Source organism: Aquila chrysaetos, chromosome 10 (assembly GCF_900496995.4).
Source record: "Aquila chrysaetos chrysaetos chromosome 10, bAquChr1.4, whole genome shotgun sequence".
In the NCBI taxonomy this organism is placed as follows: domain Eukaryota; kingdom Metazoa; phylum Chordata; class Aves; order Accipitriformes; family Accipitridae; genus Aquila; species Aquila chrysaetos.
In genome coordinates, this window is record NC_044013.1 from 13,990,473 (window position 1) to 14,060,907 (window position 70,435).

The 70,435-nt window shown below is 46.7% G+C and overlaps 1 protein-coding gene across 3 annotated transcripts; it reads left to right on the forward strand.

Moving 5' to 3' along the window:
- Positions 1–273: 273 nt before the first annotated feature.
- CCDC50 (coiled-coil domain containing 50) lies at positions 274–45,565 on the forward strand. Of its 3 annotated transcripts, XM_041126728.1 has the most exons (12): positions 274–483; positions 17,942–18,004; positions 19,346–19,475; positions 24,330–24,420; positions 27,470–27,587; positions 31,296–32,000; positions 34,753–34,859; positions 35,463–35,507; positions 36,054–36,158; positions 37,113–37,192; positions 38,219–38,316; positions 39,367–45,565. In XM_041126728.1, exons 1-12 carry the CDS (start codon positions 435–437, stop codon positions 39,384–39,386), a joined length of 1,611 nt encoding a protein of 536 aa, XP_040982662.1. In that variant the 5' UTR covers positions 274–434; the 3' UTR covers positions 39,387–45,565. The 3 variants fall into 3 exon arrangements, with proteins under 3 accessions (XP_040982662.1, XP_029883906.1, XP_040982663.1); XM_030028046.2 differs by lacking the exon at positions 31,296–32,000 and having other exon boundaries at positions 284–483; XM_041126729.1 differs by lacking the exons at positions 274–483; positions 31,296–32,000 and adding an exon at positions 3,728–3,848.
- Positions 45,566–70,435: the final 24,870 nt, after the last annotated feature.

Here is a 70,435-nt window from a genome sequence, read left to right on the forward strand (position 1 = left end):
CCCGGGCTGTCCGAGCGGTTTGAAAAGCCGCTCCGGCGGCAGTTGGGGGTCTCCAGCCCCGCCCCCCCCCCCGAAAATAAAGCCCACAAAAAAGAAGGGAAAAAAAGTAAAATTAACTATAAATAAACGCGCTCGGAGGCTGCCCGCCCCGCTCAGCTCCTGCCCGAGCGCCGCTGGAGGAGGGGAGGGGGGAAAAAAACCCCGGCCCCCCCCGCCCACCTCCCCGGGGGAGGGGGGGAGAGGGGCGGCGAGCGGCAGCCCCGCCCCGCCCCGGCGCTTTCTGTCCCCTCTCCCGCGCCGTACGGCCGGGCGCACCGTCTCCATCCGCTGGCAACTTTGTAGCGCGGGGCGCGGGCGGCGCCGCCGCGGCTGTGCCCTCACCCGGGGGGCGAGGGCCGAACCCTCCCGGCCCCGGCCGCCCAGTCCACCCCGCCATGGCCGGGATCGGCATCGACCACTCCAAGCTGCCCGGAGTCAAAGAAGGTAGGGGTCACCCTTGGGGGGGGGGGGGGGGGCTGGACGGGACGGTGCGGTTTGGGGGGAATTGGGGGAAGAAAGGAGAGAAGCTTTTTTTTTTTTTTTTTTTCCGAAAAAAAAAATTATTGTTTTAAATTTTCCGGCCGCGGGGGCGGTTCGCGGCGCTCGCCGTGCAGCCGGGTCAGCGTGGAGGGGGGCTCCGTGCTCCGGCCGCGACAGGGACGCGCGGGGCCCGTCGGGGTTGGCGGGAGCCGTCCCGCTTCCCCCGGCGTTGCCTTCAGCCGTCGTGCGGGTGGGAGGGAGGGAGGGAAGGGAAGGCGGAGGGCCGGCGGGGCCGGCCGGCGAGAAGCGGCGTTAGCTTGAGGGAGAGCCGCGGCCGCCCTCCCAGCCCGGCTCTCGGCTCCCCTCCGCGGGGCGGGGACGCGCCGCTTCTCCCCGGGAGAAGGCGAGGAGCGGCGCTGGGGGAGGGGGCCAGCCCTTTGTCTGCGCCGGGGCCGGGGCCGAGGCCGCCGGCGGCGCTTCTGCTCCGCTCCGCGCCCCCCCCCCCCCCCGCCGCGCCCGGCCGGCCGGCGGGGCGGGGGTCGGCGGGGCAGGACTGCGAGCCCGGCCGGGGTCCGCTCCCGCGGGAGATCAGCCTTTTGCTGTGGAATAGCGGGGAGACCCTGCGGGGGGTATTGACATGCAAATGCGTTCCTCGCAGTTAACGGCTCGGCTGGGCTTGGCGGCTCCGCTCGGGGCATTTTAAAAATGGGAGCAGAACTGTGACTATCCACAAATGCGGTGATTTGAGGGGGACTGGCGACGTTGAGGTCCCGGTTAAAAATATTGGAGCCTACGGGGTTTTTGTGAGGACTTTGGCTCTGGAGCACCAAGCGTTCTCCTCCGCCCTGCAAAACCCCGGTGCCCCCCGGAGTGCAGGGGAAGGGTGGGCTGTAAGCGGCCCCGCTGGCTTTCTGGGGGCCTGGCTGCCGCGGCGGCGTGTGGCTGCCGGTTTAGCCTGTGCTCGGTACACGGACTTGGCCTCAGCTTCCCTGTTAGCAGAGTATCTGCTTCGCATGTGTGCCTTTAAGGTTAATTAAAGGTGCTGCGGAGCTGCTTTGGGTTTAAAAAGCTTTGTGCGAGGTAGAGTCTGTGCTTTCTGACAGTGATATAAATCTGCATAAGCTCTGTCAAAATCCAGTTATTTGAGGTTTATACTGTAGCAATGGAGAGCACGGTGTGCCTGTCTAAATACAACAAAAATTCCTTAAACTTGTTTTCCTTGCCACCGGCCATTTCTTTTTCTTTTTTTTAAATTTCAATTTTTACAAAATAGCAAGTGTGAATTTGATGGTTCAGCTAGTCAAGAGTAGAAGGTGTATGTCTGTGCAGGGAGCTGGAGGTCCCTTTTGACCTCTTGTCATCTTCTAATGCTTCACTTCTTATTGCTACTGGAAGAAAAGTAATATCCATGTGCTGAAGTTTTAGGGGTTAATGTTGGTCCTACTAAGTCATTAGCAAAATTGTTATTGGTCATTTTAGTGTGGCCAAGATCTCATCCTTAGAGCCTGTCCGTACAGGGTTACTCAAGAAAATTAATCCAATTAACCTTTCCAGTGGATTGTTTAAAGTGAATTAAATCCCTGTATAGATGTTCCTATTCAGAATTGAAGTAGCCTTGATTTGATTTAGCTTGATTCATCTTTGAAGTGAACTAACTGGACTGAGTTAAAGTCGCTTATGTGCTGAATGAAAGTATGTTTACAGGGTTGCAACGTAGCTCAACCAGCCCTTGGTAAATTTACACCTATGGTTAGTGTGGATTAGGTTTCAAGAGTGTCCTGATACAACGATCTGTTGTTACCTGATAGCAATTGGATTAAAGCAGTGTCGCAGAGCAGCTCCAGCGTGCAAAGTAGATGAGGCCTGAGCCATGTTCTGCAAAGCCTCAGGCATGTTTCACGCTTTTAGTTCAGTAGCATCATTTGTTTTTATTGTGGAAAGTGTTGAAACTGAGCTATGCTTTGGATTAGATCTTTTCATGCTTGGTGTTAATGCCAGCCAAGGAAAAAAATGCATTGCCTTCCATACCTAGGGAAATATTTGTTGTTTCCTGATAGAGAAATCACTGTTGATCCTTCTGGAAAAACATTCCCTTTCTTCATTTCGGGTAAAGGTCAGCTTAGTCGTTCATTAACAATGAAGAACATTGTTTTGGTTTGAGTAGTTTGTTCTTCACCAGACCTACTTTGGGAGGGGAGGTGGTGTGTCCAGGTTCTCCCTGGCTGCAGGTAGTTGGTTGGGACTGCTGTGAGACAGCATCACCCTCCTCTTCTGGTGTGGTCTCAAAATAATGAGGTCGTTTCTGTGCAGTGATGGCAGTGAAAAACTGATAACTGTAGCTACGTGCCGCAGGAAGCCTTGCTTCTTGTGTTTGCTTTCTTTTTTATCTTTAAAAGTATTTATATTAGCTGAAGGTCTGATATAGATGGCATTTTGCCAGTGGCAACTGCTTCAGCCGGTCCAGGTTATTTTGTGGGCAGGGGTTTACTGGTGTAAAATACACCCTCAAAACACTCTTTTTCTAGTATAAACTAGACCTTGGTGCTGCAGCCTGGTGTTACAGGGCCATTTTTCCATGGGCAGTAAAGTGGATGTTCTGACCATTGTGGTCAGTAAAGCTCTTGTAAGTTATTTGCTGAAGGTTTTGGTGTTAGTTGCAATCTGTGGGCTGAGTTTCTCTGCCTGTATTTCTATTCGCCTCTCAAGTGTCTGTGACATTTTCTCTTTTCACAAAGCAGCTTTTGCTGTGTGCTCTTTTGACCCACCCCAGGGGATTGCTCAGCTCTGTGTGTGTAGATCTTTTTTACTAGAGGTCTCGTTTGTGAGCCTTTTGGGGACAAAAGCATCCTGGAAATATTATTTTAATTAGTTACTTCTAAAGCAGATAAAAGAAACTGGCTTGGGCTGTGCTTGGTCTGTATTTGTCTCATCTCCCGTGATCTGATGCATTACTAGCAGCTAAAATGGGGAAGGGCTACACCCCGTCCTTGGCTGCCTGTTTTAAATGAGCTCTTCGGTGCAGCTCCCCATGCCATCTCAACGCACTGCGTGTTGCCTCTTGGACCTGGGAGGCATCCCAGCCTGTACGCGGGCGGGCAGGGCTGCACGGGAGCTGTTCTGGGGAGGTACTTTGGAGCTGTGCAGACCTTGCCTCTCTCTGGAGGATGTACCTGTGGTCCCATCCGCTGTTGCTGCCTTTGCCAAAGAGCTGAGGTCTAGGGCAATGGCTTTGCGAAGGGGATGCCTGTCTGCTAAGACTGAGGCTCAGTCCCTCGTCCAGTGCAGTCTTGAAGAGCCATCAGTTGTTAGTGGTGGCAGGCAAAACCCAGGTATGGTCTTCCTCGCCAGGAGCTCCTGATTTTCCTGCCAGTTTGAATCCTCTGTGCGGAGAGAAAAGGCGGGGGGGGGGGGGGAGAGGGACCCTGAACTCTGCCCCAGCAGTGTACAGCTCTTTGGAACTGTGGAAAATTGCAGTGGCTTAAGTGTTTTTAATTTTATTTTTAGTAATACTATAAAGAAGCATAAGGGCAGTATGTCTGTGCCAGTCATTAGAACTAACCCTGCCACACTGCTGTCTCTGGAGCTCCAGCCTTGACAAAGGCTGATTGTGCCACTCGTGCTTGGAGAGACATGGCAACAATGCTCGCACTGTGGTTTCTACTCTTCATTAAGCATCTGATTTGACTTTCTGAAACTCCTGAGCTGTACATTCAAATGCTGCTAGTTGTAGTCTGCTGCCAGAGAGGCCAGTTTCCCAAACATGGTAGTAAAAGGTACACCTCTGACTGCAGCCTCGGGGAAACAGGAAGGGCTCGAACCTTTATTTTCCGTCTTGGCAAGGCATTCTCAAGGGCAGGCAGCCTGGCTGGCTCTCTTTTGCCTTAACATAGATTGAATAAAAGTTTGCTGTAAGCATCAGTCTTCCTCCCAACCACAGCACCTTCCCTCCGATCTCTGCAGCTTAATGTGGCCTTCGCTGAGACTCCTGCAATAAAAACCTCCTGGCTGCTGACTTTCTCAGTGATCGGGGAAGGGAGTCAGCTCTGAGGTGTGGTGTCTCGGGCTCCTATGGAACAGACTGATGTTATTGGCTTGTATCAGGGCTTTTGGTGCCTGTGTGAGCTAAGCAACATGACAGTGGACAAGAGAAACTTGATATCTGTCAAAGGTGGAAGTGGGTTCAGAAAGTGTTGATGGCTGGCCCGGTGTCTGGTGAGGAGGTATTCTCCTTCAGGATTTTTCAGGAGGCTGGTGTTGAGAGATGAGGTATCAGCTGTAGTCATGTGAAGGAAGGGTTGGCCTTTAACTGGATTAGTTTAATCAGAGCAACAATTTAGAGAGCAGCTGAGGGTCAGCCAGGTCACTGTGAAGCCACCTGTCCCATGCCCTTTGGCTCCAGCTGAGATTTTTCCTTGCAGCATGATGTGCAGTCTCATGGTTTTCTGCTTTGTGACTTCCTTGGAGAAGGGCTCTGAAAAATTCCGACAAGCTGGATGGCTCGAAGGCGATGAGGAGGTGGAGAGTGATGGGACATAGACACAGGCTTTTTTTTCTAGGTCACTGGTTCATGTCCAGCTCTTCTGAGTAATAGGAGGTCTCTTTTTCCAGCATGCATGAATTCAGTAGCTAAGGCTGTGGTACTCATTTCACTTCTGGTTAAAGCTGGGTGAAAGTTTTATTATGCATTCAGTTGTTCTGGGTCTGCAGCGCTTGGCAGAAGAGATGGGCAGGATTAGCATATTTCATGCTCTTGGCTCCAAAACACAACTGAGCAGGCAGGTCTGCCTCCTCCCATCCCTTAAATCCTTAGCACTTGTCCTCTGCGAGCTGCCGTGGAGGTTGTACCGAGGCAAAAAGATTGCTCAAAAAGCAGACTTTGGCAGAGAGGAGCTTACAGACTCACGTTGATGCCTTCTGCAGAGATGTTTCCTTAGTTACTGACAAGTTTTTGGACTGGGATAAGAGGGGGCACAGTCTGTTTTGCCCTGGTTCCTGGGGATTCAGGGAGGTGTGTGGGGGGTGGCTTCCCCCATTTGTGATACTAGGACATTGGCCATCACCCATTGCTGCTGTCTGAGTAATGATCCCAGCTGAGCGGTGTGTTGCAGACAGCATTGTGTTTGCTGTGACCACAGGCCTCTGTTTAATCTTTAATTTCCTGTGGCCATGAGCAACGTCAGAGGGTGTGCGCCTGCCAGGCGGGAGTTGGAGATGGCTGCTGCAAGGAGCAGGAGAGGCCAGTCCTGCTCTCTCTGGGCACAGGGAAAACCCTGCTTAGAGAAGCAATGGGATGTGCCTTGGGGCTGTGTGAAACTTCCGTGTTTTGCTGGAATAAGCTTTCTTTTCCTTGCTCAGAGACACCCAGTTCACATGAATGTGGTGATTTATAGGACGAAGTGACATGTTCCCTCCCTGCTTCCTCGTCCCCTTCCCAGAGTGTTCCCAGCTGGCTGGCTTCCCACTCGCTCACTGCCGCTCCACTGCCTAGTGCTGGTTTGGAGGCTGAAGGACTGAGGAAGGAGGTTCGTCTGCTGCTAAAACTGCCTTAAAACTCGAGAAACTTAGGTCCGGTTTCTGGTGTGGTACTTGCTGCTGGCTTGTCCTTTTGTCTTCAAAAAGGTGATAAAGGTATTTGCTGTTCTGCTGCTGGTGGCTTGCACTGCAGGAACAAAAGGGCATTTGCTGGGCATTTCCACTGGGACAGCAGGGCTGCCGTCTCCACGAAGGCTGCTGTGTGTCAAGGAGGCTCTGTGTTTGCCTTATGGTGCTGGCTTTTCCACAGGACACATGATGGGACCTTGTGGAAGTCCCTTGACACTTCATTTATACTTCCTTTTTAAAAATAGAAATTGGAGCCTTCCCACTGTTTTCTTTCTCAGTACGTGAAAAGATACCCCACGGCTCGTTGAGTGAGTGCTATATGGCCTTGGCACTGTACGGCAGCTGGGAGAGACTTTAGCAGGGCTGGAAAGAGAGCAGGAGGCTGCAGCATCACACTGTATGTGTAAGAGATGCAAGGCAGGGCTGTTGTGAACATTGCATTGAGCAAAGGAGACCAGGTAGGCCTGGGTGCTCATAAAATCTACCCTGTAACCCCAGGCACCTTGTATATTAACCTTGCCAGAAGTGTTACTTTCCCTGGGGAGAAAGGTGTGGATGAAAGCCTGCTCAGAAGCCCGGCGCAGCCCTTCTGCCCCTGCCCAAGGATTTTGTGTCAGGCTCCAGAAGCTCAACTGATGATTATTTTAATTGCACACCAACCCACGGTGCCACCGCCACGATGCTCCGTCAGCCAAATAAAAATAGTGAGATCTTTCTGACTCAGGCCTGAGTTGGTAGCAGTTTGGTCTGTGCACTCTTGACAACCCTGCCTGCGGCGAGTGCTGTTCAGGACAGAAAGTTGAAGTGAGTTTGCAACTGAGTCACTCCACTTCTCTTTTCAAAGGAGGTGTAAAAAGCTCTGTGCAGTAAAACTTTTGAGTTCCTGAGTGCATACGGGTATGGTTTGTTCTCTTCCCAGCCCTTCTGCCGAACCAGGACTTGGTGGTTGGAGGAATCGGCTTAAGAGGAAATATTGTGTGGGCTCAGCATCTGGTGTTCAGTAAGTGATGACAAAGGGGAAGAGGACATAAATGAACAAATATTTGAAGGCGCTGAGAGACAGGCATACCTTAAGGACACTGATGGGGCTGACCTGAGAAGTAAAGGGACAAAAGGGAGGAAGGAAGTTTATGCAAACAGGAATATTTCCTGCCAGCGAGAGGTGGGTTTTTGTTTGTGGGTTGTTTTTTTCTTTCTGCAGAAACCTCTCCAAAAGACACGGTGCGTATAGCTTTGGCCCTTTGCAGCCAGACAGGACAGGAGGCTGGAGCGTGCCCCGGCAGGGAATGTTCCTCCCAGAGGGACTGTCACCACTGACCTGGCACACGGGCTGGGGAAGTGCTGGCCTGGCTCCGGGCAGCCTTCCCCAGCGTGGGTGGAAAGCTTCTCCCCCTCTGCATGGCAGAACGGCTTTGCACTGCAAGAGCACCTGAGCTTATCGTATATGTCTGTTACGGATATGGCAAACATTACTTGTGGGATCCTGGTAGGAAGAAGTTTTTTCTCACTCTGTTCTGAAGTTAGTTTTATTATTGGGGTGCTGGCTGGTGGGATGGGGAGGATTTATGTCCTAAATTAACCAGTGCCTCCTGGAGCCTTTGGCAGTGCTGCTGGGGGCTGGGGTGAAGCAGTGGAGGACAGCAGGGAAAGACCTGGGAATTTTCCAAGCCGCCAGGGTGTTGGCTGTTTTTGTGGCGTGCAGAGAGCACTGCTGTTCACAGGGCTGCACTCTACTGCAGGCGATTCGGTCGGCGCCAGGTTTCCGAAGGAAGTTGGTGTGGGGAAGAGGCTGGGCTCTCCTGACCTTATTTGCAGTGCTGGAGGGACTGGGTCCTTGGCTAGGGCTGCATAGCCCTGCCTGCATTCCTCACATCCCTGATGCAAGGTGGAAAAGGCAGGTTTGCTTCCAGCTCTGATTACTGTGCTCAGTTACGTGGTACTCCAGGTGGCTGGCATTGCCCAGAGCATCATCTCTGGCCACGTAACAGGTGAACTTGTTAGGTCCTGATTTTAATTGTCCTTTCTTTTTTTTTTTTTTTTTTCAGAAGCTGCGAGTATACAGTATCACCTAAAGGTGATTTAGCTCCCAAAACAAAAATTGTACATCTGTGTTGGAGCTCATTCTGTGCTCTCAGAGAGGAGGCATTTAAAAGGCTGCCAGCCTGCTTCTTCCTCATGCTCTGCTGTGCATGTGAGCTGTGGGCACAGATGCCACAAAGTGATTTGCTCCAGGTTGATGCTGGGAGCTCTGCCTCCCTGCCTGTCTGGCCCCAGAGGCCAGGGACTTATTCTTACCCTCTTATGCCACTGTTTTAAATCTGTAGTTGCTCTAAGAGCAGCATGCCAACACAAGGCTGTGACAGGAAGGGGGATGTGTATTGTTAGTGCTGCAGCTTTACTGATTTGTGACTCTTGTACATGGATGTGAAGGTTTGACTTATCTGGGGCCAGCTTTGGTACTTGTATTCTCCAGAGCTGACTAATAAACCTGGAGAATTTAAATGCAGGAAGCGAGGGGGGAGAGAGTACCCATGAGGAGCTGGTGGAGCAAAGGAAAGAGGTTATGAAACTAAGCAGAGCATCCTCGGTTGGTTAGGTAGAGGAAGGTTGTTCTCGTGGAGCAGATTTGCAGTGCTGGCAGCAGCTGAACGGGTGGCAGACAGGAGTCCTCGCAGCCTAGCAGCCGCCTTTCTAGGAAAAAGGAAGCTGATAGGATTCTGTGTAAGAATCAGAGTGGATTGCAGGATCAGTTGACAACTACAGCTTTGAATGCAGCAGCTGGTCAGGTTTCCAGCAAGCCTGGGAGGCTGCCCTGAGGCCCATCCTGCTGGAGTTTCTCTAGGTATCTGATCGGGATGAGTAAAACCTGGCTTGTTTGCATGTGCACTGATGCTGTGGTCCATCCTTCCAGCTGCAGCTCTTGTTTAGCTACAAGCCTCGGAGCAGTCTCAGGCTTGGCTCTAGTCACCTGAAGGCTGAAAAGTGGCATCTCTGAGGGAGTCTTTCTTCTGCTTGTTCTCTGCAGAGATGCTCGTTCCTCTGAACGACTGCAGGTCCCTGTGGTGTAAAACCACACCGTGGGGTTTTGAGAGGAACTGGAACCTTTTTTTGGCACTTGGCACCTTCTGCGTGGATGTCAGGCCTTCAGAAGTCAGCCTTGCGTAAACAGTCACCAAACTGAGTCAGTGCATGAACTTGGACCAGAGGGGCATTGGGAGCTCCCATTCTGAATCCTGTGTCCCTTGTATTTTGCTACATTATCTTTTAGGATTAAGCTGGAGGAGAAGCCTGGGAGAGCTGGCACTTTGAATTATCTCTGCTCCCAGCTGCCTGCCTGCCTCTCTGGAGCTGCTGTGTGAGCTTATTCACCACAGCCTGAAACTGAGGGCTTAGAAATGCTAGTGAAGCACCCAGGGTGCCATGGTTCCTGAAGGGCACCCTGAACCACAAGGCGAACCTGCCAGCTCTCTGCAGAGAAACTACTGAACTGAGCAAGGGATTTAGGCTTGCATTTAGCAGACAACAGAAGTTTTGCCTATCTAGGAAATTCAGCGTGTCCCTCCAAGAGTTGTGTGTGGTATAAAATTGCCTAAAATGCTGAAATAAACAGATCAAAGCAAAATACGGTGATCACTGCTGAGATGGGTTTGGGGGAAGGGAGCTTCTATAGTGCAAATCTCTTGAGATGCAAGCTCCATGCCTGAGCAGTTTTCTGAGTGGGTGGCTGTTTTGAGTTGTGCGTGAGAGGAGACTGTTTTTCTTTTCCCCCTCCCTTACACAAGTTTAAATGAGTGGTGTTGGGCTTGAAACCAAAACTGCTGTGACATCCTGTCTGCAAAAGAAACAAAAAAAGACTCCAGAAAAGGACAGTGTCATATGATCCATGGGACACTGCTGAAGGCATGTTTTACAGGTACAGTAGTGCTCATGGGGATGGCTGTGTAAGCCAGGGATTTTGACCTCTCCTGGTGAAGGTAACTCCTGCCCTGCTCTCCACTGATGTGTGTGGTGGTTTGCCCTTGGGCAAGGTGAGGGTAGAACACAGCTGTTGGAGGCAATGTTGTTTTGCTGTGATCCATGGTTGGGAGGCAGTGGTGAAAGTTGACTGCTAGGAAAACTTCTCCCTGTCTTTATTGTTGATTGTTCATTTTGCACATGTGGTGTTAGCTGAGTCAACTGAAGCTGTGTCAGATGCTGGAAAGGATGACTACAGAAGCAACTTTTGTTCTCATTGATAATTAAGATTAACTTCTTCCATACACAGACCCAGTTATGCCTCAGATATATTGTCAGTGAAGTGTGTGTTTGGCTGCCTGGGCTCTACTGCTTGGCTGTGGTGTCAAACTAGCCAAGCCATCCCTGACCAATAAAAACCTTGAGGTTTTTATACCTGTCCACCTGGATGTTACTACTGGGTCCACAGTGTGATGGCTGAGCTCACTGGTGACCTTTTGGGTCTAGGCAGTCCTGTACAGGCCAATGGACACTGGGGCATTCAAGAAAGAGCTACAGAGATAATAGAGTCCTGAGCCTGGCAGGTAATGGATTGCAGACATTAACATATTGTGGCTTATATATCTGCTCTCTGCTTTGAAGTGGCAAAATACTGTATGTATTCAGCCCCTCAATGCACAGACACTTCTGGAATAGGAGGCAGCAACTGTAGCGGCATTGTTGGCTACAGGACTGAGGGTTTTAGAAAGTGCTTGTGACTCAGGGTACTTCATATCTGGGGACCCAGCTGGACCTGGCTGAACAGGCTGAATTTTCAAAGCATGGGTGCCAGTACTCCTTAAGGTTCAATGCCATTTTCAAGTACATCTGTCTGTCCGAGCTTGAAGTGCTTCAACTCAACATTTTCTTCTGGAAGTCAAAGACGTGGTCTTTAACATTCTTCACCTATGGGTTGTGTTTTAAGCTCGGGAGATAAGAGTAGTTGCTCTTACTTAGAAAGATTGCAGATGAAGTGATGTAGAGTGCAATTATCCAATGATGAAAAAGATGGCAGCCTTCTGTAATGAAGGCAGAATGATAAATTTCATCAAATTTTGTGACTGGGGCATGCTCTAGAATGACCTTTTGAGCTCCCTTGTAGTGCTGTTTTTTTGTGATCTTGGGTATGTCCAGCTTTCTGTTTATACTGTGCAAGCACATCACCTTCTGCTTTGGGGTGTTCAGCAGATGCTCTCTCAGCTTGAGGACTCCTCTACAGTACAGTTTGCAGGCAGGTCCACATAAGTAAGAATGCCAAATTAGTAGCCTCAGAGAAGGCATTTTGCGAATGCTGCTGATTTCTATTTCAAGGCAGTTTAAAAAACAGACTCACATTCTGAGGATTTGGCTCAAAAATATATATATAGTCTTCCTTTTCAAAGCATTGTTGGGCAGGTGAGAGTTTATTGTTGGAGAGCAGTGCAGACAGAGCAAACCTCTCATGGCCTTGACCTCAAGGCGTTAGCTTAGAGCAGAGAGGATAACCTCTTTCCCAAATCCCAAGCTGTTTTTAGCTTCCAGGCCAAGGCTGCCAAAGATCCCCACCATGGTTCTGTGGCAATTCTTTTTTTTTCACTTTGCACATTTACGCTTTTAAGGATTAGGCTAAGACCCCTCAGTTTGGTTCCCCATGGGGCCGCCCGGTCTCCTTGTGCTGCCTCGTAGCTCCTGGCTACATGAGATGCTCTGGTGCTGTGGCTGCGGAGCAGAAATGGTTCTCTTCCCCGGGCTGCCCAGCCCTGCCCTCTAGCCTGGGAGCCACCACCTCCCTGCGCGAGTTTTTGGATGTTCTTGGCACTGGCAGTGCCTGGTGAACAAGGTCTTAGGAATGCCGTCTGTGTAACTGCAGCTGCAGCAGCCAAGACGTGTCCCAGCCAGCCTCCGTCGGCACCCACGTGTGGTAGCAGGAGCTCAGGAATCTCCTGGTGCGATGGGAGACGCAGGACGGAAATGAGAAACGGTGAGGTCAGGCTGTATCTCACAGAGCAGCTTTGCTGGGGGTGAGAAGGAAAGGTCCCAGTTGCATGTTTCCTCTGGAAACTGCCTTCTGGGTAGCCTCTCACTTCCAGTTGGGTGGCTGCTTGGTCATGCTGGCTTTGTTTCAAGGAAATGATCTGCGGATTTCGGAGGGCTTACCTACCTTGGAGTGGCCTGGCCAGTCCCTGCTGGTAAGAGTCTGTGAGGTCCCAGCTTGCTTTCCAGTCTGCAGGGATCTTCATAACTCAGCACGTTCCTCAGACTGCTGGCTTGTAATAGGCTGCACTTGCTGCTTGGCACTTAACTTGCCAGCTCTGTAGGCCCTGAAAAGTGATTTTTAGCTGATGAAACTTTTTTCCCGTGTCACTTTTGTCTTTCCCCTCCCTCCTGTCCTCCAGTTCAGGATTCAAAAACTGCAGATGCTCTAAACTAAGCATGACTCACACCTTCTAGTTTATTTTGTGAATTATCCAGCACATGATGCTGATGAGAAAATGTTGGGAGTGGAGGGGGTGGGGAGCAAAAGATGATTTTTAAGGCCCAAAAGGAAATGCTTGGAGCGTGCTTGTGTGGTCCGTGGGTCATTGAACTGGCTAGTATCCCAGGGCATGTCATATGGGCCACGTGAACCAAAGGGGCCCTTGGGCTCTTCAGTGATGTCAAAACACGGTCTAAGACTTCAGGCAGAAGTGTGTGGGGTTTTTTGCTCTGAGCCATGCTTGAGAAGCCTGTCGGGTTTGACGTCTTGTAGAGACAGTGCACACTCACACTGCCTATTCCTGGACATTACCTATCTCTTTGTCGCACACCTAAATATCGCTAGCAACATCTAAGGCTGCCTTTGCTCCTCTGTTGTGGTTACCCCGCTCTCTTTGAAGCAGTTTGGTGTTAGAAGTGCTGAGCTACGGAGCTGAGGTAATGCTGGAGAAAGCTAGTGAGGCAAAAAGAAGAGGTTATTTCATGAAAATTTGCCAAGTCGTTGTACGGCTTGCCGTTGGCTTATGGCCATAAAGGCAAGGCTTGCAGTCGTGCCTCAGATGCACTGCTTCAGTGATGCTTAGAAAGGCGTATTTTCGGGGTGAACTCATACCAGTGGAGAAGACCTGTGCTTGGAGCTTGCAGAGAGGCTCTTCAGGTTCCGTCAAGCAAGTGAGCTCCCTCTTTCATGCCGCTGCATGGATTTTGGAGCCCGCCACTGCTGCAGAGGATGAGGCTTCCAGCCATGCTTCTGCCCTTGTCCCCCCGTGTTGGCACCTCTGTTGGCTGTGACAGTGGCTGGGATTCCTGGGCTGGCATTTCTTTTATTGACAGCTGTGCCAGAAGCACATATCTCAGACCTGCTCCCTGCTGTGCCAAGGCAGATTGACTTAATCAGACTATGGTAAACCTGGTGTTAATGTTTCGCGCTTCACTGGACTTGCCAATTGTAGCTGCTCTGATTGCACCCCTGCTGCTTGTTTGACTGTCTGATGGCCCTCAGCCAGGGCATGGGGATGGGAAGTCAAGTTCATTGGCAGCAGTAAATGTAACGTTAATCTTACCTTTCATTTTTGAGGCATACAGTTAGGGAATAAGGAAATAGATTTCTTTCCCCTTAAATACGAAGCCTCTTGGAGAGGAGGAATTGTGAGTCTCTGCATTGTCATTGGGGCCATCCTATTTCTCAGCACAAGCCCAGTGCACATAATACTTAGTAATGAGCATGCTGGGGCCATGCTGAGACTGAGCACGGGATGAGGACTAGCTCTGATGAAGCTTTATTTCAGACCATGCCTGGCTGGTCCACATCTCCAGTTATTTTGTAGTTGCCTCGTTGTTGGATGCCTGTCTTTGAGAACCAAGGGTTGGTTTCCTTGGTGTCACTTGTAGCTGCGGTCATGCTTGACTCAGTGCCGTGGGTGCTGGGTCTAGTCTTGAGGGAGTGCTCTGCACTTGCTATTGCCCCCAGACTTGCTAGGGAGTTGCAGGTGTCCCCGTCTCTTGCCACCTGGCTGGCTGACAGTGCTTCGTTGTTTTCGTAATGGGATGTTCTCATCTTCCTTTGCATGTTATTCTCAGGCTGATGGGACTTGGGAATAATGTGGTCAGATGAGTTGGAGGCGGCCAGCCCAGCCAAGTTTCTGACAGTGACGAAAGGTGTTGTGCCGCCTGCCCTGCCAGCAGCTTCAGCAGCACAAAGCAAGGGCTGTGTGCTCGAGCCGTCCATTCGTGGGTTTGTAAGAGCAGCTTAACGGGTTTGTATATGCGGCCAAGTGGCTTCTTCAGCAGTGCATGAATGAATCCCAACGTGTGAGCAACCCCAAGGCTTGCTGCTGCCCCACCAGCCTGCTCCTTGCTGTGTCCGCTGTGAGGTGGGGGCACCGTGGAGCCCAGACACTTGGGAGCTTCCAGCATGCTTATCATTATCCCATCAAGATCGAGTACAGAGAGAGGGAAGCTGGATGGTTATTAATCATCACCATTTTAAGAGCCAGCCCCTGTATTCATGTCTAGGCCACCTGCAACTTGGTGGCTCGTCTCAGGGCATTGTCCCCACTTGCTGTCCCTGTGCACAGAGACAGGGCAGGCGGTGGCTGGGCACAGCCTCAGGTCTGGGTGCTGCGTGGCCTTGTTAGTGGTGGCACTGGATCTGAGCTAGGCTGCTTCAGGTCATGAGCTGGGAAGCGCGTGTGGTGGTACGCTGGGCTGTGGGTGCTTCCTGGCCCCGGCACTGAGCTCCAAGTGGCACAGACCCGTCCTGAAGAGCCAAAACAACCCAGACGGGAGCCTTGGTCCCTGCTTTATGTCTCTGGCATCCAGCAGCTTTCAGCTGTGGCCCGTTGGAAGTGAGGACCTGAGGAGTTTGTTTTCTTTATTTTTTCTTGTTTGTTTAGCTTTGGAGACCCATGGACTACTTCCACCAGATCTCTGGAGGAGCAGCTAGAAGCAGCAGGCCCACGTACACAACACAACAGTATATGCACTTGGCCTTTTTATTTTGAGTCCATAGTTTCTTTAGAAAGTTTTTATTGGCCCATCAATCCAAAAGGGTTAAACAATATTGCTATATTGTAGGAATGAAGCTCACTGGAGGAAATTAGACTTTTTTGGGGTTGGTGCAAGACTTGTCAAGAGAAGAGCAGCAGTGTTCTACCACGGCCCTCCCACTTCATTGCCTGTACGCTGAGCATGTTTCTGTCAACACGTTTTTTTTCTGAGAGAAGTGTGTCTGGGTGTGGGTAGAATGGAGTAAAAAATTCCTAAAGTCCTCTTCTGCTCGTGTGCCTCTCTGGGGAGGATGGAGCAAAGGTCTGCCAACACCATGAGCACTGTGACCAACAAGGCAGAGCTAGAAGACCACAGCAATCAGAGCAGTGTATGAGTCTGTGCAGAAAGGAGTTGGGAAGGTTGGGATGCAGTTTCATAAGCATTTCTTACAGCAGCAATCTTTATGCAAAAAATAAGCAGCTCTGAAATGTTCATCCTTGCTCCTGTGCTGTGCCCGCCTTGTCTTCCTAGTACAGCTGTTCAGGCAGCTGTGCAGTGGACTTGCTCAGAGACCTATTGCAGTTAAAAATAACACTTCCCTCCCCCATTTTTTTTTCTTTTTTAAACTGTCAGGAGCAAGTGCTGCTTCTTGAATGCGTGGTGGTAAAGGCACAGCCCTAGATTTGGGCAGACTGTTTGTGGTTCTGTATTGAGGTGTCTTTGCTTAGCTCTGAACTGATAGTAGGGCTCAAACCTCCGAGCTAGACCACAGTCCGTAGTCCATAGTTAGGGACCACAGAAATAAAGGCTCTATAGGCAATATCCCCTTGCCCGATCCCATAAAAAAAATGTGTTCATGACCACCAAGCACCCTGGGTATGTCACCTGTGAATAGCACTGCTGCCTGCAACTCAGCTGTGGCTTTTCCAGATCTGTGGCTGAAGGCAGTGTTTCTTTATTTATACACAAATGCCCACTGGAAGTGTTTCAGTGCTATTTAGTGTTTTCTATCCTCTTTCCTTTTTTAAAAGAGGTTGCAATAAAAAAAAGCAACAACAAAACCTTAATTGCACCATCCAGAATTGTACATGCTTAAAGTAAGTCACTATGGGATCATAGAACCATAATCTTTGTCCTCATCTCCACCCTGGTGCTTGTCACTCTCCTTCCCTGAAGTGCTGGTCTAGCTGTTAGGAGCTTTTGTCATCTGTAAAATACTGTCCAATGCAGAAAGGCTCAACCAAAAATTCTGTTGAATATGATAAAGGATAAAGCATTTATCTGACCTCTTAGTACACACAACTAGAAACTCTTCTAGATATTTTGTGAAGATACCTGGGTGCAGACGAACATCTGAATGCTTCTCTAGCAGAGCATGTGAGTCAATGCAAGAAGAGGGAAGGCTTGTGAGACTGTGGCTCAGGAAGATGCGGCTGCCTGCTTGTTTCCTTGTATTTTCCACCCTTTGCGGTGATGGAAATGTTTTATCTTATCTGACTCTGAACCCTTTCGTAAACAGGTTCCTCATAAATTCCCCTTGTAGTTTTGGTGTGTTCTGGGGGTTTGGGGGTTACTTTCACTTTCTCTTCTAGGCTGTCGCTGTGCTCTGCTAAAGAGAAACCTTGGTCTTTTCCAGAGGTTTCGCCTGTGGAGCACAGCGGCAGCGGTTCGTACCTCCTTCTGCAGCTTCGGAAGCACTTTGTAGTTCTCTGCTTTGTGCCGTATGTTTCAAAGGGGAGATATCCCCCTTTCAGGTCCTGTTAATTGCTTAGCTTGTCACATTGAGGGGGAAAAACAAGCGACAGACCTCTCCAGTGTAAATTTTTCAGTGCCCCTGCCTTAAACTCCCCTTGAAGCAGACAGGAACCCAACTTTATGGCAGATGTGCAGAGTAGGACCCCATCCTGCAGTTTGGGGGCACAGGTCACAGTTTGTCCTTGGTTCACCAAGAAGCTGATGCGTACCTACCACCAAAAGGCTGAAGCAGATGCTGTGTGTATGTCTCTGTCCCAATATGTATGTGACTTGTGTTTTGCTGCGCCGCTGCCTATCATAGCAAGTTAAAAATAAACACTGGTGTTTTTCTACAGTGTGGGTAGAGCATTCCTTTGAAAGTTCAAGTGTGAAAGTGATAGGCATTGGCAAAAATGCTGCTTTCAGACTGGTGCCAAAGGGAGCTTGTGCCCTTCCCATTTAGCTTGTCTCTGGGTCATTTTAAGCCTCTTCTTAAGAGGCTGTGCTTATCGCTGCCAGTAACGCTGTGGTTGATCCCATATCTGGGTTCTAGGTGCAAATCCAGCATCTGCACTTGAAAAAGTCAATGAAGCTTACAAGATACAATTGTAAAATGATGCCTGAGCTGGTAGAAATGCCTTGCAGTGACAGCCATGGAGCTCAGTCTGCTGAGCTCCGCAGAGGTGACAGCATGCATGTGTGCCTTTGTGTGGAGAAAATACTATTCTCAGACCCTTTAACCTGGCAAAGAAAGTCATAGTAAGCACAAACACTTGCCCTTGGTTTTAGCTGAACACAGTCAGCGTGGGCATTGGTATAAATGTGAGTAGAATACAGGGTTTTGTACACAAGGTCTGATCCAGTGGTGGCGTGGGCAATTCTGGTTGTAAACTAAAGAAGCGGAAGGGAGAGTGGAGAAGGCTTTTTATGCAAACAGGGACAAAGAAGCAAGCATGTGCAAAAATAGCCACAAGTGTAGGAGGGGGAAAAAAAACACAAGTCCAGACCTTGGCTGGTAGAAAGTGTGTCAGAAGTCTGTGTGTATGCTCCCCTGACCCCCCATAGCTCTTTTGATGCTTTTTTTGTTTTTGGTTTTTGGGGTTTTTTTTGCTCCTGATGCTGATTCTCTTGGCTTTGTTTCCCTGTCCAGTGTGTCGAGACTTTGCTGTTCTGGAAGATCATACCTTGGCCCATAACTTGCAGGAGCAAGAGAGTAAGTAGCAATGATCTTTGGAACAAACTGAAGCAAATTTGTCCCAACAGATATCTGGCTTTGGTTTTGCTAAGAAAAATCCTCCCTGCTTTTATTTCATTTTTATTCTTTTTAATGGAATACAGATTATTATTACTGTCTTCACTGTCCTGTAACACTACTCTGCATTCTGCCCCAGCTCACATTGTACCCTAAAGATAGTTGCATTTCGTGTTTCAATTTTGTGCTCTCCTTTAGAGTTGAGTTTATGCCTTTTATGATAAAATTGCATGTAGGAGCGCATTTGAGGTTTTGTTGCTGTGCAAGTTTTTTAGAAATGACTAGCAATTTTCGAAGCTTCAAGTTTTATAGGCTGACCTGAGGTGCAACCAGAAGAGGTCTATCTGTTTACTTATTTCAGAATCGCTAGTGCCTGCCTTTTGAAAGGAGGCTTCATTTTAAGACATTTTGAGGGAGGGCAGCTGTACACCACAAGGGTTTAAAAAAGAGGAAAAAAAAAAAGTACAGCCAGAAACTTCAAAGTGACTGGTGATTTTTTTTTTTTTCCTTTTAATTTTTTTTTTAACATGTTTGTCGCTTACTTTGGGTATTTTTGCATTGCAGTTTCAGGTGTGTTGGCCTCTCTAATCTGCTTTGCTGGGTGCCAAGACCATTGGTATCTACCAGTACTAGGTGCTAATACCATTCCAGCTACTCTGCCAAGCATGCAACTTGTGCTGAAGTTGTGCCCTCGCAGCTGGAACCTGAGACCACTGAATTAAAGATGGCTCTCAGCTGCAGCTCATGTAGCCATCTTTTCTTGCAGGCAGTATCCATGTATGGTAACGGACTCACTGTAGTACGCAGTTGCTCTGTTGCTAAATATAAAGGTAGTGAGATTCTGGAACTGATTATGTTGAGAGTGAGATGAGTTTCCTTCTCTAGAGGTTCTTGAGAACAAATTAGGGAAGCATCCATCAAAGTGGCTTAGGTTCAGCTCACCCTCACTGGCCTCTGGTGGTCCCTTCCAGACCCACTTTATTCATCTAGGGTAATTTCCCATGGCCAGAAAATGAAATTAAAAGCTTGAAAAGCATTCCCCATAAACCTGGATGTGATCAAGATATGCAGATCTTGTTTTGGTAACAGACAAACATATACAGTCCTCTTCAGTGCTGAAACGAGACAATCTCAAGCTGCTAGCGTAATTTTAGTTCAGGACTTCCCCACCTTTAGAGATGTTTCCCTACCAAGAACTGTCTTCATTTCTGGCCTGGAATCTCCCTCCCACTTGTTTTATCTTGTTCACACCCTGAAGTTCTGCAGGCTGATTTGGGGGTTCTTGTCTGTGTTTATTTCCAGTTGAGCATCACTTGGCAACAAATGTTCAGCGTAATCGTCTGGTGCAACATGATTTGCAGGTGGCCAAGCAACTGCAAGAAGAGGAGGATCTGAAAGCACGTGCTCAAATCCAGAAACACCGAAAAGACTTGTGAGTTTGGGATGGAGCTCTTGAAATACTAGTCCCATTTGGGTCAGAGCACTGAAATCAGCTGCTTTGATTTGAGTTGATTGACAGTACATGGGATTCAGGTTGATAAGCCTTTTGCTTTTGTTTCCCTTTTCCTTTGGCTATCCATTGCAGTAAAAGTATTGATACTAGGCTCTGACGCAGAGTAATGAGGACAGGGTTGGAGTAGGTGGTCCTGGGGCCCATCCTGGCTTGGATTCTGTTGCCTGACCATGGGAAGGAGCCTTCCTGTTCTGCTGCCTGTTGACAAAGTGGGTAACTTGGCCACTTGCATTGACCTTGTCCCTGGCTAAAGCCTGAGAAAGAAGAAACCACACCACGGAAATACACAGTGTTACAGTGAATTCTCTCTCCTGTGGAAATTGCAGATATTCATGTGTTTGTATTGTGCCGGAGGAGTGCTTTTGAGGAGCTGGGCACAATGCTTTTTGGTGTACTGTTGCACTGAACAGCTCAAAGCCCCTGCTTGCGCTTGCAGGTACTCCAGTGTGAAGCAACCTGGGAAGAGGAGCTGCTGCCCCAGGGTCAATTGGTGGAGATGGGTGTTGGGGGACAGGCCTTTTCTTGCAGTCACTGACTTCTGCAGCAGCTGTGGGAGGCTATTTGAGTGATACACTCCAGATCTAACGCTGTGGCCTATGATTTGGCTTTCTGTGTGCCACAGCTCTTAGGCTGTGGAGCTGGTGTAGAAATATAACATGGCAGTGCTGGGCCATGTTATATTTCAAAAACATATATATAAAACAAAATGTACTTTCCAATGCAGAGTTGACACTGATGCTTTCATTTTTTGGTGGTGTGTTGTTTTTTGTTTGTTTGTTTTTGTTTCCCCCCCCACTTAGTCTCTTGCAATGTGTGAGATGTAACAAATGGGTCGTGTGACTGGGCTCGCTCCGATCCCGATGGTGAGAGGCAGCAGGACGGGGCTCCCTGCAAATGCAGGGTCTGCAAGGCAGGATGCATCTTGGCGGCTGTGCTGCCTCCCGGCCCGTGTCGTGCTCTGTGATGCCACCCCCCAGGTACAGTTGGTGGTGGATCACAGACCCTGGGTGGCTCATCTGGCAGAGACAGCCATGGAGTAGGAGAGCTCTGTATTGCAGATGTGTGAGATACAGGACTGGCTTCAAAGGAGCTGCTCGTAAAAGATTTGAAGCTGGGGCGTGACAAATCAGCCACTGTTTTCAATGTTCCCAGCGTACTCAGGCAGCACTGGGTGGATACATGTGTTATCACTCAAGTCTGTGCTTTCTTTCAATAGTTTTGTCTTCATTACCAATTAGAGATGTGAGCATGTAAATGACAACATAAAAATTAATTTTGTATGGCAGAGAGGATTCCTTTTTGTTACTTGCTGGGAACTGCAAACAATTTTCTTGTTGTAGGACTCTGTAAAATGGGATTTACGAAGTTTGTGAGCCAAGTTACAGGGAGAACTGATGCAAAGTGTTGTGTCAGCAGCAGTTCTGCTCCTGAGAGCATGAGCTCTTCTGCAAGAATGGTAAAAAAAGTTGGAGGCATCCTTTTGTAATTGGATCTTTTCCTTCCTTAATTCTTTGTACGTTCCCACTGTCTCCTTGTGCAAGATCAGCGTGTTCTGGCAACAAAATGATCCTCGCTGCCATTGCATTCTGTATCATCTAGGACAGTTTGACACTGCAGGGTTATGGGAGGAGTAAAGGGGCAGAACTGAGTGGTCTTTAGAAACAGGGAACATAAAAAAGCTCTTCACATTTATGGGCTTTCTTCTGTCTTTCAAATCCTAGATTCTCTCAGACAGACTTTGTGAAGATAAATGGGAGAATAGAAATAACTTTTCTTCTCTTTTTAAGAATTCGGGGGAGCATCAAACCTTATTTTCATGCTTCTTTAAAAGCATCTCTCACATCTAGCTGAGCAGCCTGCACACTGCCAAGCATAGTAGCAAGGTTGCTAAAGTAACTGTTGGAAATACCGTGAAAATACGCTCTTTCCTCGTTTTGCTCCCAGTGCTGTGATGGTTCTGTTACGCTAATGTGAACAGTTCCTTTGAATGGTTCCCTTAAACTTTTTTTTTTTTCCCCTCCTCCTCATCTGGCAACAATTAGTTGCTACAGCCAACATGAATGGGAGCTTTCAGATCACACTAACTTTTCTTTTTTTCCCCCCTCTTTTTGCTAAACTGATGTAGAGATTCCCTGACTCTCTTAACACTCCTGTCTGCCCAGGAATGGAGGACTCATAGGTGTGATGTTCAGGGATGGTGATGTTTATGTTGCTCTGGCTGATTTCTGGGGACTGATGGGCACTTGAACTCACGCTAATGAAACTGAAGGACCAAAAGAGCTGTCAAAGTTCTTCAACCTATTTTCTTATGCTCAGTCAAGTTGAAACACTACCTTATGTTGATTAACTAATCAAGTCTCAGTATTTAATTACCACTGAGCAATAAAACCCTGAATCTAATCCTCTGTTGCTGTTCAGTGCTTCTTAGAGATTGATACGGTGTATTCCAAGATGCGTGTCATCAGGAACAAGAAAATGCTTCTGGTTTTGCATTCTTTCTAGTGTTCTTTGCTGCAAATGGAGAGGCAATGACCTTGTTGCCTTGACTTTGAAAGACGATTAGCTGTTTCTCTCTTGTTTGTCTGCATTAAGATGTATTTTAAGCATTTAGCAAGTCAGTTGGTGCTGATGAACTTGGCGCCTTAGCTCTGTTCACAGGTGCCAGGGGAACTGGAGACGTGCAATGCCTTGATATGTCTGACCTTTCTAACTTGCTTTCTACCTGGATTCATGTCCTCTGAGTCTGGGGTCATAAGGGATCCACTATCTTAGGCCCACTGACAGCCTGCTCCCCAGGATTTGCGTATTCAGCTATTGTTTTGCTGGGGACTGTGGTTCCCTGCTGGTGCCAGGTTTGCCAAGGTCCCTTTTTACATGGCAGGTTCAAGAACTAGATTTGCTGCTGTGTGAGCTTGCGTGCCTTTGAACAGGTCTCTCCCTGGAGTCAAGTGAAACGCACACAGGCACACACACAGAATGCCAGGTTTTATTACCTGGATGAAAGAAACTGATGTCTGAAGATGTTTGACCTATTGATAACTCCAGCCCTGCAAACACTGAAATTCGTGAGTGCCTTCCAGGGTGTCTTTAGATGTGGGTCAGTTTATGGATATGCACAAGTGTTTGTGAGTGTGGTGGTCTGGGAAAGGGAAAGAAACGTCATGTTGTGACATTGACTTGGGGTTCATATGTGCCTGGGGAAGGGGATATAAATAACATGCAGTACTCAATTGCAGGTCTGCTTCCAAGGAGCAGTTGCCAGAAATAAAGAAGCTTCTTTTCCCTCTTGCTGCATGTTCCTTTTCCTTCCCTATGACAGATTAGTTGTTTCTGGTGGCGTTTGTCCTCTAAACCCTCTTCTTGTCGCAGTGTCCTTCCTCCCACCCTAAGCCACATATCCACTCTTTCTGCTTCTCTCATTCTTCACTTTCTATAAAAGCAGGCTCTGTGGTATCACTGACTGCTCCAGCCATGCCACTTCTGTCTGCTACTGAAAGTCTACACTTACTATTTTAATTTCTTCTGCTCACATCCTAGACTTCCTTCCTGTCCCTTGCCTCCAAGTTTGCTAGGTCGCTTGTGCCCTGATCATTGCTCAAGTCTAAAGCTAGTTGTTGCAGCCCACACGGCCCAATGTTGACATAGCTGAACCTGCTTCTCTTGAAATACTTGCTTGACTTCCATAATGCATTCTTGGTAGTCCTCCCATCACCCATCTGATCGTTGCCAGCGTATTCTTCAAAAGATTGTTTTCTAATAAAGCAAGATCTGCCTGTTGCTGTTCCCATTCTTATCTCCTTCTATGCCTTGCCTTTCAGTAGTCTCAGTTGCAGAGATAGCTTAGATTGATTTTTCTGACCTCTTTAGACCTAGTCTTTGGCTCAATTTCAACAGTGCTGAAAGAGAGAGCTCTTAATCTTTCTTCTCAAATCCCCCAGCCCTTTTCTGGGTTGCCCTAAGATACCCCTGGCCATCATTCCAGCCTGTTTGCTGGGCGTCAGAGCCTGGGGCTGAGTATGGCACAATTCTTGCAGATGCTTTCTGTATGACATCCCTGCAATATGGCCTTCCCTGTCTATCTGCACAGATGAAACTCTCATTCCATGTCTGAATTACTCTGGTATCTCTTTTTCTGTCCCCAGTTACTGCAATATTGTGTTGCTCCTGCATCCGCAATGGACGATTGTTTTGACGCACATCGCTCTCTTGCCTCTTGGCACCGGTTCTGCTTTTGTGTCTCGTCCCACCTCAGTGGCATTTCTCATTCATTACTGAACTGCCACCTCCAGCCTCTGCTTGGCCTACGTACTGCATTTTGCTATCAGCTTTTCTGCACTTTCTCCTTCTTGGCTTTCAGGTGAAAACCACTTTCCAGAAACGTCTGCATTAACCTGACCCCTAAACCCCTCCTTTGGCACCACGTGTACAAAAACTCCTCAGCAGGATTAGAGTGTTTGCAGAGACTCTTATGTGCTGCCTTGGCCTGCCCTATCCTATGGTACCTACCTCCTTTCTTAGCAGACTGCCTATAAATCTGTTTTCTCTTGCTTTATGCTCTGATTGTGAATGTTTTGGGACCTATTTTCTAAATTTGGCCAGCAGTAAGTACAGGGAGTCCTGGTCCCTGGTGAGATTTCATAGGCTCTGCACTAATACTGAGTAATAGTTGTTCTGTGTAAATCAGATGGTTCTTTAGCTCTTTTATCCCTTTCTCCAGGCTGATTGATGCCTGTGACTTTAGCTGCCTATAATCCTTGTCTCCTTGCCTTCTAGAGAACGACAGGACTGTGAAATCGCTCAGGAAATCCAAGTGAAGCTGGTATTTGAAGCGGAGCAGCGCCGCAGGCAAGAGGAAAAAGACGAGGTAACCTTTAAAGCTACAGGCACGGCAGGGCTATTTGTAGCAGCCCTTTCTGTGCAGGAATTTCTCTGTCATTAGCCGCAGGAGTTGGCTTGCATGGTGTCAGTCCTGGTGCTCGCAGATCTCGATATGCAGAGAGATTTCAGGGAGTCCTGTTACAGGAATAAGATACAGTCATAGTCCTCATGCTCAAGGGTCACAAGGGTTGTTGATGCCAGTGGCTTTGCTAACGAAGAGGGCAAGTAATAGATGGGTCTTGTTGAGGTGTTCATTGTCCTGGTGTAGGAAAGTTTAACTGCTTACGCAGTTTGAGATCTGCTTTCTTTCTCAAATGCAAGAAGACAGGTACAACTTTCGGGAGAGTCCTGGCTCATGATTTCTTGGCCTTAGGTGCAAAGACTTCAGCAGGACCCTCAGCCCAGCCATCCATGTCTGGCTTCTCCATTACCTTCCTTCATTTTCAATTTAGTCTTTCACAGCCTGAACACTCTGTTCTTGCTAGCAGATTCCTTCTGCGATTTCAGAATATTGCTCTGCTGCTGTTGCTTGAGAGTGGGCAGTGTGGTTTGCCCATGGTATTCAAAGGGTTTGACTTGTTGATCACTTTATTGTGTCAGCCTGTGAGACTGGATATTCAAGAAAGCCACAGAGTGGAGGAACACCTGTGAGAGCCTGGAGCGTGGCCCCATTTTTTGATTACAGATAGTTTCCTGAGAAGTCTGAGTAAGGTTAAGATGCTCAAGATGCACCTGGTGGCATTTTCTCTGTAGGAAGAGCTTGAACACAAGGCTGTGTTTCCTGGAACAGACTGAAATAAGAATTTGTCCCTACCTGAAGATGCATCAGTTTGCTTGTGCAAGACCTCATTTCCTTCTTACACCATTAAGTCCGAGCAAGTACTGAAAGGCTGCCCAGGCAGGCGTGGAAGGGCTTCCAAGAGGAGCTTGTGGCAACGAGGTGGGAGGGTAGGAGGAACACTCTGGCTAAAGGATTTGTGCTATAAATGTGACCATCTGTCTCATTTTTATTGGGAAGGTGAAGGGGATGCAGTACTGCTCATGTTGGCTGTGGGAATTGCACCTTTCCTTCCTGTTCTACGGAGAGAGTTGCTGGGATGTCAGCAGTCTGACAGCAGGTCCCTGCAATCTGTCAAACCAGCGTGCTGACCATCTTGTGCTGTTGGGAGCAATCTTCAAATGAATGTGACTCAAAGCCATGAGGAGAATGTCATAAACATTCTTTCTCTTCCTGCTGGTACATGGGAAGTTTCCAAGGGTGGCTGAATAGCTGGAGTTAGGCTGCAGCTGGGTACCAGGGTGTGGCACTACTGCCCATCCTTGCAACAGGACTTCTGGAGAGCTTGAATTGATCCTGCTTCCCTTCCAGGGTGCCTCCCGGCATTATTTCTTTTGGGTGGGCTCCTGTGCTGAGGCAGAGCCTGAGCAATGTGAGTGAGGCTGCGCAGTGCCCCAGAGGGTTGTCAGCTGGCGGAGGGACAAACATCAGAGCCCCTGCTGTAGCCCTCGGCACAGCATCTATGCACATACCCTGCAGGATATGCTGTATTACACCGGTACTGGCCACATGCCGAGCTAGTCTTGTATTTGTCACGCATGAGGGTGTGGTAGCTGCCCAGCGTATGTGATAGTTCTCTGGTATCAGCAGTGGCTAGCTGTTTTATGCCAGTGCTCTGCGTGAGGCAGATCCAGTCTGGTGTGCAGGGTTTTTAAATGAAGCGCTAAGCCTACCTGCTTACAAGTCCAGTTTGTAAGAAATGGTTTGTGTGGATTTGCAAGTCCTGAGCTGTCTCAGTCCTGGAGATAATGTGCTTAAGCCCATATATTTATAGACTTACTGTGCTTGCTAGAAGAGGTTAACCTTGTCAGGGGAAGGAATTAATTTTTTTTTTTTTTTTTTTGGTGAAGAGCCTGTGGCATCCCTAGGTCCTCCACAGAGCTGGTTACTGAGCAGATCCGATCTGAATCCTGAAATAATAGTTTGTACTTGAACACCTATCCAAGGTCCTCCAGTGCTGGCTTTGCTCTGGAGGGTGTTGGCTCTTAGTTTGCATTTCAGTGGTGCCTTTCCTGCCTGCAACATACACTTTACACGCGCGGCTCTGTAAAGGTCCTGAGGATTAGGGAGGCTTAAATGGTTAGCATCCAAAGGGCTAGCATGCCCTGCTGGTATCTTCCAGCTTCTCTTCCTAGCTTCAGACTAGCTCCTCTGACTCGCAAGCTTCTGGGCCCCAAATGAGCAAGCCCCAGGGAGCTGTTTGCTGTTGCTAGGCCTTGTTGATCCATTAGTCATCTCGAAGGAAAACCAATTAGGAAAATGGAGTGCTATTCTCTTTGATGGCATATCTACCAAAACCGCGACAGAAGATAAACAGCTGCAGTCCTCGCAGCGCTCCTGCCTTGTGCCTAGTACTCTTTTCCTAATATCCCTTTCGATTTTCTTTTCCTTCAGCCTCTGTCTGTCAAATTGATGCATTTCCCTGCCTGGCATCCTACAGTCCCTGTAAATTACAGCTAGTTTGAAGTGAGTTCATGAGTTGCTCTGGGAACTCCTTCCAGTCAGAAGTGCCTTCAGCTGGAGACAAGTCTTTTTGCCTGTTTTTCTTTCCCTGGTGGAGTCCAGGGTGGAGGTCCAGCCTACTCGTGTGAGCGAGTGTGCGCTTGTGTGACTTCCAAATCCTTGCTGGAAGCCTGAGGTTGCACGCGCAGTCCCTTCTGCCATGCTTTGGCCGTAAGGGCTTTGCAGGCTTGTGTGCAGGTGGAACAGGAACCTGCGAGTCTGCTATGGGGCTGGAAGCTTAGCTGTGGGCCTGGGTGAGGTTGGATATGGGTTGCTGAGGTGGTGCCTTCTATCAACCACTAGTTTGGAAGCCCTGTCCAGCCCAGGGGTTGAATTTGAGAGTAACCCTGTTGTTGCCATGTCTGAAAAATTAAACTATCATATTTTTATAATCGAATAAAGAATTTAAATAAAAGAATCTGGAGATATTTTTTTAAGGGGGAGAGGTAATGTCTGTTTTCTTCCATCTCTTCAGGACATTGCCCGTCTCCTACAACAGAAAGAACTGCAGGAAGAAAAAAAGCGCAAGAAGCACTACCCAGAATCCCAGGGACACACAGTCTATGAAGATAGCTATTATGCAGAAAATGGAGGTATGTTTCTGCCAGATAAAGGATCAAGATCATGGCAGTATAAGTGAACCAGGTGATCTGGCAACTCCATTTAGGAGATTTCCCTTATCCTACATTCCTGCATTTGGCACTGTAGCATTGCATCAGTTTCCAGGGTCAGGATCAGACTTCATTTTAGAATCAGGAAATATTTAAAAAAAAAAAAAAAAAAGGTGGAGAAGACAATTTTGTAACTTTTCACATCTTAGAATATGGCCTAAAGGACAGGAATAGGGTGTGTGGTGTGTGTATGTGCAAGCACACCCATCCATGCATGTTTTAAAAGGGCTTGTGGAAAAAGACAGTAGCTGATGGTACTGATAAGACAGTTACTTCTGCGTAACACCGCAAGTGTGCGGGGGAGAAATGCAAATGCAGTTCCACACTTGCATTTGAAGAGAAACAGTTCTTGTGTGTTCATCTGCAATGCTCGTACGGCTACGTGCATAAAGGAATAAATGCTGCGTGGAACAGCCTTTCAAAAATAACTCCTTGCAGGTATGTATCTAAGCATTAAAATTAGCACAACCGCTTTGAATGACTTACTGAATAACAAGGTCATCTCCGCTGAATGTCTCTGCTGTGATTATCATCTGGGACTGTATGTTGTGGAAAAGATACGACCCACAGCGCTGTATTGCTTTTGCTTGGTTGGCTTTTATGATTGAATACAGACTTTCTTTAAATTGGGAGGAGAGAATCAGGGTGTGTTTAATTATGGAGCAATATGGGGATGGCTTTGCTGTGCACTGGTGGTGGTTCTTGTGTTCGTTCTTCCAAAAAAAAATGTGGTGGGGAAGACACAGGCTCCTTTTGTTTAACAGATTGTGAAGATGAAAATCAAACCTCTTATTTCTCATTTTAACATCAATGACATTGGTGATCTTAAATGTCTTTTATTTGAACTTATACAAAGTATTTTAGTTTCAATTGGGAAGGAAGTTCAAGAATGGCCAAGAAAACACAAAGCACAAAGTACAAAACAGTAACCAAGTGGAAACTTCATGACCACAAGTCTTGCTATGCGTACAGAGCTGGGAATGACTTTGATCTTGGACTGTTACGGCCAACCCACACTTCAGTTTTTCAGAATTAAATGGGACAAGTCCCTGAAAAAATACAAAATAGGTAATAGTGTTGCCATGCAGAGATTGTACGACAGGATGGATTTTTATGACAGAAATCAGCTGACAAAAGCCTGTGACTCTCTGAACCGAGACTGTGGTGTGGATTTGGAGAGCAGGATATCTTGTGGGTCTAATTTTTCTTCCTGCAATTATGTGTAGTCTCGGAGGTAAGGTAGAAGGTGTTTTGCCTGACTGTTCATAGTAGTGCTGCTCTTGATTCACACTCCTTAAAAACTAGAGAGGACTGGAGCAGATTTTGATGCCTGGATCATGTAGTCCGTTGATCTGGAAGCTCTTAAATACCTGGGCACCATTTTAGGAGGCTTCAGCATCCTCGCTTTGTTTTCTCCTCATTACTTGTGAACTTCAACAGCAACAACAAAAAAAAGCGCCCTTGTTTGGGTTTTAGTTTGTCTTGAGACTGAATAAAAATTTATACACATCCAGGAGGAATGTGGATTAGGGCTATTGCTCCAAAGCAATCTGAGCTCTTAAAAAGTGGAAAAATAAACATGAAAAAAAGGCAGAGTTTCTCCCAGAAGTGTCTGTGCCATGAAAAACATTTCTGTATTCGCTCAGTCACTCGCTGCTTGAGCGAGTATCACCAGGACCTAAAGAGTGTTTATACGGCCCCTGCAGAAGGTGCTGCAGGAACCAGCGCCTGCTGAGGAGTTAATCGCCCTGAGATACCCCAAAAGCAAATCTCCTTGGGCTGTCTGGCATGGTTGCGTTACCTGCAGCAGTCCTTTCCCAGTGCGGCCACGCTTTGCTCTTTCATGATCTCCTGCTCTCTGCTGCTGTATTTATTGAGCTTTCCTTAATGACAAAATTGAATTAATTCTTAGACCCTTGTTAGTATTGTTCAAAAACTGATTCTTGCTTTCAGGCTCTGGTCTGCATTGTTCAGTAAGTCACTTAGATTGTTTTATTGGATATTTGTTTTCTGTAAATCATGTGAATGATCTAAAACTAAGCAGAAAAACCAACCAGTTAACAGGAACTGCTGTGGTTACTCTTTGAGTTCTTGGATTTTTAAAAATATACCTCTTCTGGATAAAAGTCACACAGATTTGTTTTCAAGGTGAATTTTCTGTAGGCTGTATTTTTGCTGGCTCTGAAAAAGTTTTTTCTGAATAGAATGACTTGAAGGGAACATTCAGTTTTGGTGTGTGGTTTGCTGGTTTTTTATTTTTCTCCCTGAAATCTAGGTGATTGTAAGGAAGGCAGAACTATTTATTAAAACCGAATGCAGTTCATGTGCAGTGAAATCTATTTTAAATATTTTTGGATACTATAAAAAAACCCTCTCAGCAGTGGAGAAGGAAAGTCTTACTCTGCTGGTTTTTGGGTTGTTTTTGGGAGGGGCGTGTGGTGTGTAGTTCTCTTTCAAATCAACCTCTGCTTCAAGGCAATCTTTTTTTCTTCAGAAATACACCTTCATTCTGAAAAAGCTGCTGTAGAGAGATAATAGTTCACTCAGGGCAATGATTTTTCTTAGCAAATAGGTTGATTGGAAAATAAATTGATCAGCAGATTGTATACAGGCGGACTGTTGCAGCCTCATAGCTGTGTCAGGTTTATTAATGAAACTAAAAGCAAAGAAAATTTCCACCTGCTTTCTGGAAATCACGGAGGAAACAACCCTGCCAAGCTGCCGAGTAAGCGGCTTTTCCAGCTACATTGCTGAGGTCAGGAGCCTGGGTTTTGTGAAGTTTTATCCTGCCCTTAAATTTCCGTAGCCCTCTCTGCAGTCAGAACCTAAACTTTTATTTAGGCAATAAATAAGTGTGGGCCCTGAAGCTTCTGGGTCTGCAAGAGGTATGTGATAGTCTGTGGTGGAAGATATTTGGATGCTGCAGCTATCAATCATCTTGTTCTTGCTTTAAAAAAAAAAAAATAAAAAAAAAAATATGCCATCCCACTTGTCTCTTTCTCTTCTGCTTTATGTGGGTTTTCCCCCTGTTAGGTGAGGCTGTTTTTTCTGATGAAAAACTTTGTGCCTGAAGCCAGGGCAAGGCACTGGTGCTCCTAAACCAGGATCCAGCCTGACCCTCTGCTTGGCCCCTCCTGGCTTTACGCTCCCCCTGGCCCCACGTTGCCTCCCAGCCTCACCTGTACCTTGTGCTTTCCATTGCAAGCCTCTCTCTGGTGGTTTCAGTATCCTGCTGCAGTGACGTGTCACCAGGAGATGAGCTGCTCTGCTGGCTGTTTTTTCAGCCGCAATGGCATCATTAAAAGTCCTTCATCTCCATAGTGGCTCGTCCTTGTCTTAGGAGGTGCTTGGATGCGCTTTTGGGCTGGACCCGTGCTTTTCGCTCCAACCCCGTTGCCTCCCGTGGTGCCCTGCTGCTAGCCAGGCTGCCCTTTCACTCTGTCCCTCCATTATATCCTGCAAGCATTATATCCCTCTTATTCTTCTTTCTGACCCTGTTGTGCTTTGCCGGCATTTCCAGCTTCTCCTTGCATCAAGCTCCCTCACCTGCGTGCTGCGAGTCTGGCCTTGCTGAACCACCGTTACCCCCCCCCCACTAACCTGCTCGTTGTTTGTCCCCCCGTTGCTCAGAGCACCCCTGGGGTGACCCCCGAGAGCAGGGTTCTGAGCCTCGCAGGGCACGCGGTGGTGACAGGCACGCGCGCCAGCGGAGGGAGCACCGAGAAGCGCCCTTGCCTTTGTCCCGCGGTGCCTCCGAACACGGGCATTCCGCCTCGGAGGATCGTCGGAGCTCTCCTCAGCCGAGTGAGGCTGGCAACGGCCATCGGCAGGAGTGGAAATCAGCCAGCCAGGGAAGGTCCAGGAGACATCCCAGCCTAGACCTGGAAAGAACGGCTGAGCGCAGTGCCTGTGACTACAGCAATAGCTGGGAGCTGCGGGAGAGGAGAGCAGCTGGCAGGGAGAAGGCTTGGAGACCTCTCAGTCTTGACCTGGAGTCAGAGCATGGACTCGCAGACGAGGCATGGCACAGCAGAAAGCCAACGAGGCAAGACCGAGAAAAGCACCTTCCTCTTCTTCAGATGGAACTGGAGGCTGAGCAGGAGACCTGGCGTCAGGGTGGCAGCCAGCTGGTGCGCCCTCAAAAACACAAATCTCGTCATCAGGGCCACTCGTCGCACAGGATGGTGCACGACGAGCAGCTCCGTGATGCTGAATCTAGAGATGATCATAGGAGGGGTGAGGAGAGAGACTGCAAAAGGGCAGGACACAGGAGACATTCCCCCTCTCCCCACACTGTGACCCAGGGGAAGGTTGGAGACTGCCGGCGAGACTCAGGTAACCAAGTGATGGGGAACGTGTACATACGTGTGGGGATGGACCTTTGCACACCCCATCCTGATGTCTAAAATACATGTTGTTTCCTTTGAAGATGGTTATCTCCAATATCTACCTGCAGTGTGTACACAGTGAATCCTGCCCAGGTTTCTCCCTTATTTAGTGAGATTCTTCTTATCCATTGATGTTCTTGCTCTGTTTATTTCCTGACATGTTCCGTGGCATCAGAGAGGATGAGTAAGAAGGTATTGTTGGAAATGGTGCCATTGGTATCCTGTGTTTGAGGAAAAAAAAAAAAAAAAAACCAACCCCAAAACAACCAGCCAACAACCAGCTTTTGTTTTTGTGATATATTTTGTGCTGTGATCTCCTTGCACAGGAGAAAAAAAACCAAAAAAACCCCAAAAACCCAAAACCAAATGTTACAATTACACTCTTATTCTGTTGATTTGGGATGCAGGGCTGTAAGTGAGGACAGTTTGCTTAAGTACTAACAAGCCAGCAATTTCACTCACTTCTTATTGAAAACCCTCCTGGCAACATAATCAATTCACTTTGGGCAAAGTTCAGTAGTGGCACTATGTGTCCGACTGGGCCGTATTTGTAAGATGGGGTTCTTGTCAAATTGTGTACAAGTGGATTTTTCTGGGAAATGCGTATCTGTGTAGTTTTTGTTGTTCAGTAATACTTGGGAACCAGTGGGCTTTAAAGATCCAGATCCATCTTTCTGCTTTTAAAACCACACTGGGGGTGGGGGTGACCTGTCTCTTAGTGAAAGCAGGAGTTTAGAGACTTGGATCTGTGTCTGTCACAGCGTAGGAAACTTGTGCTTTAAGCCATCTAACTGGTCTTCACATGGATAAGGTGGGGATGATAATGTGTGTCTGACTCTGGAGATGCTGAGAGAATTATTCTTTGTCTTCATCATGCAAACATTTTCTTTGGGGAAGTGGAAGGTGTTAATCAGGTCTTTATATATAATTAGTAGGTCGTGATTTGGCCTGATACAATGTGGATCCGAGTGACTCAGTATCCCATCATCTTGAGTCAAAATAGCCAGAAGCTCACATCCTTTTCCTGTGGGCCATGGTCATGGTGGGCTTTGTGCTCCCCTGAGTGTGGGCAGAAGTGATGTGGAAGTAGTGTTTATTCTTGTCTTCTGAGCAAGTGAAGCCTGGCACCGATCAGTGTGTGAAGAAAGCTCAGTCTTGGGCTGGCCAGCAAACAATTCCTGGAAACTTACTTTTATTCTTTGTAGAGGTAATGCTGTACAGGACCCTGTCAGGCATGCCGTTGTTCATTCCAGCATGGTAAAACTGTGTTTACCTTGACCTTGGAAGCATTCTGAATAATTTAACTCTGACCAAGCTGGTGCTTTTTGCCGGAGTTTCGGTGGTGGCCAGAGATTGCAGCTCTTCACAGCTTGGATTGATCAAAGTGTGCTGGGAAAGGCCAGGTCATATGCTTAACCATAACCTGCCAGAGCTGAAGTTTTCTTCTTATGCTAAGATGGCTTTTAAGAGGGGTGTTAATTGCTTAAGATCATTGATCAGTTGATTCAAACAAAACAAATAGCAGAAAACCCTCCATGGCTCTTTTAATACCTGTAGAAGAGGTGGTTTCCTATTCCATGGTTTTATTCTGGGTTGATGCATGAGGTGTCTGGCCCTCTGCAGTTTGAAGTCTTCAGGATGCTTGGTGGAGTATGATGGTAGTTTGTTGGTAGATGCACAGAAAGTTTTTCAAGGTCAGTTGCTTACTTCATGTTTTTCCCTTGGTCTTATGAGATGGGAAGGAAACTGGTAGGTGGCCCAGTAAGATGTAACAGGTATTTATAATAAATGTGTAAATGGTGTAGCTGGAGGCATGAAAGTTTTGAGTGAAACTTTCTGGGTTTGAGGTGGAAGAGAGACATCTGGAGTGTTTGTATACTTTGGACATAAAGCAGAAGGCGCATTTACATGTCTGAGATGTCTGAACAATACAATTCAGACTGCAGATGGAAGGAGAAGGCATTTGTTGTGTGTGAGTGAAGTCATGCATTTTGTAATAGGGATACAATGAGACTCCTTTGATGGCCTGGTGCAGATAGTCTGGAGAGACTCTCAAAATGCAGCATTTTAAATCACTTGGAGATGGTTTAACTTTAAAATAAACAAACAAATAAAACTCTGTAGTCAAAGCAAGAGCTGAACCTTGTATGAACTTCGAAAATGTTTACTTGGCTGTTTTCTCACTGTGAATTGTAAAATTCTTGGGTCAGCCCAAGGAAGAAATTGTCTGAAACCTCATGTGAGCCTGTCCCAGGCAACTTTTGCAGCCCGTGCTGCTCCAGCGGTGTGTTCGCAGACTCTGCTGTGCTCATAACAGATGTTGGGCTGCTCTCTGCTGCCCAGTTTTGCCAGTGTATCTGTGTCAATGCAGAGTGTGGAAAAATAACGATTCCTTTGCTAGCATCGCTGTGTCAGCAAAGACGGCTTCAAGGGACATGGTCTATTCTGCCATGTGGTTGCATTTGTCATATAAGTCGTGGTGTATCAGATATTTCTGTATGCATAGAGAAACCTTCCTAAGGTGTGTGCTGTGCCTCAGCTAAAGATACTCTCAAACCAGCTGTCCGGCAGGCATGCTGTTATGGTCTCTGGTTCCCTTGAGTGGGGCTTTTGCAGGTGGGTGAGGAGATGGTGGGGATTTCCTTACCAAAGCATTTGGAAAATGGTTGAGTTGATTGTTTTCTCTTACAATTCTGTAGGCACTAAGTTGAGGGGGGCACAGCAAGCCATGTATGATACACCCCAAAGGGAACAGGAGTTGTCTGATGCAGAGATTGCTCGGAAGCTGCAGGAGGAAGAGCTCCTGGTAAGTAGAGAGAATGCATTAGTCAACTCAAAGGAACTAAGGGAGCCAGTGATAACAACTTGAATTTGTAAACATTTTATATATGATAGTGACTTTAAGACCTAAGATCTCGCTACTGCGTATTCTGGTAATTACCTTTGTCTCCCATACACACACATATGGAGTGACAGCTGGTATCCAGCCAGTAGAGCCCTATTTTCTGAAGTAAACACCTAAAAATTAAATGACTGTGTGATATTAAATGAACATTTCCAGACAGGTAAAGATGGCCTGTAGTCAGTGTGGTCAGCCCAGAAGTGAGAGAGGCCAGTGCCCATCTTTGAGAGAGAGGACAGCAGGGTGGACCATGTGTTGTGGTGTGGCCTGGCAGATAGATGAGGACAAAACTCATCTGAAAAGCTGAAATGACAGTTTGGTGTTGGGTTGTGAGGCAAGTATTGAGGTAGCTAAGTATATTTGGAGAGGGTGGTAGTGTATTTGTATGGGCACCTACTTGCCCTGCCCAGTAGGTTAATGGGTATGAATAATTTGAATAATTCAGAGGTGTTACTCTTTTGTCTCTGCTTTTTCCTACCGTTTCTTTTTTTTTTTTCCCCCCCCCAGGCTAACGAGGCAGATCAGAAGGCAGCTCAAGTAGCCCAAGATGAAGTGAGCAAGAAGTCAAATGTTTGCGGCATTCCTTTACTCGTGGAAACTGCTAAACCCCGCTTGTCCCCTCTGACCCTCTAGTTTGTTTCCCTCCTTGGAGGGGAAGCTCAGGGCTCCAGTGACATTTGCTCCTAGCTGGTTTTCATGTGCATGCTCACGCTGGCCAAGCAGGGCGTTGCGCTGCCTGTTGCGACCATGGCAGAGGAAGGAAGTTCGTGGCTGTGCAAAAGCATCTCTTGTAACTGAGCCCCAAGGGAGAGAATACCAGAGATGCTGTGAGATGACACCACACCCTCCCCCCCCCCACCCCAAAGGAAAAGGAATAAAGGGCAGAAAGGCTCTGCAAACACAGTTCTGGCAAATCAGGGATCCACTGGGCATGCTGCATGTAGTCAGTCTTAATTCTCCATCACTTGATTTCTGATCACAGATGGGTGAAATCCTGGCTTTGCACCCTTCCCATTCAGCAGCTCTTGATAGGAAAGACACTCAAACCCACAAGAGCAGTAAAACCATCTGATGTACTCTCGGTATTTTCCCTTCTAGGAAATTGCTCGACTCTTGATGGCTGAGGAGAAAAAGGCTTTCAAGAAAGAGAAGGAGAGAGAAAAGTCTTCCTTTGAAAAGAGGAGGCATGATCAAGACTGGAGGGTATGTCAAGCTTCGGGAGGTGCCACAAATGAAGTGCTTTAATGTTATTCCCATTTACAGAGGGTGGTGATGGTGTGTGGTGGGAGCAAAAGGAATGAAGCGGACTTTTGCATCCAAAGGGTCTTGCTGCCTGTTATTTAGCTGCTTCCCAAGCCTTTTGGAGCCACCTCCTTAGTTAGATGCTCTTTGGCTTCAGCCTCAGGCAAAGTAAGCCTTGGGCTGTGCCCTTGGAGGTTGGCGCTGGATGTCACAGTACCTTGTGGCCTCCCTCAAGCACTGTCAGTCCTCCTGGTGCAGGACCTTGCCTCTGCTGAAATCCTGACTGTAGCAATAAAAGCAGTAGTTGGTTCTGTTTGTGCACCGCAGGTACAAGGACAAGGCAGCTGCTCCAGTTGTCACTCTACTTCATAATAAAATTGGCTCTATAATGAAAGTATTAAGTGTCTCAAGCCTAGGTTTTTTGTACGAGTAATACTACAGAGGTTTGGCTAGCTGATGTGGAAGGTGATAGGAAACAGATTTCATGGTCTGCACTGGTAAGGTGCTAAAGGGGGTGTTGTGTTAATCTTGGGGCCAGTTGGAGGTAGCTCTGATGTTTTCAGCCTCCTCACTGTGTTTGAGTGGTTGCAGGAGCACAGCTGCGTGCAGCTGATCCCTTGTGCTTAGCCCAGCCATGTGCACAGTCATTACACACTGACTGCATTTGACCCCAGCTTTGGGACGGGTCCCTCAGCGGTGTCTCATATTTAGAGCAAAAATTGAGTTTGGCTCAGCAAGGCTGAGTTTCCTTTACTGGAAACTAGTCCTGATACTGCCGTTTGCACGTGTTTGGCTGTAGTTAGTTGTATGTATAAACTGAGCACGAAAGGACTGCATGGAGCTGTGGCGGCCTCAATGCACTGGCTGGTGCCTTGCGAGGCACGCAGATGAGCTGCTTTCCTTTCTTCCCATCAGCAAGATGCAAGCGAGTCCACGCGCTCAAGATCAAAAGAAGGGCCTGAAACTCAGCGACACAAAGGCGATAGGTCTTCAAGGTGAGCTTGAACTGGCTGGTAAAAATGGGGAAATGCAGTTGGGAAGCTGCTCAAGAGCTGAGTTCTAGGGAGGAGTTGTGGGGCGACCAGCCTCACCCACCCACAAGGGGCTTGGTAGAGAGCAGAGGTTTTAGCACTGAAAAGAGATGGAGGGCACAGAGCTCATGAGGTGTTCAGTGACACGCGTCACTTGCTGTGCTTGTGTCATTTGTCCATATTGGTCTCCCTGCCTGGCACTGACAGAGATTGATGAGCTTGTGCAGTGACATTTGTTAAATGGCAGAGAAACATTGAGAGGGTTAAAGAGCTTCTGGGGACGTGAAACCAAATGACATCCCTGGGCAGGAAGAAGTAATCACGATGCATTTGCACAGCTCCTGCCTTGGGTCCCTGCTCCCCAGTTAAGCCCTCTACGCTGTTCCCGCTGCTGTGTGTGGACACCCCACTGCAAGCAAGTATGTTGTGTTTTGGGGTACCTCATCCCAGGGCTGATGGGAACATGCTGTAGCCCTTCTGAATCACTCGGTACCCTGGCCTGGTGCTCCTCGTGAGAGACTGAACCCTGGAAGTGACCCTGGTGGCTTTGATTTCCAGTCCTGATACAAGCCTAGAAATTCTTGTTGAATTGCAAAAGAAACAACAAACAAGGTGTGCAGGTGGAGACTGAGAGAGATCTTGCTAAAATACTCTGGGGTTAAAACTGGGCAAGCATTAAACACTTCGAAATGTTGCGCTTTCCTTTTGAGAGAGGTTTGCATCAAACTGCCTAACAGAAATTCTTTGTTGCCTGACAACTTGAAACCATTATTAATTGAAAGCGGTCCATGAGAAGTGTAGCGAATATTGCACATTTCTCACCACAGAAACAGTAGCGGGCTGTCTGCTGGTGGAAAGTCTGGGCCGGACACGGTTTGCATCAAACTGACAGGGACAGACCAGGCAGCTGAGATACTGCTTTTGCCATGCTGTTCTGCTTTTCAGGTTTTCTCCCAACGCTTTTTTTTTCCTGCCCCCCTGTGTTGGCAGGTCACAGCCTCTCCTTGATGACTTTGAACATGCTCGATATTACACAAGCCAGCCCAGCCCCTTGCGTCACGTCCCCAGACCTGAGCACTCTCCTAAAGGTAGGATCAAGCCTATGGTTGCCCCAGCGCTCGGGTTATTGTGGGCTGTTTTCCTCAAATAACCAGCCTGAAGGACAGGATGTTTCAAAGGAGGATGCTAATAGAGAGAAGGAATGGATATTAATTGCCCCAGCAGGCAGGTGATGCTGGTCAAGTGTTCGAGTTGTACTTGCTGAGCACGTTGCAGGCTGGGAGACTAAAAAGCGGAATTTGTTTGCCTTGAGTTTGTCAAACTGCTCTCTGCTTGTCCTCTGTGATCTCTTAATGATGAATGACTATAAATCCAGGCAGCAAATGAAGGAGGAATAACATAAAGACGATGACATGATGGATTTTTAGGTGACTCACTAATATCAAACAATCCAATACAAGACAAAACCTTGCAGTATCACCTGTCTGGCGGGTGAATGGGATGATCAGACAGAAGCTTGTCCTGAGAACAGGCTTGTTTTGTTCCTATAGCATTTCAGCATTGCTTTGTTGGCTTGTTTCCTGAATTCACTTGGCACAAGAGCAGTGTGGTTAGGGTCGCCCCCCCCAGTTTTTTAAATCTGAATGCCAATTGGCTATATTATCTGTAGTCTCTGGGGGAGGAAGGGGAAAGCCAGAGTTTGACTCAATTGCTCAGATTTCTTCCAGCTCCACTGATTGTGACTTAAATGTGGACAGTTTACTTCCCAAAATTTAAAGTTGGGAAACTTTTGCATTCTGTCTTCATCAAACAAGCTGGAAAGTTGATGGCACTTTCTAGAGTCTGTAAGCCCAGTGTTCATTCTGTTTTCTTTAGTGAAACTGTGCAATGTGGATGCAGTGCCATTCACAGCCCAGAAAAAAATGCAAATGTCTACCTTTCTTGTGGACCTATTCTTCCTTTTGCCCGAGTAATGTAACATACGGTTCCCATTTTGGCATTGGACTTTACCACTACCCTGGAGGTCACACAGGCATCCAAGAGGGCAGGACAAGTAAAAAATGACTGCAGGTAGTATTTTCTTCACCAGAAGAAAATTATTTTTTTCTTATTTTTTTTCTTTCTGTTTGGCTTTCCAGGTTCCCGTAGGAAGCAGTAAACTGTGCTAGCCTTTGCTTTGGTACTGACTCTTCTGTAGCAAACATTACTGGAATTGCCAGGCAACTTTCTCGATTCCTTACCCAATGGGATGTCCACCCTCCGCTCCCAGGATCTCCTTTTTTAAGTGTCATCATATTAATAAGGAACATTGTTCGTTTCAATTTCTTACTCATATGTGATCACTTAAGCAGTGCAGTATAATCTAGCTGCCACTGAGCTGTGTGAATCAACTAGCTGACTTAACAGCTCCCTCTTACATTCTTTTGAGGCTTTCCTTTTATTTTTAGGCTTTGGCTGGAGCTTTGACAAATAGGACAAATAGAGATGCACATACAACAGGGAGGAGAATCCAAGAAATGAGTTGAATTATGGCAATGCAGCAGAATGTCAGAAGTACAAGTCCTTTCTGTATTAGGATGACTTAGCAAAGAGGGTTACAAGAGGAAATGTGTTTCTTCCCGTGCTGGATAAGACAGCTGAGTCAACCTGACAGTCATGCTAGCTTGCAGGAAGGAGAGAGCATCTTCATAACAATCATCAGCAAAAGCCAGAACCTGGGACTGGTGAGGAAGAAATTGCTATAGAACAAAATTTCTTAACTGCTGTGTTTCTTTCTAGGGTTTCCAGCAATCTGGGTAGAGTGTGTAACCAGGCATTTGGCTCCAGGATATAGGATAGAACAGTTAAAAGGAAAGACAATTTCAATTGAAATTAGACCTTGTATGCATGACTTTTAAGACATGCCAGGGAGCTGATGAAGCTGCAAGTTGTGGATTGGGAAGAATCGTACAAACAGATTTAAATGCCTGAAGGGACCTCTGTGGTCACCTGCTTTGAGCTTCAGTGTGGTAGAAGCCAAGGAATTTCACTAAAACCAAGTAGGAACTACTGTAACTCCTAGCTCAGTTGCTGATGCACTTGAGTACAGTGACTTGTGTCTGAACCTGCATACGTCTTGGAAACATGGGGCTGAAGAAGGGCCATATGGGTATTGAGCATTGAATCCCAAATCTACAGTTATAGGTAACTTAGAGCTAGACAGAGAGTGCCTAAACAGTCCACACAATGTCTGTGCTGACTGCTTCCCCTCTACACTCCTCCGTCCAGCACCCCAGGCAGACTCCAGTCAGAATAAAACTGTTGCTTTCTAGGGCATATCAGGGTTTTCAAGTTCAAATTGTCTGTACAAATTTGCCTATGCAGTGATTTTTTTTTTTTTCCTCCCTTTCAATGGCTTGTTTGTGCAAGAGAAGAATCATTTTCAGAGAGCAGAGGGAAAACAAGTAGCCTTTTCCCTTGGCCTCCTTTCATTTCAATTTTTGTCTTTTTAATAACTTTATTTGCCTTTTTTTTTTTTTTCAGTTTTATTTTTAAACTACAAAGCTGAGCATCTGGATGCTGGCTTGGAGTGTCTTCAGCCAGTACAGTGTAGTTAGTTATTCATTTGCCAGTCCAGTTCACGGCAGCAAGCCTGGCTGCCTTGCCCCTGCAGCCCGGCTTCCTTAATGCCCAGCACTGGGTCTGTCCCACCAGGCTCTTTGTCTTCTGCTGGCAGCTGCAATTCTGCTGCTGGCTTTGCTGAGGAGGGGAGGCAGAGGCGTGACTGTACTTGCCCTCGCCACCGATCTGCCTGGGAAAGGAGCCTTGACAGCTCTGTAGAGCTTTGTGGAGAGCACATGCTGGTGTGGAGCACCGATAAGAAATCGGAGGAGATTGTGTCTCTCTGCTCTTTCACTAATGCACAATTCAAGCCCCAAGGCAGCTGTAAGGCTTTCACTTTGGCTGTTGTTCTTGGTCAGGATAGTTACTGAGGAAGATCACTAGGAAGATAAGGGAACTCCTTTTTCACATAAGTTGCAGGGGCAAGTTTAATACGACAGCACAAGCCCATGCCTTGCCTTGCTTAACAACTCAAACTTCCATCTCCTACCCCCACTGGTCTGTTGGCAGCAGTTCACTACCTATGAAGAACCAGATAACCCCTGACAGACCTCTGCTCCAGGCATACACTAGCCCAAAAAATCTTGTAACATAGGACTTTGTGCATCAGCAGCATCCTGCTGGCTGTGTACCCTTGCTTCCAGACTGTGAGCTTGCTCACCTGCATGAACCCTTAAGTGACTTGCAAGGTCTTGCTTGCTTGCTGCTTCTTCTCAGGAAATATCCCAGCCAGCAGCTAGATTTTACTGTCCTCGCCTTGTTCCCTCTTCTCGTTCCATCTCTGTCCATTCAGAAGTGTTAACGTTGTTTTAAAGAATCTGGAAAAAGGACAACGTAGGCCCTATTTTTTTCTTTTGTTATTTGATAACTTGGGCCAATGTGGCAACCTCATCTGCAAAGATTTTATTTTGTAAAAATTTATTTTTGTATTTCGTGTACCAGTCAAAATTCCTACTGCTGAAAATACCTTTTTTTTTTTTTTTTAATGTGGTTTTTTTCCCCTCCATTGCCATCAGAGTATTTATTGTGAAATGGATGCCTGGTGGGGTTTTATGAACTAATACGTTCTACAAACACCCCAGTCCAGGCCCTGCTGCTTGTATCATCTGGTGCACTTGTGAAAACTGGATGGGGAAAACTCCTGCCAATCAGAAAGTGGTTGTGCTTTGTACTCACTGCGTGTGGGGAAAAATGGTGACCCTCTGCAAAGGGCAAGGGTAAATCAACTAGGAATTCAGCCCTCCCGGGGCCTCTGTAGCTGGCTGTGATGGGCTTTCTTGCACTGCAGTTGGCTGATGTAACTTCTGTCTTACTCTAATGAGAAAAGTTGTGAAGGCCCTGAGCCTGCTGACATTTGAAGAACCTATTAATTCAGGAGGGATGCTTGGGAGTGTCCAAGTTGTTGACTTCAATGGGAACGAGTGGAAATGATGAGAGAGAAAACTCCAGTTGATTTTATTTGGAAGCTGGGTAAAGTCTGAGGAACGCCTCGGTGCCTACGCAGTGGAGGTGCAGGATCTCCTTGATGGCCTCCTCGGGCCAGCCAAGCTGTCCAGCCATGGCACCAAGAGAGGAGAGCCCAAGGGAAGGATCCCAGGAGCGTCTGCTGCTTCCTTGGATGCCTTCAGGGAGCGTTGAATGCTTTAGGGACTGCTTTGCTCTATATCCTCGCTTAGTCCTTTTTATTCTTACTCCTAGTCTTTATTCATTTGCTGTCCCTTGTAAGTGTTTCTCCTGTTTTATTCTTCCATAGCTGTTGTGAAAAGGGCGGCCCTGAGGTTTTGTTAGAAGGGGCTGACACCTATCAAGAGAGAGGAATGCTAGGAATGGCAGCTGAGGAAAGCATGTAGTAAATGGGGTATAAACAGAGCAATTGTTCATCTAATATACCTTGTGGGCCTCATGCAGTCGTGCAGGTTAGAGACTTCCTGAGGCAAAGGTTGCAACTGGACTTGTGTGTTTAGTAACCACGTTTGGAAGGAGATTCCATGGTCCCATTGAAGTCAACAAGAGTTGAGTTAAGATTATGGATGAACAAGGAGCCAACTCATCTTGGGGCTCAGCAGCCATGGTTCTGCTGAGAGTCAAGAAGATGCAGCTTGCGTAGGTGAGATGCAAAATCAGCACCTTGCACATGTGCCCCTGGAAAGAGGCACAATGAAGTTGATCTTTTAAAAAGAAATAATCAGAGCAATATTTCCTTTCTATGACAGAAAAATGTTTAAGTAACTTTATTTTTTCCTTGTCTTCTCTTGCCAAGTTTTAGTAGCTTTGCCTATGGTTTTGCTCTGGATTTAATAGCATGTCGGAGCCCTTACTGGGACCTCTGCCTAGGTCATTCAGGTCTTGCATCCCTTTCTGACTGCATTAACAAGGCAAGAGGCACCATGTGGAAAATTCATCACCATGAAATCCTGGCACTTCCTAATCTCCATAGTAGGCACACCTCACCAGCAAGAGCTCTCGCCACCTCCTCACCTCTGTCCGAAGCACAATGGTCTGCAGAAGAGAGGTCGGGTGAACCGGAGTGATCGTGCCTTACATGCAGGAATACTCAATGTCTTCAGCAGGCTGATCTGAGTCACCTTGCTATGAAACACTGTCTTAATGTGGACTGTACAGCTTCCTGCAGCGAGAAGCAGTGGTCGTCACGTGGATAGATCCAACAGGTTAATCTCATCTTTTTTTAAAGAACTTCATGGTTTTGAACTTAGTGGGATGGGAAAATATCAGCTGTTAGGGGATAGATGAAGTCTCATCATTGAATTTCTCCTCTTGGGGAGGAAGGATAGAAGTTACAAATGCTGCAGTCTGCTTCACTCTGTAAAAGGGATCTTGTATGTACAGTATTTTTATATCTCTGCATTCCCACCTGTCAGGATTTGAATCAGGATTAATAACCTTCTCTTACTTAGGGGGAAAAAAAAATGGATTTTTATTTTTACAGTGCTAGACCTTTGTGCGTTTTTATTTTGTGCCAAATTACAGCCACTGTTACACTCTAGTGTTTTCATTCAGTTTATTGCTATTGATCAATGTGTATATTATATATATTTTTATTATCAAGGTTTTTATTTTAATTCATATTAACCGGTATGCAAACTAACTGTGGATTGCTAATTTATATATAAAGGGGAGCACTTGGAGACGGTGTGAGGATTCCCCTACTTAGTTTACACTCTTGTAATCTAGCACAGCCAGTCCATGAAACCCATTGCTTCTTATACAGAATGATCTTCTGGGCCTTTGTCACCCTGAGCAGATTGCTCCTGCTGTTCGTCCCGGCAGTACTGGCACTGCAAGGCTATGTTAGATCCAATAGGAAACGAAGCACAGCTCGTAGCATGGGCCGATGCGTGACCGAGCTCTCTGCTGTCTTGCTCCTGGCAGTGATGCCAGGGAGGGTACTGCAGCAGGAATTCCCATCTGGGGGTGACTTTGAGGTTTACTCTGCCCTATATTCGTCCCCAGCCGATGGACAGTTGGTTTTGCCCCACTCTCTCAAGATGCTCAGTGCTTAGTTTTGCAGTTGCTTTGGGAGGTGGGTGTGGGATATAGCGCTGAGGCACAACAGTGTCCCTCGCATGAAGTATACCATAGGCAGCTTGTCTTTTTTTTTTTTTTTTTCTTTTTCTTTTGTTGCGCGGGACAGGCATAAACCTACAGAGATCCCAGTTTACTGTACTCTTTAAAACGCATGCCGTAGCACATTTCTGGCTGTGCAGTACTGCCGTGGAGGCTCTGGCTGTGCTGCAAACAAGTGCCACTTGGACTGCAATGCCCAGGACAGGCTGCAGGACACAGGTTTTGTGCTGAGAAGCTGTACTGCTCTCAGGTTCTGGGCTGGAGATACAGCCGTCACCTCCTCCCTGTGAGTAGCACAGGGCAAGGCTTAGCTGTGCAGTTTGGGCTCTTTCAGGAGAGTCCCAGAGAGGACAGTGGCACACACAAATGAGTGTTTTCTACTTCACGGTAAACAAGTTCCACTGTATCAGTGTTCACTCTAAGTAGACTCCACGGTGTGTCTCCGGCTGCATCTGTGCACTGCAATATAGTTAATTGCCTCAGAAATAACTGCAATTGTCTCATTTAGCTCTTCAGGGTAAACTTTCAGCCTGTTGAATCTAAATACTAGCCATGCGATGAGATGGATTAATCGGAAGGCTTAAATTCCTCAGAGCTGCAAGCGTACCCTGTGTTGCAACAGCTAATCCTTAAATTGCGCACTGACAATAATCTGTCTATGCAAGCCTATTTGTTTTTTGACTGTTCACTCTATAATTTTACCAGGTTTGGCATAGAACTTCTGAATGACATTTAACCAAAGTATCGTGTCTGTGTGTGTATAGCATGTTTTGCTTCATACTCCTGAATTCTCATTGAATGTAAAGGGAACATTGCCTTGCCCCATTTCGTCAATAAACCGCTGTATTTTGTTACCCACTACATCCTTCCGTTCCTCTGTGTCCTTATCTGGAAACACTGAAGTGAGTTACACAAGAGCAGGAGAAAACAACACTTCGTTCCACCCTTGGTTCCTGGAGCTCAGCTGCTTCTACCAGTAATTATGTTCTTCCAATGTAATAAATGTAGCAAAACAACAAATTTATATTTAATTTGATTATTTTGTGGCCAGAGAGATGGAAAAAAGGCTGTGTAATATCTTGGAAAGAATCTGGACTGTTTCATTTCCTGGGACTGTGATACTGAAAAATAAAGCAGTGTAATTATTTGCAAGGGTAGGATACTTTTCTTCTTTTTCTCTTATCATAGCTTTTTAGTTTGCAAAAAGCCTCCTTGAAGCTTCCCAAGAACAGCTCACACCTACAGTGGTGGGACGGAAGGTAAGAAGGAAACATGGCAGATGCCCTGTGACTGATGTCTTCAAAAGCATCAGCTGAGGATGCAGCCACATGCATCTCAAACATGAGCAGACATGAAGCCATTTCCATGTCACGAATTCAGTTTGTGACAATATGCTAAAATAAAGGGGAGGTTACTAAATATAAACTCTGGATCTTGAGCCCAAACTGTAAACCGTTCTTACATGTTTATTTACTCATTTCCCTCTGCTTGCCAAGTATAACCATTGCACAGGGGAGCAGAAGAGCCCTTTCACACCCCACCGCAGGGTGCACCAGGCTGTCTCTCCATGGGCCAGGGGCTTGGGTCTGTGCAGGAGTGAGTGCTTTGACTCCAACCGAGTTCAGTTTTGGGCTTGATTAGGGGCTGTCACAGCACTACTCCCGTGCTTTCAAATGCCTTTACATAGTCTTTACCTCCTCCCAGCTCCATCTCAGAGTCCTGTAGGTATTAGCAGTGTGTGGAGCCAGCAAAACAGAAACTTAAAAATACTAGGACATGGTTAGCAGTGGAAGAGCCTGGTTGTAAAAACAGGGCACTTGGAAGTGTCAAGACCTCTTCCAGCTTATGACTTACTGCAGCCTCTTGTCTGAAGGGACGGGGTAGGTCTGTTTTCTTTAAAAGCCCTCTTTCATGTCAGCCTTGGTGCTTTTTGAAGCATTAGGCTGTTGTGGGAGGGAGACCAGCTGGAGCCCTGAGTAGCATCTTTCACCTGCGGCAAGGATGTGCACATGAGAACTGTATGTGGGAACCACAAAAGGAGCACTGAGGAGCCCCTGGGGACTTTTTTTTCCTTCTTTTTTGGCTGTATCAGAGGAATTGCTGATGTCTGGGTTTCCAAGTCACATACAGCTCTCAAACCCGATGGATGTGGGTGGTGATCCATTGTGCCATTGGTGATGGATCGATCTTCCACCTGTGAGAGAAGGTAAGCTGGCAGAGACTGCTTGAAGTCAACATTGCTCAATGCCCAGCAGCCTAGCTGCCCCCTTGGCTGCTTTGTCCTGCACTGCAAGGTAGAAGTTGCAGGTGGCAGCTGCCATCTCCCACCCATGCACATGTCCAGATGCTCATCTTCCACCCACGTCCATGCTGTGTAACTGGGTCCTCTTGCCCACAAAGACTTAAGCGTATGCTGCTCATGCCTTGCAAGGGCTGAGCCCTGCTTACAGGCTGCCTGTGGAAGGAACTGTAGGGCTGGGGTTGCTCACACACAGCAGGTCAATGGCTTTCCATGTCCACGAGTACAGCCTGGGCTAAACTGAGCTGTTGTGTGCTGCTCACGCTTTGCACTGGGAGCAGATGCTGGTGGGTGACTCTTACCTGGAACTGATGCTCCTCTTGTACAGCAAACCATGGCTGCGGAGCAACCCAAAGCCTAAACAAGCTGGGGTATCTGAGATACAAACGACTTGGTGTAGTACACGTGATATGTATGTACCGTTCCCAATTTGTTTCCTGGAGACCTGGTGGGTTATGGCATGACTTGAGGTGGAACCCTGGTTTAGGTCGGAAACTATTCCTTCTCGATCTCAATATTGAGCAAAACCAGCCCCTACATCCCAATTCTTTGCACTATCCTGCTAGCAAACAAGTGACAGCTCCTGGCACCAGTCAGTTTTCTCAGGTCAGGTACACATGTCCATCACCGTGATTTGTTCTTTCAGAGGCAGTGATCCTTGATCAGCACCCTGAGTCCATCAGTTTTATCCTGCTTCACCCTGGTCAGAATTCCTGACACAGTTAATGGCAAAACAGAGATTTTAGTAAATGAGACCTAGGATCAGACTGCAAACCAAGTTTAAAACAAGTACAGAACTTGAGTCTGGCAGCTGGGTATTTGTTGAATGTCTGTGCTTCTCTGACCCCGGAGAGCCCAAGACAAGCACCCAAGCGGCTGTGCCAAAACCTGCTCCTGTTTCATGTTGTTGATGGTGAGCAGCACCTTTGAGCACTGACGCCTCAGTTTTCACAAAGTCTCCTTTCCCCTGGCACTGCTTTTGCCTTAGTAATAGCTCCTCTGTCCTGCCCTTTTCCCCCAAAACGGACATCCTAACTCCACCTCGGTGACTCACCTCATGGCCTTTCAAGGCTAGCCTTCAAACACAGACACAACTAGCCCCTAGCTGGTGCAGGGGCTCCCAGACCACCACGTTTTCTATTTATGTATAAACAGTGTAAGGCCATGTCATAGGACAATTTTTTTCCTGGCTATTTTAGATTTGGATGGTGTCTCATTTTTATGAAAACACAATTGACATGTGCAGTGCCTAATTATGAGCCAGAGGAACATGTGCATGTCTCACTAATAGGGTTTATGCCCAGGTGAGCGGTGCAGAAGCGCACCAGCATCCCCATCCCTGGGCTGAGCATGGAGCTGGGATGGGCACTTACCCAAAGTGTGCTCCACGCTGCTGCCTTCCTCCCCTTGTCATCCTCCCCAGGTACAAGCAGTGTCCAGAGAGCAATGACACGACCAGGCATGTGCATGTCACCAGAGGGTACTTGGGGAGCGTGAACTTTGTCTCAGTGAGGCTGGAAAAGAGCTGGTTTGTAGTTTTCACAGTTGGAGGTTTACCAGGGGAAGGTGGTGTTTGGGGAGACGATGAGAAGTCCGGCCACACAAGGTTTATTCCCACCACCGGCACTGGCTGCCAGCTGCCACACCACACACGGTCCCGAGAAGTTGTGCTCAGCCTGTCAAGGGGCACACAAACCCCACTCAAGCACTTCACGTGTGTATTTTTATTTACTTGTTAGTTACTCACAACTGATGAGCCACTGAAGGCCAGCCTGAGGGTGCATGTTAATGTCCAGGAACATCCCTACCATAAAGTGTGCAGGCACGTCTGGAGACAGAGATTGCTTGCAGTCTCCTCTCCAAAGGCAAAGGGAGGCTTCAAGAACAAGGGTTTCTCAATGAATTTTCTAGTTGGCTAGCAAACCCAGCCAGCTCATCCTGCTGGAAAAGTCCTCAACTGTAGGAAACAAGTCCTGTGTACAGACAGGACTGCCCCTGGTGCCACAAGCAGCCTGGGAGAGCTGGTGCAGAGCATCCCACAGGAGAAGGGGATGCATCGTTGCAGCACGTGGGGCAGAGAGGACTCACAACTGCTCTAAGTATGGCCATGACTGCAGATCTGACAGCAGCTGTGTCCTATTGACAGCCCCATGGGATAAGAGGGACCAGTACAGGCAAGTGGGATGGGCAGGTCTCTGTCAGGGAGAACTGTAATGTCCCAACAGCAGCAGCAGACCAGGTCCTCCTGGTGCTTGCTCCTCTGGGAACCTAAGCCAGCTCTCCTGATGCCAGGAGTTAATTCAGCTGTGTGAAGGGGCAAGTTAATGCCAGATTGCCTTATCCCTAAGGAAGCTGAAACAGCCAACTAAAGGTGATCTCTCCTAGCCCTGCTGATCTTGGTCTCTGCACTTTTAGCTGGTAAGAGACCAGTGCCCTCATGAGTTCAGGCTGGCAGCGATGGCTTCCGTCAGAAGCAGGTAGGCCAAGAAGGGATGGCTTTTCTTCTCTGTCGGACAGACATGGGTAGCTGGTCTTAGAAAGATGTCTGCTTGAAATCAAGATGTGCTGCTTGACAGGTTTAGGCCCAGAACCAGTCACTGTAATTTGGAAGTCACTTTCTGCTCAGCTGAAAACTTTTTGTTTTCTCTAAATATTTTTCCAAATTGCTGAATTGCAGGTGTACAAATAGAGCATGTATTCCCTGGGAGAGAATGACATAAAATACCCAGAAACAAGGGAAGATTTCACCATGTGGGCTACCAAAGCAACCCACCTGAATTTTGAACAGAAAACACTCAAAATGGGCTCCTAAACCTAACAGAGGATTGGAAGTTCTTGCAGAAATAAAAGAACAAATCATTTAAATACAAATGACCACCTTTTTAGTTGGTTACTGGGATATTTGTGAGGGCAGTATGAACCTGGGCAAGAAGGGAAGCATCAGAGAGGGCTTATTCCTTAAATCTTATTCCCTGGGTACCTCACAGCACAAAGGCTGAAGTTAACCCTGATCATCCTGTGACCTTAATCTGTGCAAAACATTGCTCTGTGCAGATTTTAATCAGTCCCCAAGGCAGTTCAGCTGCATGACCATGGCTCAGGGCTGGAGCAATGTAACCCAGCCTGTCAGCAAAGCAAATATTCAAATTCAAATTTTGAATTCAAATATTGTGTTGTGCTAAACTGCTTTTACTTTCAGATAAAACTCCATTGCAGCTAACACTGATACCTCTGCACTATGAAAAAGGACACCCAGCTCCCACAGAAGGGTTTTGATACCTCTACCCCACACTTACTGGGTGTTTATCAACTTTCTTCATGTTCCTCACATAAGTGAACTTAACTCAGTTTTGGTGTCAGCCGTGGTGTGCAATCCAGTCCCCTCTGGTGAGAAATCTTTTCCCCCAAATATCCTTAACAAGGGATGGGAGAAATACTTGTCAGTTTGCCTACCCCTTTTCCTCCCAACCCAGCTCTCCCTTGAGAAATGAAGAGCAAATTAAAACCAAAGGCTTGAAAATAAACTTGGATTAATAAACATGAGTTATAATAATCTTGAAAAAAAAAAAAAAAAAACCGAAACAATGAAGGTGGAGAAATGCTTTATTTTCCTTTTAAGTGAGGTTTGTTTTTTTTTCCCCCAATGACAGTTTGCATGGTGTGTTCTGGGCCTCGGGACGCTCCAGAGCAGCACATTTTATACCATGGCTCTCTCTAGTGGCCAGACCACAGAAAAGAAGACGACTGTACAGCTGCTCAGTGGCAGAGCTACAGCTGCACCTCCAGACAGACGCGTGTAAGTGCCCCAGGGGAGCTGGGTTTTGGGGTGCTGGCACCCCACAGCAGAGAGCAGCAGAGCTGTACGCTCCCCTCTCAGATGTGCCTCCTGCACGGACTGATGAGGCCACCGAAGCGACAGGCAAATGCAATCTATAATCCTACTTGCAAGGTGTGCCAATGGAGGAATCAAACCTGAGATGGGTGTATTGACGGTGCTTCAGTCCTGCAAAGCCCTCAGGGTGAAAAAGTGCAAGTGGGCTATATTGGATGAAGCCATTTGAAGCCCTCCAGAAGTCAAAACACCTGATGGATTGAGTATCACTTTACACAATTAGATGGGGTCAGTTATTCATAATATAGCTGATCATATTGGTTACAGACAGATCTCACAGTTTGAGAGCTGTAATCTTGCCTTGCTCCTTTCAGCACACTGCAGCTGGGAACTGACACCAGAGAGGATTCCTCCTCTAGGTTGGCTAGTGGTCTTTGGAGGCCTCTTTTTTTTTTTTTTTTAAATATCATTTGGCAGCATGGTTGGTAATAACCATTGGCACATAAACTACTGATCACTTGCAGGGTAATATTTGGGAAATTTTCTTATTGACAGTATTGCACATCTTGTATTCATTTCATTACAGAAATTGTGTGCCAAAAACATGGATTTAAATAATGTCATTTATGCGGCTAAGCCAAACACTCAAAAATTCAGGAAATAGCAGAATTGAAATAGTAGAGATAATATTAATTTAGCCCCTTTGCCAGTACACAGTGTAAGCCAGATAAGATCAGGGTCAGTATTTTTCCCTGGACTCTTACCTCAGCCCCAGGGCAAGCTCACTGGGTGATGAGCTGTGACTAGTGCTGCTTACTGCCATCACCTCAAACTTCAGGTAGCAGCCACAGGAGTTTGCTAGCAATGCAACACACCACCTACGAGGACATTAAAAAAAAAAAAATCCAGACAATTTTTGAAGCATTAAATAAAGCCAAAACTCCCCAAAGAACACAGACTTCTGCATCTTGACAAACAACATAACCACCCACCCACAGCTCCAGCCAGGAACCAAAGTCTCCACCACCTTCTTTTATAAGCTCTTAATGCCCTGAAGCAAGTGGCTCCTCCCTTTTATAGCCAGCCTTTCCCAGCTTGCTCTTCTGGGAACAGGCCGTTTTACACTGGGAGAAATGTTTTTTCCCATCCTTCTGATGGATTTAAACTTTCCTCTGCTTTTGTTGTGAGTATCTTGGTTTGCTTTTTTCTTCTTAGAGGATTAAAAATTGATTCTTGCATGCTGAAATTAATTCCCTAGCTTATTCCCATTCATGTTTGTTTTAGCTATTGGTGTGAAATACTTCAGCCTGTGGTTCAAAGGGAGCAAATGGTTTTCTCTGGCTTGCAGTGCTTTGTTGTGTTTTGGAGAATCTGTTATTGTGGTGTGAGCACAATCCCAGTGAAACTGTGGCTGTTGCTTTGCAAAGAAGCTTGCAGTGATTTTTTTGATGTGTAGCAATTTTAGGAAGCTATACTAGCTACCCATGTGTCAAGCAAGCTGTCTGAAAACTTGGCCTTGCAGCATCCCCTCCAAAGGGAACTGGTGCGGGTGGCTTCTGTGGTGCTGGAGGGTCTGGATGTGGTATGGGCTGGTACAAAGCACTGCCTCAGGCCCTGCAGCCAAGCTGCTGTAGTAAACTGCCAGCAACTATTTTAAACCTCATATTGAACCACCATAACCTGTGGAAGAGAGATGTTCTGTAGCAACACTACCACTTAGTGCTGTGAAAGAGGGGAAAAAGCACTTAAGGAAACCTTTCTCCTGCTAAACCATTCCCCTTCTTGCTGTGCATGAAGGCAGAAGCAGCATCACTGCTGTGTAGAATATTAGGAATTTCCATTGCAGGAGTTACCCATGTCCCACTATGTTGCTGCTGTACAACCCTGAAACAGAAAAACAATCCTTACCCCAAACTGCTTGAGGTGCACATGTAAGGGAGAGGCAGTCTAGCTACAGGAATAGCATCTTACTAATACCAGCTTTTTCTGCTGTTCCTGCCTCTTCATTTTTTATGGCATCAGAAGCACAGCTGTATCTATTTGCCTGAATCCCATGGACTTAACTACATCACTATTCTTGTGTCTGGTCCTTCTTCCTTTTTGCTGTATTTACCCTTTACAGCTTAATTGGGTTCTGTGTTACTGAAGGCTGCTTGCTACTTAAAGGGCATTAGAGAGTTGCATTGAAATATTTATGTCCAGTGCATTACTTCATTAAGGAAATGATCTAAAATGAATGGAGATTGAATTATGCCAAAAATGCCCTATAAAACTGGATGCTGACTGATTACTTAATGGTTCTCCTGATACATGATGCATTAGAGGTCTATGTTGCCTTTAATTTTTCATGGGCTGAACTGTATCTTACAGCAACCCTAGCCTGTTGGTTAATGGCATTTCCTTGTAACAGAGAGTATCATTCCTTTTTTTTCCTTGACATACATGGTGTTTTCATGATATATGAATCGAGGTGTCAGAGTATGTTTTGTACTTGAGAATGTAATTGAGGTCACTAAATGGATCACTCCCATTTCAGTGCTAGGAAGGAAACCTGTTCAGAAAATACACCTGCAGCTCAGGAGAGTCCTTGTGATGTGTTTTGCCTTTAGCCATGTATACGTAAGCTGTCTCGCAAGCATACTGGCCTGTGGTAAGAGAATGGTTCTGTGGTTTAGACTGAAAGAGCTTATTTTGGTGCTAACCACTCAACAGAATATTTAGACAGCAGAGAGCTTTAACCAAACTTTTTAGTTTTCTGGGCTTTTAGCAAGCTTAATTTGATCTTCAGTAACAGAGAATGAATTCCTCTAGCTGTGACCAGCTAATACAAATATTAATACAAAGGTTACAGGATGCAAAGGAACATGGCAATAGGTCTTTTAAACACTGCTGTCCTCGCTTCCAAGCATGTGGTGCATATTCCTTTCTCTTCTGGAGCCTTCCTTCTATTTGTTTCATTCCCCAGGAAAACCCCTGTGTGCCTCCATGATGGAGAAGCTCTAGCCTGTGTAGACTGTACAGGGCGCAGAGTGAACCTGGGGACAGCAGAGCCTGCAATGGTGAACTGGGACCTGGCATGTCTGTGCTGCTTGTAATGCTCTTGCAGCAGCGCTCCTGCTTCTCATGGCCTGCAAGACCAGCCTGGACAAAGCTTGTTTTCTAAGACCTGTGCAGTGCCTATTTCAATGCCTGGGAGGGATCTAGTCACCTACATACAGTGTTGGCCTGGCCTTCTGCAGAGCAGGAGTTCTTTGAACCTACATTTGTACAAAGGAAAACGTCCAGGATTTAACAGAAATGCCTTTTATAACAGAAATGTCAGCTCTGGTTCCCTTTTGGCCTGTCCCTTAATCTCACCGTCTCATGCACTGGGGAAATCCAATCCTTGCAACATTAATTTTCTTAATTGATGTTTATTGGATTATCTTTAAAATCGAAAGAGCATGCAGGGACTTAAAGGCAGTTCAATTCAGTGGAATCCCTTTGTTAGTAAAAAGTAGCTCCTGCAGAGCCCAATTTCCTGAAACACTGGGGATTTCTCCACTGCGAGGGACAATTGTGGCAGAAAATGCAAGACTGGGAGTCAGGAGTGTTGGGTCCATCTTCCCGTTCAATGCAAACTCCCAGTGCAGTGTTAGGAGGGTTGAGGGTACCGGCGAAGGACTTGAGCTCTGCAGCGGGAGGTGCCTGGTGCCCGGCAAGGAATATGAAACGCCTTGCCAGCACCAGACCTCTCCTGGGGAAATCTGGGGTTTTTTTTGGAAGTATGATTTAGAAGATCAGTGTATTGACACACTTTGGGCTATTCACCAGGAAATGCGACGGGGGGGGGGGGGGGGGGGGGGGGGGGGGCTGGCTGATGCTGACATCTGCTTTTGTGGCTTGAGGAGAGTTAGACACCCTCCAGGCAGCACCCACTGCACTAGCGTATCAGTTTTCTGTATTCGAAATGTAGGTGGTTAGCAAATCGAAAATCTGGGGTTTATTCCATCTGCTCGCTGAGCTACAAAGCCATGTCTCCACTGTGCCAGGAGAGTGTGCTGGCTACACAAGCTTAGTCTGATAAGACTGTGCTCTCCAGGCCCTGGTGCTCAAGCTCCGCTGCTCTGTGATGAACTGAGCTCCCAGGGCCAAGTGAACGGTGCAAGGGGGGGAGCCTTAGGTGTCCCTCAGAAAGAGGGGAGCCTTGGATCAGACCTGCTTCTGCAATGATTTAGGCATTTGCCGTTGGATTAAATCCTGAAATATCCTTGCTGTAGGGGGCCAAGCTTGGCACTTGCAGGGTGCACAGTCCTGGGGCAGCCTCACCTTGAGTAGCTGGATGGAGTTGGTGTTTCTGTGGCTTCCAAGGCTCTTCTGGGCACTCTGTCCATCTGGGTGGTGGCAAGCAGAGAGCCTGGGAGCCAAATGGCAAAAAAGCAGCCAGACAACAAGCAACTGTGTGGAAAATAATTGGAGGGAGACGCAGGGGAGTCAGGATTATTGTAGAGTGGGGCATAGGGGAAAAGGACACAAATGCAAAGGAAAGCAAATTAGCATTTTTATTTCTTCTAGAACAAACTGGAGTTTTTGCTTTGCCTTCCTGGGGAAAAGGGAATATCTACTCCCTATCTCACAATGCAATGAAAACCCAAAGCAAATCATCTGACTCCTGACAGCTTGAGGTTTTTAACACAGTAAATAAGGCAACATGGTTTTTCAAAGTCAAAAAAGGACCTGGGGTTTGTGACAAAACTTATTAATAAAAATTGTTCTCTTGGGCAGTGAATTCAGAGGTTGCCTCATCAGACAGTAATTACCAGCCCAGCACCACCATTCCTGAGACAATTGAAATTTAGCCTCCTGACAAAAATTGATTTTGAAGATTAATTGTCCCCTGTAGCACAGTTTTAGACCAATCTGAAATACAGAGAGGACAATTGTCCTTTGGGTTTAATAGAGCTGTCTCTTTGATATTCACAGAGCTAGAGCAGCTCTATGCTTTTTTGTCCTGACTTAAAGCTGATACGGGGAAGGCCATTTCAGAGAGGTGCTGCTGTTGGAGAGGGAATAACCATGGCTGATGTCTACCCTAGCTGCATTCCGGGTTCCTGTGCTGGACCGAGAGTAACAGCAGACAAACTTTGGTTTTAGAAAGTGGAATTTCCTCATGCAGCTATAACTGCAGCAGTGTCAGTGCTGTATAGTCTGCACAGCTTTTAAGCTTGCATTGGAAAGACAAAGCTAGCTGGAAGAGTATCTTGATGTTATTTTCAAATGCGTATGAAAGGGCATTGCTCAGAGCCCTGGGGAGCTCAGCTCTCCCCAGAAGACTTTTGAAGTGTAGTAACACACGCTTTGCTCTCTTTAACACGTAGTTATTGTCTACCTGCTGAGGAGGTGTTGGTTTGAGCTGGGGAAACTCTTCTGGGTCAAAATTCTTTTGGGATATACCTTTTTCCTTGCCTGGCTTCCTGTGGTTTGAGCTAAAACTCTGTCAGTGCTCCTCTAACCTTTGAACCTACAGGTGAGTTTTGGTGAAATTAGCCAGAGGCATCCTAGGTATTGCAGTGGGTGCTCAACTAATTAGCCACTAGAGAATCCACGCTGGTGGTTGCTGAAGGAAAATGGACTTTGCATGTTCCGCTGCTCAGGAAGCAACTCCTATTTGAGTCTCCCCAGGAGCCGGGCAGCCAATCTCCCAAGGTGCTCTGTGAAGCATGCTGAATTTGAGTGAGATATTGAACCTCTGCAGGCAGCAGTGGGATGCTGGGAGAAGGAAAAGAGGAGAAGCTGGGTGTCAGGAGCTAAATTTGGCACAATTCAATGGTTCAAGAGTGCAAGGGCTGCTGGTTCAAGTGGGTGCCTGAACCTCTATGTGAAACATTGGTCTCTTGGTGGGTTTAATACAGGTTTTTCTGTAACAATCCCTGTCTGCATCCCATCACATGTTCTTTCCTTTTGTAGTGGCAGACTTACAGCAGGGTGACTGGGAGCTGAATTCGCCATGTGCTTGGTGTCTCCTGGTGCCCAGCCTGTCCTCTACTCTGTGGCTGGGGCAGGATTTCTTCTTGCCTTCAGCCTGGCCTCTCCATTCAGGTCTCTGTAGCCTTGGTCCCAGGACTCTTCCTTCTTGCTCCATCTAGGAAATGGAAAACTTGAAGAGAGTTATTTGATCCAAGCAGGAGGGGCTGATCATGTGTCTAATTAAGATGATCCCTGCGGAAGCTGCAGACCTGGAGGCACAGGGCCTTGTCTTCACATCTACCTGTCGACCTCTGGGCACGCTCTCAGCTCTTACGTAGACTGTGATGGGAAGTGCTTGGGAGTGGGAAAGCAAAGGTCTTTTCTGGAATAGCACTGCAGGGAGCAGTGAGGTTTGGGACTGCTTCCTGCTGCAGTGTTTAACATTTGAATCACAGGAAACCTGTAAGCCTGGCTTACAAAGGCTGTAGCTGTCCTTCACCTCTTACACCTGCACGCAACACTTGTCTCATAATTCCTCAACTTCTTAGCTTCTGGTGTGAGAGAAACCTCCTCCAAATCAACTTATTTAATACAAGATTTAGTAAGTTGATTCCCACAAGGTACTGCCAGGCTCCTGACAGCATTATCAGCTGAGGATGGTAGCTACCAACATCGCTGGGGCTCCTGGGCTTGCTGCCAAGCTCCCCAGCCACAGTCCCTCATTATCAGAGGGGAAGGTGTGGGAAGCAGGAGCAGCTGATGGGAGCTTTGGGCTAGGATTAGCTTTGAAATGTTTTTTCAGCTCTCTGAGAGAAAGACATGTCCCCATGGTACTGACAATAGCAAATGATTTTAAGCTTTCCCAGCTCTCTTCCATTCTCCTTTGTGTTGCTGATAACCTTACAGCAGGGATTCAGGGGAAAAAAAAAAAAACAACAACAAAACAAAACAATGCTGATTTACTTTATATGGGGAGGAGAGAAAGGGCAAAATAAAGGAAATAAAAGTTGCACAACCTGTTTATTTACTTTGAGGTCTCTCTTGTCTGAACACAGGCTCCAGTGCCTCGGTCTCCTTTAGCAGATTGTGGTGTTCAGGGGCTTTGTCACACACTCCTCTGCAGGAGCAGTATCTATGTGGAGTGGGGGGTATGTACAAACCATTCGGTCTTCAGGGATCATCTAGTTCCTTTTCTGTTTGTATTTTTTGCCTTGTTTTTACTAGGCTTATCATCAAAGAGGGAAAGGAAGAATAAAATGACATTCAGTAAAGACATAGAGAGAAAACTTCTTGCTGGGCTGTGAATGGCCCAACTTTGCTTAAGCTGAGATGCCCCACTGTCCTCGCAAACCTTCCTCAGCAAAATCTGCACTCTGTATATCTGCAATTAGACTGTGTGGCCACTTGATGTCTCTGTGGGTTGTGGAGAGCCGTGGGTAAATAGAGGTCAAGCTGGAACGGGAGCTGGGTGGAAGCAGCAGTGGCGATAGGCTTGCTCCACAGAGATGAGGCTTGATAGAGCAGCATGGCAATTCCCCTTCCCTGCTTGTTTCTTTTAATGAGCTTCAGATTTTCAACCGAATTGGAAAGCCGGGAAGATTTGGGTAACCAGCTTCCAAAGGGAGCTGCCGGGGATCTGCACCCATCAGTGCTGCAGGTACAAAACATGCCACAGAAATGTGAGATGAGGGGTCCTGGCCAGTCCACAGCCCTGTCTGCCTCCCCTCTAGGCAAAATCCAATGGCAGAAAGGGGCCAAGATGCCAGACTGTTGCAGTGTCTCCACGCAGGGGAAGATGAGTCTTAGCAAATGTCAGACCAAAATCCTCACCATTGACTGGTGGGGTCTTGGACAGGGGAATTGCCATGTGCTGCCAAAACCATGAAAGCCAGCTCTGTGTGGGGGTGGGTCGTAAGGAGATCTGGGGTATTGCCATGGCTTTGCAGGTGTGCCAGGCTGTCCTCTGAGGCTGATCACCCTGTGACACTCGGACAAAGACTGAGGATTCAGATGGGACAGAGACGCTCCTTCCAGCCTGGCACCATCACAGCCCTAAAGATAGTATTTGCCACAAGTCTTTTGTTTATACATGATGAAAATCTAGATTAGCTTTTGCTGGAGTCAGACTGTGATATCTCTGTGCCTTAGGTTGTGGAGAGATGGTTGGGGCTGAGATAGATTGCTTTGGGCACAGTATAGAAAAACTGGATGTGATTACAGCTAGAGTTGCACATGGAAATGCCTCAGGAAAAGAAGTTTTCCATAGTCAGTTCTGCTGGTGGTGCTAAATTTCACTGCGATAGTAGCTGGAGGATCCCCCTCTCCTGTGTTAAATGCTGTGCATGCGCACATTTAGATTTTTCTTTCCAATCCTTCTAGTCCTAAAGAATTTGAAATCTTGCTTCTGCAAGATCTGCCTAGATACAGGCTTTTTCTCATGGTGATTCAGCAGGACTGTTGCTGTTCCCTAGGAATGTACAGAGCCATATATAAATCAGGTACAATTAAAAGAAGCTGAATGACCTTTTTTTCCAACCTAATAAAAAGTTCTGCTATGGTTTGTCTCAAACAAGCAGGTTTAGCTCACTGCATGGGTTTTCAGTTTGGACTTTTATAAAGCTTCTGCCTGCAGTGTATCCATCACCTTTCCCAGAGCTACTTCAGAGGGAGGAGAGCTTTGTGCTGGGAAGCTGGTGACTGGGGAAGTGTGCATCTCCAGCAGAAGAGCTTCCCTAAGCATCTTCCCAGCCCCAGGGCACTTGAGCAAAATTGCACACAAGGCTCATGCTACAATTTGCTGTGACTTGTGTGGGAAGATAAACTTGAAACATCTCAATCTATCTGCTAAGCTGCAATTTAAGAGCTACAAATGGCTGAGTCTTAGGGGGGAATAACAGATATGAACCAAAACTCTACCACTCTGCCTCTGGAGGCAGAGACCAGTGGAAAAAACCAACTGCCTTTCAGTGGAGCATATGGATTTATAGAGGTGACAACAAGCTCTCTCAGGAAATAGCAGCAGCGCCATGGGGTCTGCGCTGCAGATCAAAGCAGCTTGGGGCTCAGAAGTGATGGGCTTAAAGTAAGGGGCAAGGACTTGATGAGGAAATGATCTGGGAAATACACAGAAATAGCAAAGGCTTCTGTGTTCACATACTCTGTTCCTGTACAGTTCACAAAAGAAAAAGGGGGAAATTGTTTATTAAACAGCTCTCTGTGACTTTTTAATTCCATTCATCTGAGGATACAGCAGCTCCCTCCAGAGTGCTTGTTATTGCTTGCCTGGAAATCAGTCAGGGTCTGGCCATGAAATGATGTTCTGATTGAAACTCCTTGTTCAGTCAGTAATTTATGCAATTGCTAGGAGACTACTCACGTGGCCAAATGACTTCTATTAACATAACTTTCATTCTGCACTTTTAACAGAAATAACTTATGCTTTGTGTTTCTTCAGGACCCTTTATTAGACTTTGAGTCCAACTTCTCAGGAGAGATCAAGGCTTTGTCTTTTCACCAGTGATTGCTTCAAGAGTTATCTTTGAGGCTAGAAGCTGTTTGAATTTTCTCAGGAGCCAGACTGGGAATATGGAACAGGTCTTGGCAGGTATCAATTCCTAAAGCCTCTTTTCTTTTCCCAGGGAAATGTCTGTTGAGACTTAGTTACACAAAAAAGTATGGCCAGTTTGGCTTCCCCCAGTGGGTGCTGGTACTTGCAAACTTGATCGGTACTTCTAGCAAATGTTAGAGGTCTTGACTGCACTTACCTACTTAGAATAAAGAAGTTTGACTGATGTTTGATGGAACAGCCACTCTAGTAGTTGCTGTGGTCTCTCTTAGTAAGTCTGATAGTTGTGATTTCCTGCAATAGCTGAACCAGCTGTTGCCCTGCCATGTCTCCATTTTTCCCCAGTTAGGAACTGAGGCAGTTGTCTATGGTAGGTTATCACCTGGTGGTGAGATCTTGATAGGAAGGAAAAGTGCTTTGAGAATTTAGGACGGGAAGTACCATAGAGGAGATTAGCAAGACCTGTCTATTAAGTGTAAAAGGTGGGATAAATTCCTAATCTACAAACTGTTTTATTAATGGTGACCACCATTAATACAAAACACTCTGCTAAATGGTGCATAAGCTGCTAGTCAGCAACAGATGGGGGATCCAGTTCTTGCTTTGTGTTAAATGAAGCCACATGAGCACACAATTGCCAGTATGAGAAAATTCCTGAAAATGTGGTCCTTCCTTCATCTCAAAGGAGATAGTTTTAACAGATACCATAGCACCATATGAGAAGGAATCCACTTGGAGCCCTTTGCGCTGGATTACTTTGTAATGCAAAAGGGGGAAAAGTCTATCTCCAATTATGGCAATACATTTTGCCAGCCTGCACTCATGGAGTGTTGCCAGGGAAAGTCTCTAATCATCAAAGAACATGTCAGTGTTAATGTGATTTTTGTAGGTCTCCTAAGGGAATGGCTTATGTCCTTCCAGGAGAAAAGCACTGCCGAATAAATCATCAAGCATTCCTTACCAACGGGACCCTGCTAAGTATATTGTACAAATGAAGATTATTTTCCTGAAAGAAGTGCTTCTCCTCCAAGCACCACACCAGGCATGCTGGCAGCAGCTGCTCAGAGTCATGTGAGCAGCTGAGTTTTTCTCAGGGAACGCTGCCCAGATAGCCCTGCAAGTTAGCAGTGTAGCTGATGGGCTAACAAAAACATCATGCAAGCAGGTCACTGTCCCCTTTGGGGGGATAATGAAGCCCAGTGGCAGATACTTCTGGAAACTAAGCTGTCCTGTGCTGGTTTGCTCCCCATGCATCCTTGCATCTGGCTATTGGGCTTTCTGTTTTCTCTGCCCCTGCCACCCAAGGGCTTTCCTCTTTCTTGGCACTGCTGCAGAACAGTATCCAGACAAGCTGCAGAAGCATCTCCTAACTTGCGGGGAGCTGTGCCTGGGGCAGCAGCCAGGATGTCTCTCTAAGAGGACTGCAATAAGCTGCCTTTCTCTGCAACAGCCATGTAGCAGCTATGGAAATGGGATTCAAGTGCAAGTGATCTTCAGCCACAGGGGCTGTGATAAGTTGGAGTTTATAACTAACCAAATCCTTTCAGGGATGTGTTGCTTTGTATCTGGGCTTTCAAGGTGGATCCCAGCAGCCCAGAGCCTGTTCTAATAGACTGTCCTCTCTTGTGGCAGTTAAAGCTGGGAGGTTCCCACAGACTTTGGGGCTAAGTAGGTACATGATTGTCTTTCGTTCAGCATTTTGTGTGATGGTCATGGAGCTCACCCTGCAGCAAACATGTGCAGGCTGCAGCCACTGACTGCTGGGACAGGTATCTCTGTCCAGGAAACCCATCCATACCTGGCATTGGCCCTGTCACTGATAAACCTTCATCTGTGGGGAAACTGGCTGAAAATGGAGTGGGTGATGACTGCTCTGGTGGCTCAGAGCACAGGCTATCAGATGAGTTTTCAGTCACTTTCTGTTGGGGGCTGCCACAGGCTGGCTGAGCATCAGGCAGGGGAGGGAGGGTTAGCAGAGGTTGGCAGCTGGCGGGATGCTGGGCTGTGTGGTGACACTGCAACAACACCCAGCACAGCCAGTGTGTGAGGACACTGGGGACACCAGCATGATATCCTCCCCCCATCAGGCTCTAGGAAACCCACAAGAAATCTCCCTGAATATAGCCTTATACCTCTCACTCATGTGGTGCCTCCCCCCAGTCCTGGCATTCAGCTGCAAATTTAGGAGCTATTTGAAGGGGGCTTGGGAGAGTTTTGGGGCTCAGATGAGACTAGGATCCACTCAGTTGCCTGTGTCCTCTCATCCAGCCCTGGGGACAAGGGCAGCAGACTCTATTGTCATGATCAAAATCCCAGCACTTCTCTGCTCGGACTCTTGCCTATTGACAGTCCCTTCATATCTCATTTTTCAAAGTGTCCTGGTTTTGGCTGGGATAGAGTTAATTTTCTTTCTAGTAGCTGGTAGAGTGTTATGTTTTGGATTTAGTATGAGAAGAATGTTGATAACAGACTGATGTTTTCAGTTGTTGCTACATAGTGTTTATACTAAGTCAAGGATTTTTCAGCTTCTCATGCCCAGCCAGCAAGAAGGCTGGAGGGGCACAAGAAGTTGGGAGGGGACACAGTCAGGGCAGCTGACCCAAAGTGGCCAGAGGGATATTCCATACCATGTGATGTCATGCCTAGTGTATATAAACTGGGAGGAGTTGGCTGGGTCAGGGGCAGGGCGGATCGCTGCTTGGGAACTAATTGGACATCGGTCGGCAAGTGGTGAGCAATTGCACTGTGCATCACTTATTTTGTATATTCCAATTATTTTATTATTATTATTAGTTTCTTCCTTTCTATCCTATTAAACTGTCTTTATCTCAACGCATGAATTTTACTTTTTTTTTTTTTCCAGATTCTCTCCCCCATCCTATTGGGTGGGGGGGAAGTGAGCGAGCGGCTGTGTGGTGCTTGGCAGCTGGCTGGAGTTAAATCACGACACAAAGGCATGTTGTTACTCCTTGGCCATATTTCTCACCAGAACATAATAATTATGGGAACAGCCTAGCAGCTGGTACTGTGTCCTAAGGATGTAGGGTAGGGTCCAGATAGAAGCCCTTGCTTGTCAACCTAGAATGTCCCTAAACCTCCGCTGGCACCAGGAGTGCCACGTAAGCCCCAGCAGCACCCACCATGGCAGGAGCCCTCACAGATGCTGTGCTGGTTTTCCCCCTTATTCAGTGCCTCACGTGGAGGTGGGAAGAACTTTGGTCACTCAATCCTTGGCTCTGCTGAGGCCACAGTGCATCCAAAGTGGTGTGCAGCCTATCACATATAGGCTCAGTTGCTTCAGCCTATTTTATTAGGTCTTCAGGATGTGAAGGTAGAAGCACATTTCTTATCCCTTTTTGGCCGAAAGACTCACCCTGAGGTCAGGCAGGCTCTATGTTTGCAGATAGCCAAATTTATTTCTAGGGCTGTTTTGCAGGAGCATAAGGTTTACCAGTGTGATGTCCTGGAAAGCTCTGCTAATATGCAGCCTACATCAATTATACTGTCTAAAGAAGTCTTCCCTGGGTGGCTTATTTTGTTCTGCCTCTTCTCTCCAGCTCTGTGTAAAACAAACTAACTTGGCAAAAGTCAAAGAAACACACTGAAATCTTCCTGGCTGTCTGCCCACAAATACTCCCCAGTTATCCCGTGCGTGTTGAGGAGGGCTAGCAAAAGCAAGTGGGGTAGCTTTGGCTGTGTCTGGCTCAAGGGACCAGCACTCCCCTGAGATGCTGCCCGCAGAAGAGTGCTCTCAACCATGGGGTTGTGTGGATGGTGGTTTCCCAGGCTGCAGGGAGTGAGCAGTCACGGCAGGCAGTCCAGGGAGCAATGGAGTTAACACCAACCAAGCTGGCTTCTCATCACCAGTGGCAGACTGTGCTAGAAAGCTTAGTGCTCTTGTTCTTCATTCACGCTGCCAGGCAGGTCTCCAAGTACCCAGACAGGGCCCAAGAAGAATTGAAATAATTAAGAGAAGGAGGGAGGAGAGGGAAGCTGTGTTTATGGGTTGCAGCAGCAAGATGTGAGTGTCGGAGATTTCTACCCTGAGGCCAGAGAGGAGCTGGCAGTTCCCATGCTGTGCTCAGGGACTTGCTGGATGCCATGGGAAATAGGAGCCACAAGAGAGGGCTCAGATGCTTATTGTGCCTTGCTGTTTTCATGCCTTGATGTGTTCAGAAGACAAATCCCAGCCTAAACCTACCTGTGCCTTAAAGCATCTGAGACATCCCACCTCCTCCAGTGCTGCTGTCCTGAGGAGGCTGGAAGTTATGCTGTTCCTCTGCTGGCCTTTGCCCTCAAGTCCATGTGTGAAATTATTCTTCAGGCCATGCAGATCTTTGCTCAAAGCAAACGGAGAACATAAGTGGTGAAAAAAGTTGATTTGCTCTAGGAGTGCTGGGACTGGGCATGTGACAGTTGGGTATCCTTGTCAGGTGAGCACAAGGTGAGGTCTCATGAGTACTCGAATGTTTCTGGTGTGCAGCTGCCTGAGAGAACTGCTGCATGGCAAACTGCAGTTCCCCACAGGAGGAGGGAAGTGGCCTGGGCTGCAGTGGGTGCTCTCCAGGTGCCCTGGGTTAAACATCTGCTGCGTTGCTGTCTGAGTGGAGCATACAGGACTTGGTATCCCAGGTAGCTTCTTCCAGTCTGATTTTTTTTTTTTTTTTTTCTCCTCCCCCTCTTTACACTAACAAAGCTAGAACATCAATTAATGAAACTTTTCTGTTTGAAGGAAACTGGTAAATCTCCACCACAGAGCTGAGCAGAGAGAAATGCCCCTTTCCCCTACAGAAAGGATAGGAGGGAGGAGCAGAGGTGCAGAGCTGCTAAGGCCCTTTATACAGTGGCTGCTTTGCTAGATGTCCCCATGCACACAGACATCCCTCTCCCAGGGCAGGCCAACCATGCAGTCACCCTCTGGGCCACGTTCAGGTACTGCCAGCCCCCAGCTATGGCAGCAGTGACCTTTGTGGTGACTACAAACCCCATGGGACACTCTGGCGAATACTCAGCCTGTGTCAAGCTGTACATGCCACTGGCCCTGGCTGGGCTGTGCCATCATGGGCTTGTCCTTGTCCACACAGCCCTCGAGGACTCAGCAGCTCTGGCTCTGAGGTGCTGGGTGCTGAAGATGGGGATAGAGCTGCTTGAAATGGGTGGGAGCATTGGAAAAGTTTGCCTTCTGCATCTGGCTGGAGACCACTGTGACTCAGCAAGCCAGCGCTGGGGACTCTTCAAACACTGTTCCTCCCCTTGGTCCATTGTTGTCACCTCTTGGTGCTTACCCAGTAACTCTGGATAACTGGCTAGTTGTGTTATGGGACAGTGTCCTGACAGAGACAGAACTGGGGGATTTGGCCCATTTACTTTTAACAGAGGAGTAACAGCTGATAAACCAGATTTTAACTAATGTATAGTTGCTTTCTTGGTGCAGCTAACACTGTATGACAAACCATGCGTGATATTAAACAGATGTTCATTAAAGGTTAGATATAATGTACTGTATCTCTTCATCTCCTCACTCTCCTTCTTTCTCCCAAAGCACCATTCATGTTTATATGGTTCTTTACATTTTTCAAAGCTCTCTGCAAACATTAACTAATTAATCCTCACAGCCCACTATACATATGCTTTAATTAATTAGCACTCATTTACTTAACTCACACTGTCTCATTAAATATAAATTGAATGTATGTTTGGGAACTTTAACTCGAAACATTACTGGGGATTTATACAAAGCATGAATGTAAAATATGGTAATAGTAGCTGGAGGCAGCAAAATTCAAATATCGAGGTATTTAGTGAAAAATATGTTGTGGTGTCAGTGAGCAGAGTCAGACAATAAGCTGTTCCTATAAAATGCATATGTTGTCATGGCCTTGAAGCCATCATTCACTCTGTGTTGTTACCATAGTAATCCTGTTAATTTGCTTCCCATAATATCTATCTATACATTTTTTTCTGTTAGTTTAATTTTTCAGTCTTGCAGAAGCTCAGTACTCTGTGGGCTGGTAGCTTGCTGTGAATTACTCAGATTTGGAGTGTGCTGATACAGACATCTAAATGCTAATGCTTAGACTTGCTATGGACACTGGGTAGCCTTCTGCATTATAATCCGCCCAGCAAAGTAGCGATGAGACTAGTAACTGTGTTATAGTTGTCTTGATAGTTCTGTCTGGAGGCTGTCACTGGCAGGAGGGGTAAAACTGAGTGTGTCTCAACTTGCCATTACAGACCGTCACTCTTGGTGAAGACAGAGCATTTACTGCCATATGCTGACCAAACTCTGGCTGGATTAACTGCATTGTCACAGCTCCCTGCAGTTATTTAGGGCCGAGCTGCCATGGGTGTCAGGGAGAGTTAGAGCCAAAGTACCCCTGAGGATTTGGGCTGGTTTGCCCAGGTATAATTCTTTTGGCTGTGTCTCTTCTTGTTGCATCCTCAAGCACTAAGCAGTTAAACAAGTGCTGCCTGCCACCCAAGAGGCAATCACAGCTCAGTGATGACTGAAGTGTTTTCCTAGGAATAAATTTGTAAATCAGAAGATGAAGAGTTGAGAGAGTTTTTACGGGGTTGTGAGTGTCATTTACATCAGGGAAATGTGGCTAGAAATGAAACATTATTTGGACACCTTAGGTTTGGGTTGAACTCTCCAAATCCCATTGTATTTATAGAAATTTAATATGGTTTGAAGTCCCATGGATTATTTCACCTTTTCCATCTTCCCATACCATGGAGAAATAGTGGGCCAGAATGTTGACTTGTTGCCAAGAGGCAGCTCCAAACATAACTGATCCTTTCCTCCATATGAAATTGAGAGATTTTTCTCCTGATTTTTGTTCCCCTGAATCAGATGTGGTTTATTTCCCTTTGTTTTTACTGTCCTGTGAATAGCTCACTCTTTGTATGTAAGAGGCGATGAGTAATTCACCAGTGCTGAAAGGTGAGGGATGGAAAGGTGGTAGTTCCCACTCATCCTGCAGAGACCGGTTGTTGTAGGGACAATAGGAGGAGGCACACTTCAGTTTCAACAGGGTTTGTATGTGCCATTGCAAGTCTGAAGGTATGTTCGTTTGATTGCTGTGCTTTTAAATCAGTAAGAGCTTCCCATGCACAAACAAGCTCTTAGTGATGCCTGATCTTTTAACTAGAAGTGGTTTCTTTACAAGCTATGTGTTAGCTTGTTATCCTGAAGAGGTATCAGGGCTTTGAGAGCCATTCTGGGTCTCCTCCTTCCCTTGACTTATCAAGAAAATTCTTGCAAGCTGAGTACAAACTCCTCATGCAACCCCCGACGCCTTCAGGAACGCTTCCCTCAGATACTTGACTGAGTCTTTGCAATCAGTTTTCTTGGTGACACACAGGAGAGGGCAAAGCTCTTCATTTTTGAGGGCAAGCAGGAGTTAAAAGGAGCAGAAACATGTTCAGTTGCTCAAGCCAGCAGATTTGTTTGAGGAGACACATAAAGAGCAAGCACGTATTGTATGGCTTAATAACACTTCAGAGCAAGCGTCACTCAAAAGTGTAATGAGGAGTACATGGCATGACACCAAAGTAACTACTGGAACAAGAAGTATGACTACATTTTGGGAAAGACATTGTAAACACTGCTTTCAATTGAAGTTTTTGGAACAGTAGTACTTCTTTCTCTTCTGTTTTTATCAGAATACTGAAAGCATTCAGTAACATTATTTCCTAACCTTGTTTTTCCTGCCAGCGATCTTTTGTCTTGTCCAAAAAAATCTTATAAGAATGTAAGAATAAATATGCTGGATCTAGCCCAGTGTCTCATTTACGGCAGCATAGAGGCAAGCATAGTGGTAGTTTTCCAAATATTCTTGCCTCCAGCAGTTTGTGGTGCAGGGCTTTCATAAAACAAAGGCAGTGTCTGTCTTTGTACGTTTTTCTTCTGTGAAATTTTCCAGGTTTTAGCCTGTCTCAACTTCTGTCATCCACAACATCCAGAACAAGGATTTCCTTGGGTGCAGTACACATTTATGAAGAGCCACCTCCTTTAGGTTGTTTTGAACCTGTTTTTATGGTTTCGTCTGATAGCCCTTAGTTCTGGTTTGGCGAGAGCGCATGTGGAGTCTGTACCTGTTCCCTTTCTCCATGCCACTCCTGATTTTATGGATATTTTTATACTTCCCTTAGCTGTCTCTTTTCAGGATTGAAAAAAACCTAATCTATTTAGACTGGAACCATTTCAACTATCTTTGACAGCTACCTCGAGATGAAGATATGAATACATGGAACTGCCATTCAAATAAACTCACTGGCTCGACCTTAACTTCTGGGAACGGGTTTACTGAAATCAGTGCCGTTCTCAGAAAATGGAGCTTTGGGTAACAGGTATTCAGACTTCTCAGACCAGTCTGAGGGCATGTGACTATGGTGACTTTGCAGGATATTTTGATGCTGGTTTTGTGATAGATGAGTATGGGGAAAAAGAGCCAAAAGCATTTTCCTGTTTTATTTAAGATCTTTCTGGTAGATTGCTAGTGTGCAACTTCACAGCTATGAGAAGTAAACGAAATGGCTACTACTTAGAGCACTGAAAAGAATGTAGGAGGATTGATTATGCTGTTCTGTTCAGGATGATAATATGGGTTTGGAAGAGATGTGGAACGTGTTAAGATGTTAGGCAAGTCTTGCTGGTGCTTTTTAATTTTCACTTTGATAGCTAAGGATAATTCATTCTGCTCCAGCTGGGAACGTGTCTAGTGAAAAGGACAAAAAGTTGAATTAAAAACCTCTTGAGACAGTTGCAAACAGAATAAGCATTGCCTGAGAAGATGCACATTGCTGGCCAGCTGTAAGTCAGATGCTGCCTGTCCTTTTCTCCTGTAATATTTCAGACTCCTTCCTTGTGATTCATCAGTTCATTACAAAATTTACTGTATCAGACAGATTATTCAATTCCCATGAATAAAGCTGCTCTAGTGCTGTCTTGAGGACTCTTGTCTCTTTCTGCAGGATGTCATTCATCTTGGGCAGCTACAACAGCACAGAGTCCTCAGAAGAACCTGCAAATGGTTTTCTTGGGGTCTTGACTCTTAACTTATTTCTTAAGTGGCAGCATTTTTTTCCTGTATTCTTTAGCAGAAAATAAAGAGGGGGAAACACAGTGGTAACTAGTGTGCTCTGGTCCTTGGAGTTCTCCTCGGTTCTGCTCTCTGAGGTGCTGTGAGATCCTGGCTGCACTAGTAAGGGCTATGTGTGCATGTGTCCATAAAGCACCAGTGTAAAGGCCTACTTACCACTTGTACCAACAACCTCTTGAAAGAGGGACTTGGTGAGCGAGGTGTGATGCAAAATCCTCAGGATTTGTCTGCACAAAGGCAGATTCTATTTTGTGGTTGACTTCCCTGATAGCTGGAGGTGTTTTCTGGACTTTGCCAAGCAGTGAGAAGACCAGGTGAAGTCTGATAGCTTCACTAGTCATCCAAAACATGGGTGGGAGGAGAAAAACATTCCAGCTCAAGCTTCTGCCTAGCCCAGAAAATAACATGATCAATGACTGCAGATTGTGCTTGCATGTGAATTTCCAATATCCTCCAGACTCATGAATTTTGTTGGGAGCAGTTTAAAAGAGTGATGGCAGACAAACTTTCACGTGGCTTTGGTTCCAGCCCTATTCCTATTTTTTTTCTGTTTGTCGTGGTTTAACCTCAGCCAAAAAAAAAGTAAAACTTGTGGATTGAGATAAAGACAGTTTAATAGGATGGAAAGGAAGAAAATAATAATAATAATAGTAGTAACAGCAATAATATGACAATAATAATAAAAAAAGAATTTGAATATACAAAAGTGATGCACAACGCAATTGCTCACCACTTGCCAACTGATGCCCAATTAGTTCCCAAGTAGCAGTTCCCCCCTGCCCCAGCCAACTCCTCCCAGTTTATATACACTAGGCATGACATCACATGGTATGGAATATCCCTCTGGCCACTTTGGGTCAGCTGCCCTGGCTGTGTCCCCTCCCAACTTCTTGTGCCCCTCCAGCCTTCTTGCTGGCTGGGCATGAGAAGCTGAAAAATCCTTGACTTAGTATAAACACTACTTAGCAACAACTGAAAACATCAGTCTGTTATCAACATTCTTCTCATACTAAATCCAAAACATAACACTCTACCAGCTACTAGAAAGAAAATTAACTCTATCCCAGCCAAAACCAGGACACTGTTATAGTTCAGTTTGCCTTATTTAGTACTTTTGGTTCTTGCCAGAATTCTCAGATCAATATTTGCAAAAAAGATTTTATATGGAATCAGCTAAAAACAAATGTACAATTGTTTTGTGTCTATGTGTGCATATAAAAGTTTAAGACTATTCTTCTTCACCAGCTGGAGAATGGAGACACGAAGTAAATGTCTG

Excerpts from the sequence above, each read along its gene's own strand:
- CCDC50 (XM_041126728.1), top strand. The coding sequence starts at position 435 with ATGGCCGGGATCGGCATCGACCACTCCAAGCTGCCCGGAGTCAAAGAA. Across the intron at positions 24,421-27,469 it reads GGCAAGAGGAAAAAGACGAG|GACATTGCCCGTCTCCTACA; the intron begins GTAACCTTTAAA and ends CCATCTCTTCAG. Across the intron at positions 27,588-31,295 it reads CTATTATGCAGAAAATGGAG|AGCACCCCTGGGGTGACCCC; the intron begins GTATGTTTCTGC and ends CCCGTTGCTCAG.